Source organism: Siphateles boraxobius, unplaced genomic scaffold (assembly GCF_051911475.1).
Source record: "Siphateles boraxobius isolate OS27281-9 unplaced genomic scaffold, OSU_SipBor_1 13, whole genome shotgun sequence".
Lineage (NCBI taxonomy): Eukaryota > Metazoa > Chordata > Actinopteri > Cypriniformes > Leuciscidae > Siphateles > Siphateles boraxobius.
Window position 1 is genome coordinate 2,524 of NW_027508733.1, and position 67,477 is coordinate 70,000.

Genomic DNA, 67,477 nt, shown 5'->3' on the forward strand with positions numbered 1-67,477 from the left:
TGCTACCCTCACACAAACACACTTTACATGCTACCCTCACACACACACACACACACACACACTGTACATTCCACCCTCACACACACACACAGTGCATGCCACCCTCACACACACACACAGTACATGCTACCCTCACACAAACACACTGTACATGCTTCCCTCACACACACACACACACACACACTCTGAACATGCTACCCTCACACACACACTCTGTACATGCTACCCTCACACACACACACTCTGTACATGCTACCCTCACACACACACACACACACTGTACATGCTACCCTCACACACACTCTCACACACACTGTACATGCTACCCTCACACACACTCACACACACTGTACATGCTACCCTCACACACACTGTACATGCTTCCCTCACACACACTCTGAACATGCTACCCTCACACACACACACACACACACACACACACACACACACAGTACATGCTACCCTCACACACACACACACACTGTACATGCCACCCTCACACACACACACACACACACACACACACACAGTACATGCTACCCTCACACACACACACACACTGTACATGCCACCCTCACACACACACACACACCCTGTACATGCTACCCTCACACACACACACTCTGTACATGCTACCGTTAGGAGATATCATTAGGAAGCATGGCATTATCTTTCACTGTTATGCTGAGGATACTCAGCTCTATATTTCTTCACGCCCTGACGAAACTTACCAATCCACAAAATTATCGGAATGCATAGTTGATATAAAAAACTGGATGACTAGTAATTTCCTACTACTAAATTCTGAAAAAACAGAGATTCTAATTATTGGACAAAAAACTTCCTCACGTAATAACCTAGAATACTGTCTAACACTTGATGCTGCTCTGTCAAGTCGTCGGTTCGGAACCTGTGTGTGTGTGTGTGTGTGTGTGTGTGTGTGTGTGTGTGTGTGTGTGTGTGTGTGCTCTTTGATACCAATCTTTCATTTGAAAGTCACGTGTCTAGTGTCTGTAAAACCGCATTTTTCCATCTTAAAAATATATCTAAATTACGACATATGCTCTCATTGACAAATGCGGAACAGCTAGTTCATGCGTTCATGACATCAAGGCTAGATTATTGTAATGCTCTACTGGGTGGTTGCCCTGCACGCTTAATAAACAAACTACAGCTAGTTCAAAACGCAGCCGCTAGAGTTCTTACCAGAACCAGGAAGTACGACCATATTAGCCCGGTTCTGTCAACACTGCATTGGCTCCCTATTAAACATCGTATACATTTTAAAATATTGCGGATTACTTACAAAGCACTAAATGGTTTAGCTCCCCAGTACTTGAGCGAGCTCCTAACGCATTATAGTCCTTCACGTCTATTGCGATCTCAAAGTTCTGGCCAGTTGATAATACCTAGAATATCTAAATCGACTGCTGGCGGTAGATCCTTTTCCTATTTAGCACCAAAACTTTGGAACAATCTTCCTAACATTGTCCGGGAAGCAGACACAGTCTGTCAGTTCAAAGCTAGACTAAAAACACATCTCTTTGACCTAGCATTCACATAACACTCTATAGACTTCTATAATTCAATATTAGGCTGCCTAGATTAGGTCAGCCGGAACCGGGAACACTTCCCATAAATCCTGATGTACTCGTTACATCATAAGAAGAATGGCATCTACGCTAATATTAGTCTCTCTGTTTATCCCGAGGTTTACCGCAGTCCGCCGGATCCAGGCCGTATCCAGATCTGATGAAGGACCGTCGCATGGACACGACGACAACGCATCCCTGAAGTGCCAGCCTCATCAACACTGTGAAGGCCTCATGGACACCTCAACAAACTCGTCTCCATACCGGCGTGATGACTCCGACCCCAACCAGATGAACTGGATAAATATTGTGAAAGTTCTGATCCAATCTGACCTCTGACCTATAATGCCGCCTAAATCATAATCATACACTGTTGGTTTGTTGGCCAGAGGAGGACTGCCCCCCGACTGAGTCTGGGTTCTCCCAAGGTTTTTTTCTCCATTCTGTCACAGATGGAGTTTTGGTTCCTTCACGGTCGCCTTTTCGCCTTTCTTCACCTTTGTTGCCATTGGCTTTGGCTTGCTTAGTTAGGGACATTTCATTTTGTATTTAACAATACTATTACAACATTATTTTCCTGTTATCTCTGTAAAGCTACTTTGAAACAATCTCTATTGTAAAAAGTGCTATTTAAATAAAGGTGACTTGACGGTGGCGGATCACCACGGCTACCGGAGCGGATCACAGCGGCTACCGGAGTGGATCACAGCGGCTACCGGAGCGGATCACCGCGACTATCGGAGCGGATCACCACGGCTACCGGAGCGGATCACCGCTGCTACCGAAGCGGATCACTGCGGCTACCGGAGCGGATCACTGCGGCTACCGGAGCGGATCACCGCGACTACCGGAGCGGATCACCGCGGCTACCGGAGCGGATCACCACGGCTACCGGAGCGGATCACCGCGACTACCGGAGCGGATCACCGCGGCTACCGGAGCGGATCACCGCGACTACCGGAGCGGATCACCGCGACTATCGGAGCGGATCACCGCGACTATCGGAGCGGATCACCTCGGCTACCGGAGCGGATCACCGCGGCTACCGGAGCGGATCACCAGGCTAGCGGAGCGGATCACCACGGCTACCGGAGCGGATCACCGCGGCTACCGGAGCGGATCCACGCGGCTACCGGAGCGGATCACCACGGCTACCGGAGCAGATCACCACGGCTACCGGAGAGGATCACCGCGGCTACCGGAGCGGATCACCGCGGCTACCGGAGCAGATCACCACGGCTACCGGAGAGGATCACCGCGGCTACCGGAGCGGATCACCACGGCTACCGGAGCGGATCACTACGGCTACCGGAGCGGATCGCGGCCACTCTAGTCAATGCTTGTGTTTACACCAGCCGCGGCACGTTTCAAAAGCGCCTCTCCGCGCCACTTCGCTAAAGATAGACGCCGAGTCTATTTTTGACGAATGCCGCATCCATGCACATCTATATATGTGCATTTTCTTATATTCATAGTGATAACATTAAGGTAGTGAAATGCACGAGGATTGCATGTTGAGTCCCATGATTCTCTGCTACATTGATGAACAAAGAACTATTGACCCTTATCTGTGTATGTGTGTGTGTGACCTTGTATACGTGACTTGACAAAAAGTAATGTGTGCCTCTGTATGACTGAGACAAAGGGCTTTTTACACATTAGTAGTCGGATGCAACAATGTGTTAGTTATGGGACATGTTGTTCATGACGAAAGAGGGAGTCACTATAAAGAAGGAAGGATGCGCTCCTTCTCTGTCAGACACACACTAACACACTCTGTGTGATTGTATGAACGCTGGCCTTTTCTGGCAAGAAAATAAATACCCTTTAGACGATTGGTACATGTTTGTCTCTTATTCAGTGATTTAAAATTGTTTGCCACCACAATGCCGCACCGTAAATACAAAATAAAAGTAAGAAAATCCTGTCAATGTCAAAAACACCCTGTGCGAACTCCCAATTGTATTGCACACCAATATATCTTTGGTAGATAAAATCCAGAAAAGCCACGTCGGACAGGCAAATCACGTGGTCTCGCGCATCCAGTCGCTTCGCTTCTGAAACGCTCCTGGTGTGAGTCGGCACCGCGTGGAGAACGGAACAAAACCTTGTCGGAGCCGCAGACGTGTGCAGTGTCAATAAGGGCTAACAGTCTATCGTTTCTACCAAGGATATATTGGTGTGCAATACAATTGGGAGTTTGCACAGGGTGTTTATTTTGACATAGACAGGATTTTCTTACTTTTATTTTGTATTTACAGTGCGGCTTGGACCCGGCATACATCAAAAATAGACTAGGCGCCTATCTTTAGGCCGGCGACACACTGGCTGCGTGGCGTTTCTGTTGCGTGTCACTGCGTGGCGTTTTCTGTGTCTTTGCACACCTGAAACGTGTTCGGCGCTGTTGCTGCTTTTGACGTACAGGGAGGGCTATCTCGGGACATAGGCGCCGTTTATATATATATATATATATATATATATATATATATATATATAGCCTACTGATACAGCAAAGACAACGTCGGCAGTATAGACGGCAAAATAGGCTACAGAATATTTTGTTCTGCATTGACAGGTACAATATTTGAAAATTCGTCTCACGCAGGCAGTGTGCAAGCTCTAACCTGTTAACATGGGAGCCGAAATAAAAACGGACACACCACACAGCTGAGACGCTCACGCCACGCAGCCAGTGTGTCCCCGGCCTTAGCAAAGCGGCGCGGAGAGACGCTTCTGAAACGCGGCGCATCTCGGGTGGTGTAAACACAAGCATTGACTAGAGTGGCCGCGATCCGCTCCGGTAGCCGTGCTAGTGTTACGTGTCCGCGAGTGCGCGTGATGTAAAAATCGTCATCGGAGGGTGTGCGCGGATGTCCGCGTGCCTCCCAATATTTTAGGAGTCAAAATCTTGTAATCTCACACAGTGACTATGTAACAGACAAAAAGAATTGTGTAATCTGACCCAGGTCATAGAGTTATGTTTATGCACTCTTCCATTTTTAGCAAATAAATAAAAAGTTTGTCTAATAACAATTTTTGTGATGGTTTGTATTTTTTGTGCACTTCATGGAGCATCAACGACTCTTTAAGTGATGAACTCCATTACTTGTGTTTGTTTTCAGGGATGATTTGTATTTGTGCTACAAAACTTTAACCTCTGTAGCACCAGTGCTATGTGCAAAACAAGTTAACGTACAGCCCTGACATTAGCTAATGCACTGAACTAACATGAACAGCTGGATTTTTATTAACTAACATTAACCAAGATTAATAAATAATGTAACAAATGTATTGCTCATTGTTAGTTCATGTTAGTTAATACATTAACCAATGTTAACTAATGAACCTTATTGTAATGCGTTACATTCATTTCTTACAGTGTAGCATTGTAGGTAAATCGCTAGTTTAGCTTACCTTGCTAACGCCTCTGTAAACCTGCACGACTCGAGGGTCCAGTTGAGGATCGGCTCGTCCTGAAACCTCAGACATCACAGTTCCCACTTCAGTCTGCTTCTCCGTGATCTTCTCCATGATGATGTCGGCTAGCGTGCGTCTGTCACACACACACACACACACATTTACATGTATGCATTTGGCAGGCGCTTTTATCCAAAGCGAATTACACTTCATTTCAAGGTACACATTTATATTCTTATCAGTTCATGCTTTCCCTGGGAATCGAACCCCTGACCTTGGTGTTGCCAGCGCCAACTCTCGTAATTGAGCTACAGGAAAGCTAATGTTAGCACACACACTGCGATAAACATGCGATTATTTGTTATGCGCAGCTCATCAGTGACGTACGGCTCAGTAAACGCGGCTCACTCTGAAAGCACTGTGAGTTTGAGTCGCTTATAACGTGCATTTGAAAAAGCAACACGCGTCAAACATCTTTCCAGACTTGAGAAGCAGGATTGGCGATAAGTGGCGATTAGAGGTGTAACGATTCCCTCACGTCACGATTCGAGACATATCACGATACTGATCTCACGATACTGATCTCACGATACTGAACTCACGATACTGAACTCACGATACTGAACTCACGATACTGATCTCACGATACTGATCTCACGATACTGAACTCACGATACTGAACTCACGATACTGATCTCACGATACTGATCTCACGATACTGAACTCACGATACTGAACTCACGATACTGATCTCACGATACTGAACTCACGATACTGAACTCACGATACTGAACTCACGATACTGAACTCACGATACTGATCTCACGATACTGAACTCACGATACTGAACTCACGATACTGAACTCACGATACTGATCTCACGATACTGATCTCACGATACTGAACTCACGATACTGATCTCACGATACTGAACTCACGATACTGAACTCACGATACTGAACTCACGATACTGAACTCACGATACTGAACTCACGATACTGAACTCACGATACTGAACTCACGATACTGATCTCACGATACTGAACTCACGATACTGAACTCACGATACTGATCTCACGATACTGAACTCACGATACTGAACTCACGATACTGAACTCACGATACTGAACTCACGATACTGAACTCACGATACTGAACTCACGATACTGATCTCACGATACTGATCTCACGATACCATATTATTGCGATACACCAAAACATGATAAAAAGGTAACAAAAAAAATGTACTGTTGATTAAAACACTAAATTTTATATTATATATTGGGTATAAATGAATATTCTTGGACTTGGTGCTGGAAACCCAATCCACTTTTGTGTCTTTAAACGCTTTTTTTTTGGGGTAAGCAGCTTATAAACACGCATTCCTGGGTTGTTTAGCTTGTTTTCTGTACACCTTGTCACATAGCAGCTTTTAGACACCGTTTTGTTTTTTATTATAATGACGAGGAGGCAGTTTCACACAATACAGAGTCAATGTAGACGGATATAGATGGATGGAGATGGCGGGATGGCGGGATTGCAAGCCCCCCCCCGCCACGGTGGGCGTGGCTTCAGATTCTGATGCGTGTCGCTCTGTCTCTATATACTACCAATCAGCCTCTGCACTGAAAAACTATGCATAAAATAATCACAGCATTTGCCAAATCAAGTGCGGTTTCATTTTGGTTAATCGTGCAGCCCTGACACACAAACACACACACACACACACCTCACCTGAGCGGCGGGTTCTTGTTCATGAACATCTCGATGGCTTTCTCGTCCTCAGGATCCACGTCAACCTCTCCAGCCGTCTCCACATGATGACCCAGAGCCGGCCACTCCTCGTCTGAGTCTCCATCGTCTGCACTCGCACCTGAAACACATGCGGTGTCACTGATCCTGCAGTTCATTGTGCGCATATATAGTTTATGGTTTAACACACACAACTCTTACTCATATAGACTGTATAACATATGTTTGTAGTGTGCGTGACGTCACTCGTAGTGTTTCTGAAGAGCGTTTTTAAAGGCCAAAGTGGGCGGAACCGGCCGTCGCCATCTTGGCCGCGCGTCACTCGCGGATAAACGAAAATGTGCAGCGAGACGGATTAGCTGAAGTGACGCTAACGCTAGCAGACAAACGGCTAGTAGTGATATCAGGGCAATGCACCTGTCACTCAAATGGCCACGCCCTTAATTATGCACAACTTTAAGGCTTAATATAATTAATACGGATGAGTTATAAAAAAATTCACCCCCTCATAGTCGTCATGAAGAGCAAAATTAGCTCTATAGACCAAAACCACTTTTTGCAACAGACTGTAAACACATGTTTTCTGCTTTAAAGTTGGGCATTTTAACATGGGGGTTTATGGGATTGAGTCTCTTCTGCAGCCGGCCTCTAGTGGCCAGTGGAGGAACTGCAGTTTAAGTCTCTTCAGTGTTGATTCAAGAGAGAGACAGGAAGTTGCGCTTGGTTAAAACCTCACTCCCCTGGACTCAAGAGCCATGCTAGACTTTAGTGTCCTTGTTAGCGCGCGCGCCTCCCACGCCGGCGACCCGGGATCGAATCCCACTCGGAGCGGGTTGAGAAGGACCAGTTACATTTGGTGCCGTGACCCGGATGGGAGTGAGGTTTAGGAGGTGAGTGTAACGGACCTAGGCCACACACCACACACACACGTGTGTAAACATCACTCCCCTGGAATCAAAAGGCGAGCTGCAGTCTTCGGCTGCTTCGAATCCCGCTCTGAGTGAGTCAAGGACTCGGTACGCTTTAAAGGGGACATAGCTATCATGAAAATCTGACTTTTTCCGTGTTGGCTGTAATTGAGCCCCAGGTGCTTCACAGAAAACATGAAAAGTGAAACCTAGTAACTTTTTTTTGATGAGCCTTTCTCTGCAAACATGTTATAAAATAAGCCGATCAGATTTTGTTCCCCTTCTGATGTATGAAAAGGATCTTATTATAATATTACCGGCCCTTAATCTGCACGTTTACACACACCAGCCGACATTCGGTTTCTCGAGCGACAACAGTGAGCAGTTCTAACGCAGCAGCAGAATGATCCAGCAAAGCCTGAAACTGTTCTGTCGTTGAGCACAGACGAGCACTGAACACTATTGACCAGAACATGTCACCGCTGTCTTATAAACACCCCAGGAACTGTGGACACTTGTGTAGAAGTTCAACATGATGATGAGATGATCAGTGTAACTCCACAACAACTACATAAACGTCTCCACTAACATTCAGAAACTCTTGCTGAGTCTCTCCGTAAGGCTGCACTCGCTACTGGTTATTCTGGGATTCTGGATGAGTGAGATTGGCCTGTTTTGTTATTGCTGGAGTTTCTGAAGCTCATTTGCATTTAAAGGGACACCCACAAAACGGCTGCGAATTTGAAAAGCTATAATAAATGATCTTGGGGAATTATGAGCTGAAATTTCACAGAGACACATTCTGGGAACACCATAGATTTATATTACATCTCGTGAAAAGGGGCATATGTCACCTTTAAAAGTAAATGTATGTTATAGAATGTTGTTGTTGTTGTTCGACTGATAAAGCACCAGTATGCCATGCCTGTATACAGTAAGTATGTGATGGTTGGGTTCACTCACCCAGCCGAGTAGCGGGTTGTCTCTTGGGTTCTGCTGCGAGTCCGAGCTCAGTCTGCAGCTCGTCCTGTTGTATTCGGGCCTGTTGCAGGATCTTTCTGGACAGCTTCTCGTCCACATACTCCTGCTCCTCCTCGAGGCTCCTGGTTCGGCTCTTCACTCGCCCGCTGGCCCGAACCGAGTCTCCCTGCAGGATCTGATCGGCCAGAGACACGCCGGAACCACCGATATTACTCCTCTTCACCTTCGGCATGATCAAATGTTAATATTATTATTATTATTATACCAGCCTCAACTCATGACACGCAGCTGCGCGCCGAACACACGTGTGTCTGACCTGAAGAAAATGGCGCTGTGTGTGTGTGTGTGTGTGTGGCTGATCTGAGATCAGATGAATGGAGCGAGCGCTCCTCTTTATTTTTATTTTTTTATTTTTTTAAATTTAAATTCAAGGGAAGGCAGTAAAGTAAAGTACAGTGAGATATAGTCTACTAAAAAAATATACATAAAACATTAAAGCAATAGAAACTAAACATACAATAAATGAATACAAATAAATATAAATAAATAACATGGGTGGAAAAATAATTAAAAATCGCCATCTTTAGGAAATCAGGAGGTAACATAATAAAAACCTTTTTTTAGCAGCAGTTTGTTAGCGGTTTTCTTGTTAGCTGATAAACAAAGATAATCATATAAGTTTAAATCAACACAAAAAAAGCATAAAATTGGGCTTAGAATCAGTGACTTACATTTATGGTGATGAAACTAGCCACATAGAGTTAGCGGTTTTAGCGAGCGCTAATCTAGTGCACTCTTGTTTTTTTTATTTTGTTTTTTTATTGATTTAAAAAAATTACAACTAGTCTGCAGAAACTATAGAAAAACCACTTGTTCTAAGGGAATCTTTCCAATCGACGGATCATTGCATCACAAAAGTAATTTTGTCATTTTACCCGTCATGCACCTCATCGTCCGCTTTACAGCATTAAATGCATTTTTTAGTAAATTGAGTAAACAGAAAAAAAGACAAATATATTAAGAAACAGTGACAAACTTAAAAGTTTTTAAAGAATGTGTAAATGTTTACAGAGAGAAAAACACGCAGCTTTCTTACCGTATTTTTCAAACCTAATATTGTGTTTAGGTTGAATTTCTCATCTTAAAATTAAAAACAAAGGCTTATTTCCTCCAAATTTACAGCTATGAATACAAAATTTAGCTAAAATTAGTAGCAGAATAATTAAATCATATTCCTATGATAAGATTTTTCATAAGAGAACACATTTTTAAAGCACGGTTGAAAGCTGGGCATGACATGAGCCTTAATTATATCCATACTTGGTGTTTCAAAAAAACATAATAGAATTCTTTCTGTCAAAATATTTACTATTTTAGTATATTTTTCTTTGATGTCTATCGGCTACCTGATCTTCATCCTTGCTCCTCTTTTTATTTTTATTTTTGATTATTATCTTTTTATTCATCCTTCTTAAATAAAAACTCTGTGTTAGTCTCAATGGAAGTGTCTTATTTTGTTGATTGTTCCTTGTCGTGTTATCTACATCCTGCAATACAACATTTTTTTTTAAAAGAAAAGAGCCTTAATATAAGGCTTGTTCGACTTGAACCGGCGCTGCGCAGACCGATCGGTTGATGACATCAAAGTACCGCGAGAGCGATTAGAGAGCAGACGGCTCCTTATGCTTTTGAATCGCTCTCGCGGTACTTTGATGTCATCAACCGATCGGTCTGTGCAGCGCCGGTTCAAGTCGAACAAGCCTATTAATCTCGTTCACTCATAACAGCTGACCTCAGACCAGCGCTGATTTACACTATTTACTTCCGGTCACGTGATCTGTGCTGCTCTCAATCGACGTTTCGGGGTGTTTGCTATCATTTTAATTGAAATGTATAGATAATCACGAATATTTATGTATTGTATGTATATGTATGTATATTCTACTGATTTTGTGTTATTCGCGAAAGCCGGATTGACCCGGAAGTAAATACGGGCTCGCGGAATTTTACGGCAAAGAAATGGGTGTAACGTGGTGAGAAACACTTTTGTTTTCATATAATTGTTTAATACTTTTTGTTTTAATGTGTCGTTTTGAGTCCTCTGGTGCTTATAAAACGGTCATAATATGATGTGTTGTGCTGAATCCACCGAGAGGCTTTAGAAAGAAACAAAGCTCTTCAATATGTTTTGTTTATTGAATTGAACTATTTTTGAATGCCTTTATTGTCACTGCACTCCTGTACAACGAAATTCTTACTTCATATTATTTTAATATTAATACTAATATTTCATGTATTTTACATAAATATTATATATATAAGAAAGAATGCTAGGCGAATCAGTGGAGTTTACCGGTCCTAATTTAATATGGATTTGTAGTCCTCTCTTTTATAAATATATATATATACCTTCCGTTTGTTTTGTATGAAAACAACTTGAAATTAGTTTATTACACAAACTTATAGACCCAGAAAGCAATAGTGTCGCCCAGATCCAACCCACATCGAATCCACACGTACCACACGTGGCCCGGATCTGGGCCGACACTATGTTGCTGTCTGGGTTTTAACTAATTCAAATTAAAAAATTTTTTTATATATAATAATATTATTATATTGGCACATTACAAAAATAACTTAAAGCACAGTCCTGCAACTTGACCGTTTCATTACAAGTTTGAATTATTTGTATTTTGTAATTTGGTAAGTAATATGAATGTATATTGCGTATGTTGATATGAATGATGTGTGTGTCAGTGTGTGTCAGGTGCCCGTGTCCGAGGGCAAGAGCGTTCAGCAGACGGTCGATACTCTGCATAAGAAGCTGGAGCAACTGGGAGCCGTTAAACAGGGAAACTTCTGGGTCGACTGCGAAACGTACCACGCTACGGGAAACGCCACCGGTAACCGGCTCACACCGTTACCATGGAAACCACACTGCATATCACCATGGCGAATGTATATCACTGTCTCTCTCTCTCTCTCAGGTCAGTCGAGTAAGCTGTTGTACGTGATGCATAACTCGGAGACGCCGCTGAGCTGCATGGCTCTGTTCGAGGGTGGACCGGGTCTCAGCGCAGACGCTAACTTTGACGTCCTGATGGTGAAACTCAAGAGTCACTTCCAGAACGCCAAAGGCCATAAAGTGGAGAGTCGCGGATGCCGTTATCGCTACTGCGACTTCCTGGTGAAGATCGGCACCGTCGCCATGAGCTCCAGCGCTAGAGGCATTTCAGTCGAGGTTTGTTTACGCGTTCAGTGGCTCTCATTCACTAAGTGTGTGACGCACGAATTTGACACACGAACTCCCGCACTAACGTTTATTTAAAATTTACGGAAAAAATTTAGAAACAACTAAAAAAACACATAAAAAAATCACTTTCAATCACTAAGTGTGTGACGCACTAATTTGAAACACGAACTCCCGCACTAACGTTTATTTAAAATTTACGGAAAAAACGTAGAAACAACTGAAAAAACACAAAAATTACTTTCATTCACTAAGTGTGTGACGCACGAATTTGATACACAATCTCTCGTACTACCATTTTATTTTAAATTTACAGAAAAAACGTAGGAACAATTGTACACCAAAATCACATTCATTCACTAAGTGTGCGAACTCACGAGTTTGACACAAACTCTTATACTAACATTTATTTCAAATTCACACGAATTTGATACATGATCTCTCGTACTAACATTTTATTTTAAATTTACAGAAAAAACTTAGAAACAAATAAAAACAAACGCAAAATTCACTTTCATTCACTAAGTGTGTGATGCACGAATTTGTACGCAAAATGTGTACGCTTTTTTTACGATCAAATCATGATTCAGTAAATCTCGCACTAACGTATATTTCAAATTTACGAAAACTTATTACAAACAACTGAAAACAAACGCTAAAATCACTTTCATTCACTAAGTGTGCAGACACATGAATTTGACACGAATTCTCGTATTGACATTTATTTCAAATTTACGGAAAAAAACGTACAAACAATGAAAACAAACGCAAAAATCACTTTCATTCACTAAGTTTGCGGACGCACAAGTTTCACACAGGAACTATCGTACTAACGTTTATTTCAAATTTACGGAAAAAACACGTAGGAACAACTAAAGACAAATACGCCCCAAAAAAAGACATTGCTCGAAACAGCACATTTTTGGGGGGAAAATTGTACCATCTTTAAAAAATATTTTTTTAAACTAAATAAATTTAGCATAACGCAAAGTGATTCATAACAGTCACGCAATTACTCTGAGAACTACACCCACTGGAGGGGAACGTAATCAGCGACAGGATAGCTTAGCCTTCGTGTTAAAATTAAATTGAATACATGGATATTTAATCAAATACAGCGAGTAAGAGTAAGAAATGCCACCTTAAAGCACGAGCTGTGAAACTTTGGAGGAAACTTTGCGTGATGTGTACGAATTTACACCGAAATTCATGTGCGTACGTATATATGTGTTCTGAATTACCAGAATTAAAACCCGTCTTTTCTGATTAATCCGAAGCAGAAACGCATGCTAATGTCCAGTAATGTGTGTTGTGTGTGTGTGTGTGTGAAGGTGGAGTATTGTGCGTGTGTGATCCCTGGAGACTGCTGGAACCTCATGAAGGAGTTCATGCAGAGTTTCCTGGGCTCCAACACTCCCGAGCTGCCGACGGTGTTCACCAGTAAACCCGAGGGTCTGAGCGTGCCGGTGGACTGCATGGACACCATGAGCCAGTACCTGGAGCTCTTCAGCAGAGTCCGCAAACAGCAGGTGCTGCCCGGCAGCGGCGTACGATGAAAACCTGCGACAAAACCTGCCATAATCTTCAACTTGACGCCAAAACCTGCCATAATCTTCAACCTGACGCCGAAACCTGGGGTAATCTTCAACCCGACGCCGAAACCTACGATAATCTTCAACCTGACGCCAAAACCTGCGGTAATCTTCAACCCGACGCCGAAACCTGGGTAATCTTCAACCTGACGCCGAAACCTGGGGTAATCTTCAACCCGACGCCGAAACCTACGATAATCTTCAACCTGACGCCTAAACCTGCGGTAATCTTCAACCCGACGCCGAAACCTGGGTAATCTTCAACCTGACGCCGAAACCTGGGGTAATCTTCAACCCGACGCCGAAACCTACGATAATCTTCAACCTGACGCCAAAACCTGCGGTAATCTTCAACCCGACGCCGAAACCTGGGTAATCTTCAACCCAACGCCGAAACCTACGATAATCTTCAACCCGACGCCGAAACCTACGATATTCTTCAACCTGACGCCGAAACCTGCGGTAATCTTCAACCTGACGCCGAAACCTAAAATAATCTTCAACCCAACGCCGAAACCTAAGATAATCTTCAACCCGACGCCGAAACCTGCGGTAATCTTCAACCCGACGCCGAAACCTACGATAATCTTCAAACCGATGCCGAAACCTGCGGTAATCTTCAACCCGACGCCGAAACCTACGATAATCTTCAACCCGACGCCGAAACCTACGATAATCTTCAACCCCACGCCGAAACCTACGATAATCTTCAACCTGACGCCGAAACCTACGATAATCTTCAAACCGACGCCAAAACCTGCTGTAATCTTCAACCCGACGCCGAAACCTACGATAATCTTCAACCCGATGCCGAAACCTACGATAATCTTCAACCCGACGCCGAAACCTGCGGTAATCTTCGACCCGATGCCGAAACCTACGATAATCTTCAACCCAACGCTGAAACCTACGATAATCTTCAACCCAACGCTGAAACCTACGATAATCTTCAACCCGACGCCGAAACCTACGATAATCTTCAACCCAACGCTGAAACCTACGATAATCTTCAACCCGATGCCGAAACCTACGATAATCTTCAACCCAACGCTGAAACCTACGATAATCTTCAACCCGACGCTGAAACCTACGATAATCTTCAACCCGATGCCGAAACCTACGATAATCTTCAACCCAACGCTGAAACCTACGATAATCTTCAACCCGACGCCGAAACCTACGATAATCTTCAACCCGACGCCGAAACCTACGATAATCTTCAACCCAACGCTGAAACCTACGATAATCTTCAACCCGACGCCGAAACCTACGATAATCTTCAACCCGACGCTGAAACCTACGATAATCTTCAACCCAACGCTGAAACCTACGATAATCTTCAACCCGACGCCGAAACCTACGATAATCTTCAACCCAACGCTGAAACCTACGATAATCTTCAACCCAACGCTGAAACCTACGATAATCTTCAACCCGATGCCGAAACCTACGATAATCTTCAACCCGACGCCGAAACCTGCGGTAATCTTCGACCCGATGCCGAAACCTACGATAATCTTCAACCCAGCGCTGAAACCTACGATAATCTTCAACCCAACGCTGAAACCTACGATAATCTTCAACCCGACGCTGAAACCTACAATAATCTTCAACCCGACGCCGAAACCTACGATAATCTTCAACCCAATGCTGAAACCTACGATAATCTTCAACCCAACGCTGAAACCTACGATAATCTTCAACCCGACACTGAAACCTACGATTATCTTCAACCTGACACTGAAACCTACGATTATCTTCAACCCGACACTGAAACCTGCGATAATCTTCAACCCGACGCCGAAACCTGCGATTATCTTCAACCCAATGCTGAAACCTACGATTATCTTCAACCTGACACTGAAACCTACGATTATCTTCAACCCGACACTGAAACCTACGATTATCTTCAACCCGACGCCGAAACCTGCGATTATCTTCAACCCGACACTGAAACCTACGATTATCTTCAACCCGACGCCGAAACCTGCGATTATCTTCAACCCGACGCCGAAACCTACGATTATCTTCAACCCAACGCTGAAACCTACGATAATCTTCAACCCAACGCTGAAACCTACGATTATCTTCAACCTGACACTGAAACCTACGATTATCTTCAACCCAACGCTGAAACCTACGATAATCTTCAACCCGACGCCGAAACCTACGATTATCTTCAACCTGACACTGAAACCTACGATTATCTTCAACCCAACGCTGAAACCTACGATAATCTTCAACCCAACGCTGAAACCTACGATAATCTTCAACCCGACACTGAAACCTACGATTATCTTCAACCCGACGCCGAAACCTGCGATTATCTTCAACCCGACGCCGAAACCTGCGATTATCTTCAACCCGACACTGAAACCTACGATTATCTTCAACCTGACACTGAAACCTGCGATTATCTTCAACCCGACACTGAAACCTACGATTATCTTCAACCCAACGCTGAAACCTACGATTATCTTCAACCCAACGCTGAAACCTACGATAATCTTCAACCCAACGCTGAAACCTACGATAATCTTCAACCCGACACTGAAACCTACGATTATCTTCAACCCGACGCCGAAACCTGCGATTATCTTCAACCCGACACTGAAACCTACGATTATCTTCAACCTGACACTGAAACCTGCGATAATCTTCAACCCGACGCAAGACAACGAGTGTCTGAATCTCTGGCTTTGAGAGATACAGACAGTCCTGAAAGAACTTGATGATAAAATTTCTCATTTTGTTTGTATATTATTTCCTATATGTACATTGGAATTTGTGAAATAAACTGTTTACTTTTGAATTGCAATCATTTTTTTTTTAAATCAGTGTTGAGGTAGAATCGCAAACTTTTGTTTTGAATCAGTACTATATCCAAAATAAGTTTGTGTTTGTAATATAATATATGTGTGTGCACTGTGTATAATTATTTTGTATATATGAATACACACACTTGCATGTATATAAATATATTTTGCATATATATTTATAAATAATTTATATTAAATATAAATATTTTAGATTAAATAAAATTTCTATTCAATATACATGCATATGTGTGTATTTATACATACAAAATAATTATACACAGTACAGACACATTATGTAATTAATCGTTGCCCAGCACTAATTAAAATCAGGGTTCTGGTAGAATCGCTACATTTTGTTTTGATTCAGTACTTCGGAGGGTGTATCAGAAGTCATGTGATTAGTTAATGACAAGTAATAAGTTGAAGATTTCCCTTTAAATTATTCCACTTTAATGAAAACGTTTGCCATTTGTCTCGTAAAAGCCATCATTAGGCATTTTGTAAAACAATTTGTTCAATTGATCAAGAGATTCAATTGCTGAAAGGTGTTTAACACCTTGTACAAACTCGCCAAAACGAATAAAAATATATAGATTTGGTCAGATTTAGTTTAAAATAATGATTTTGCTTGAAGAATGTCAGCTTTGATGTTTGAACAGGAATACCACATTTGCATAGCAAATGCAGAACAGATGAAGGCACAGATAATTGGCTAGTAAATTCAAATTTATTTGAATATGCATGAGCAAAGCACACTGTGGATAAATTCCAATTCACATGCAATCAGCCTTAAATGAAATACGAGCTTAAAAATAGCATGATTCAACACTTGACAGGACATGTATGAAGTTTAAGTAGGCTACATAGTATTTCATTTATAACAGTAACACTTTATTTGAGTGTCCTTGTAACATATGTGTTACATGCACTTACCTTCTTAATAACAGTAAATTATGCATAATTACATGCAACAAATCCTAATCCTACCATAACCCTATAGAAAATACATGTACTTGCTTAATATTACTCAGTACTTAAATATATAATTACACTGTAACAATGACACCTTAACATAAAGTGTAACTGAGAATTCTTGTAAAAATAGTATTTATTACTAATCTCTACATAATATCGACAAGCCGACACTAATTCTGGGACTATACAGCTCAACAATGGTAATATACATTCACAACATGGGATATTACCATGAAATGTAAACTATGAATGACTGAATACCCCAAAACCAATTTCAATGAATTTTACAATCTCAGTTCAAACTCTAGGCTCGATCTGATTTAACTATAGTCGCAAAGCATGCTGGGTAGCCAGTAAAGCCTCATTGCAGAAACGTGTGTATGTTACTTTAAATGTAAAGTCCATGTTGCTTTTGTTTGCAATGTGTCATAATCATTTGCATATAATCAGTGTATTAATTTTATATGCACTTATTGCTTATAATCTTAATGCAAAATAAATCACATCATGATCTGGACGAGGTTAATCTGTTCATTTGACTCCGCCTCTGGAGCTTTAAAACCTGACGGACGTCTCAACAACCGCATGAAAAGCCGGCTTAAAACTGGCTTAAAAGCACCAACTTTCGCGATCTCGACCAATCAGAACTAGTCATTACGTGATTGATCGCTCCTCAGCCAATCAGAGCGCAGTGACGCCAGCGCTGGGCACGTTCGGTTGAGGCGTAAATGGTGACAGCTCGCGCGTGCGGATGATGGCGGTAAATAACAGCCGAAAGCGAGTGTAAAAAACCCCCGCTAATATTAACCGTAATTTTACTTATTAAAAACATTTACCGGCTGTTTCGTGGAGGACTCGCGCAGAAGAGCCGATTAAAAGCTGATCGGGGGTTTTCGGTGTGAGTTTATTCTGTAGCTGCGGCTCTTGAACTGTTTTTTGTTCAACGGATTTAAAGTAACAGATCTCTCGCGCCGGTATAAACACACACACCGATCGAGCCCCGGTACCGGAACCTCCCGGATCCGCCGATAACGAATATTCCGCGTGTCTGCCGGAGGAGCGTCTTTTGTTCTGTAAGTAGCGCTAGCGGGTTAGCACACACACACACACACACACACACACACACACACATACATACAAACATTCAAACAACAGAGACAGACACACACACTCATAACAAAATAACACACGTATATCACATGCATTCATATACCCATTACGCACACAACATTGTGTGACAAACACATAACGTGCACGACTCAGTCTTGTATACAAACATAACTGCACACTTTCAAACACACACACACACACACACACTTTATCAAATGTAATGTACGACAAACACCAAGCTAACAAAAATATTAAGTTATGAAAATATCTCTGAACATTCAAAACATTCTTTTTTATATGTCTTAATTTTCTTTTCTGTTATGCGAACATTCCATTGTATTCTTCAAACATTATGGAACGTTACTTTTGAATGTTCTGTGAACGTTCTGAAACAAGTAGTAACAATTAAAAAAAACCGTTAAACGAACGATTTAGGAAAAAACACGGTTAATTAACGTTTTTGTGCTAATATTTTGAGAACATTATTAAAGACCAGAGACTTTGAACAAACGTTCTGTTAATGTTACGGGAAGAATGTTTGTTCGTAACATTGAGAGAACCATACCAGAACATTCTTTCTTAAATTCGTTCTTAATAAACGCTCCATTAACGATGTATAAATAATACTTTTGTGCTAACGTTTTGAGAACATTATTAAAGAGCAGATAACTTTGAACGGATGTTCTATTAATGTTACTGGAAGAACGTTGTTCATAACATTGAGAGAACGTTAGCTAAAGTTCGCTATACACTTTAAAAACCAGTTCATTCCCCTCACAGGAACAGATTCTGGTACTATTCTTGTGAAGCGCTTTGATATGCTACTTTTAAAGGCGCTATAGAAAATAAAGTTTATTATTATTATTTTTTTTTTACTATGATGTTGCTAAGATCCGGACTGACTCTTTTGATGACACTGATTTCACTTTTGAATGTTCAAGTTTTGGGTGTAGATAAAGTGCGTTTCTTTTGTATGTTCAAGTTCAGTGTGTAAATAAAGTGTGTTTGTTGTCCACAGTGTTAGTTGGGCATTATGAAGTCCTGTAAACTGTGCGGCAGCAGGACTCGTGCGCTCTGATGCTGAAGCTCACCGTTTCTCACAGTGAGTCCGTTAAAACTATTTTATGGACAATTTTGCTTTCCCTCATCCTTTCCTCGGGTCTCCCGAAACTCTTTTTTATACACAAAAAATTCGGATTCGAGGAGTTTGTTGTTTTAATCTAAAAAAGTAACAAATCCGGGTCAATTTGAGCCGCTTAGGAATGAATGGAATGTGAGGAATGCATCAGTACACATAGAAAAACCTAAAAATGCTAAAACTTTACCAAAAAATTATTTTATAATGTCTATCTGAATGCATACTGAAGAAATTACTTTAGGACCCAGCGGAACAGCTCAGTTGCCCCAAACGAGCTATAAGGCCATCTAGAGTCATGAAATATCATGTTATATTATTATTTTTCCACAAGACGTCGGCAAATACACCCAATGTAAGATATTTGGAGCTGAATTAAAAGGGTTATGCATTAATTATTTTGAATGTGAGGAATGTGCTTAAATTACTACAGTAGTCAACATTTGAAGTGGATTAAAAAGTTCATCAAGTTGTCCCAAGATAAGAACGGGTATTGTTCAAAATTCATGTATAACTTTGATGAAAGGTTTTGATCCACTTCAAATGTTGACTACTGTATTTATTTATTTATTTATTGACCAAATCTAGTAATTTAAAGGTAAATAAAATAAAAATCATCAGCATTAAAAAAATAGATAATTTAAGGGCTTTGGGTCATTTTGACCCGTGAGGGAAAGATGCGTTACAAAGTGCGAGGGAAGGATGACGCATTGCATTGAAATTAATTACTTATTTGAAATAATCTGTGTTTGTGAGCAACGTCTCTCTCCCTGTTGTCTTCAGGATGAGCGCGGCCATCATGGCGTGTGGTTCCTGACTGCTAATGCTCATGCGCGTTGGGAGACATGGATCGCTGTAAGCATGTGGCGCGGTTCCGTTTGGGCCACGGCCACTCGATCCTCAACCCGCAGATGTGGCGCTGCGTGGACTGCGGCACCACGGAGTCGGTGTGGGCGTGTCTGAAGTGCACTCATGTGGCGTGCGGTCGCTACATGGAAGAACACTCCCTGAGCCACTTCCAGCAGACGCAGCACCCGCTAGCCATGGACGTACGCGAGCTAGCTGTCTTCTGTTTCGCGTGCGGCGACTACGTGTTGAACGATAACGTCGAGGGCGACTTGAAGCTCCTCCGCGGGGCGCTATCAACCGTCCGAATCCCTGGACAGCGTTCCCTGCGTTCGTCAACATCCGACGGCGGGTTTAGAGCGTGCGATGTTAGCGTGTCGCGTCCGTCCACGCGGACGGCGTTGTGGCACAGACGGAAAACCCTCCTACAAAGTGCTTTACGCCGCTGGAGAAACCGGCAGCAAGACGAAGAGAGGAAGCGTGAGGAAAAGCAAGAGCAAGAGCGCGAGGAGAAGCGACGACAACGCAGGGAAGTCAAGAAACGGTTAATGGGAGAGCTAGCGAACGTCCCACCGAGGAAAAGCGCGCGGTTGCTAACACAGGCTCCCCGTACGACGCTCACCCTCATCCCTCGAAAGTTCCGCGATCCTCCGGAACGACTGCCTTTGGCTCCCAAACAATCGCTTTTGTCGCTATCCGGCAAGACTCTTTCACGCAAGACGGGTCGTTTACGCCGATATCACGCGTCGCAGTCGGCGCGGCGCAGGAAACTAGCGCCGGGAGTCACTGGACTTCGCAATCTTGGGAACACGTGCTACATGAACTCCATCCTTCAGGTTTTGAGCCACTTGCAGAAGTTTCGGGAGTGTTTCCTCACGCTGGACTTGTGCCAGACTGAGGAGCTCCTCGCTAAGACTAACCAATCACAGGGTGTGGAGGGCGGAGCCAGGACCCTCGCTACGCTAGTCCCGCCCAGTTTGAGTTCGGCGGAACTGGTGCAACCGAAAGAGCCGCGGTCCTCGTCTCGGCAGAAGATGTCGTTGTGTCACGAGTTGCACACGCTCTTCCGGGTCATGTGGTCGGGTCGGTGGTCGCTAGTGTCTCCGTTCGCTATGCTACATTCCGTTTGGAACCTGATTCCAGCGTTTCGCGGATACGACCAGCAGGACGCGCAGGAGTTCTTGTGCGAGCTTCTGGATAAAGTCCAGCAGGAACTGGAGTCGGACGGACCCAAGAAACACTTCTTGATCCCGATCACGCAGCGGAAACTGTCCAAACAAGTCCTCAAAGTGCTCAACACTATCTTCCACGGACAGCTGCTCAGCCAGGTGACGTTAGCGTTTGAATTTTAACGATTCTGATTCCAATTTCCATTCCTAATTTTGATTCCAATGAGGTTACAAAAAAAAGAACCTTAGATATCATTCACATTGAGTGTTATTGCACAACATGTGACTGTGTCTGAATATCATGAACAGAAATCAACAGATAAAGAACACTTACACGAGGAACGTTTGCCTGTGGTTTAAAAACACCATAGAAGAACAACTAGCCCAACTAATATAAACTTCACGCGTTATTAAAGACAAGTAAACACTCAGTAATTAAACAAGAACAAATAAAAAAATAGCGATCACAACAAATAGAGACAACTGAACAAATATACGACTGTTTTAAGATTTTCAGGAACTGTAATCAAATGTAAAGTAACACTGCACTTTATAAATAAAGATACAATACAAATATATTTATACTGTAAATATGGAAGGAATGGAATTCAGTATAACAGTCATTCAGTGAAGAACGAGTGAATCTTCTCTGTCTTCTGTTGTGTGATTAGTGTTATTATAGAGCAGGAATATTAGTGCTGTCACTTTAAGAACGGCACGGATCTAGTATACTGATACACACACACACACACACAGTCTCTCACTCGAATGATTACAGTCACATGGAAAACGCTCACAGAGGAATCAATAAGAGGAAGCGAATTTTAATTTTATAACAAGTATTTTATTTACCTCAAGTATTCGATTCCAGAATTCGATTTTCGATTCCAAACCCTAGGTGACGTGAAACTACAATTAATCGAATAAATGCATTTAGGACTAAATTGCAGGGTGAATTATTGGATTTCCATGCAATAATCCATGTTTCTAAACTGCAGGTAACGTGTCTGTCCTGCAAGCGCAAGTCGAACACGGTGGAGCCGTTCTGGGATCTGTCTCTGGAGTTCCCGGAGCGATACCACCGCATGGAGAAGCCTAGCGCCGCGTGTCAGCGGAGCTGCTCCCTGTCCGAGATGCTCGCCAAGTTCACGGAGACCGAAGCTTTGGAGGGTTGCATTTACGCCTGCAACTTCTGCAACAGTAAGTTGCATCTTTCTTTCATTTTTTTATTAAAGGGACAGTTCAACCACAAATGAAAATTCTGTCATTAATTACTCTCCCTCGTGTCGTTCCAAACCCGTACCTTCATCTTCGGAACACAAATGAAGATGTTTCTGATGAAATCTGAGAGCTTTCTGTCCCTCTATTGACAGCAACGTCATTGCAACTTTCAAGGCCCAGAAACGTGGTAAAGACATCGTTAAAATAGTCCATGTGACTACAGTGGTTCAACCTTAATATTATGAAGCGACGAGAATACTTTTTGTGCACAAAAAAAACTTAAATAACGACTTTATGCGTAGTGTAAACAGCGCAGCGCTTCTGGGTTGTACGTCAGAACGTCAGCTCAAATAAGGCCGACGCTGGTCATGTGTGCGATGCTGGCCAATAATGAGCCGACGTTCTGACGTACAACCCAGAAGCGCTGCACTGTTTACACTACGCATAAAGTCGTTATTTTTAGTCAAAAAGTATTCTCGTCGCTTCATAATATTAAGGTTGAACCACTGTAGTCACATGGACTATTTTAATGATGTCTTTACCACGTTTCTGGGCCTTGAAAGTTGCAATGACGTTGCTGTCAATAGAGGGACAGAAAGCTCTCAGGTTCCATCAAAAACATCTTCATTTGTGTTCCGAGGATGAAGGTACGGGTTTGGAACGACACGAGGGAGAGTAATTAATGACAGACCATTAACAGCAATACAATATATGACCCTGAATCACAAAACCAGTCACAAGTCGCACGGACCAACAATAATTTTCGATTTTTCTTTTATGCCAAAAACCATTAGAATATTAAGTAAAGATCATGTTCCATGAAGATATTTTGTACTGATTACGTGAATAAAGACATGTAAACGTATGAATGCATAAATGTGTGGAAAGAGAAAAATAAATAAATTTAACTTGATAAGAATGCATACACCACTCATATTCACACTCTTACCATATGCTTACATACTTGCAACAACCCACTTACATCTTCTATTCATACACATGTATACATGTAAAAAGAAAAGTCACTCTAAATAAGTAAAAGATCATATGAATGGAAAGAAAAACTGTAAATGACACTTCACTTATATCGCAAAGAATAATAATGTTGCATCTTTCTCACAGATGTCAAGAATTGTTCTTCCCTCTTGAGGGAAAGAAATTGATGTATTTCTCAAACTTTCCCATTTCAGGAAAGCGCCGCAAATCGTCCCATAAGCCCCTGTCTCTTTCAGAGGCCTGTAAGCAGTTACTCATCTGCCGTTTACCTCAGGTTCTGCGGCTACACCTCAAACGCTTCCGGTCAGTCAGAACCCTTCCCATGTTTCAGCTTGTTAAAGGGATAGTTCACCCAAAAATGAAAATTAGCCCATGATTTACTCATCCTCAAGTCATCCTAGGTGTTTATGACATTCTTCTTTCACACGAACACAATCAGAGTTATATTAAAACAATGTCCTGGTTCTTCCAAGCTTTAAAATTGCCATTTCTGTTTTGAAGTCCATAAAAGTGCATCTGTCCATCATAAAAGTGCATCTGTCCATCATAAAAGTGCATCTGTCCATCATAAAAGTGCATCTATCCATCATAAAAGTGGATCTGTCCATCATAAAAGTGGATCTGTCCATCATAAAAGTGCATCTGTCCATCATAAAAGTGCATCTGTCCATCATAAAAGTGCATCTATCCATCATAAAAGTGCATCTGTCCATCATAAAAGTGCATCTGTCCATCATAAAAGTGCATCTATCCATCATAAAAGTGCATCTGTCCATCATAAAAGTGCATCTATCCATCATAAAAGTGCATCTGTCCATCATAAAAGTGCATCTGTCCATCATAAACGTGCATCTATCCATCATAAAAGTGCATCTGTCCATCATAAAAGTGCATCTGTCCATCATAAAAGTGCATCTGTCCATCATAAAAGTGCATCTGTCCATCATAAAAGTGCATCTGTCCATCATAAAAGTGCATCTGTCCATCATAAAAGTGCATCTATCCATCATAAAAGTGCATCTGTCCATCATAAAAGTGCATCTGTCCATCATAAAAGTGCATCTGTCCATCATAAAAGTGCATCTGTCCATCATAAAAGTGCATCTGTCCATCATAAAAGTGCATCTGTCCATCATAAAAGTGCATCTATCCATCATAAAAGTGCATCTGTCCATCATAAAAGTGCATCTATCCATCATAAAAGTGCATCTATCCATCATAAAAGTGCATCTGTCCATCATAAAAGTGCATCTGTCCATCATAAAAGTGCATCTGTCCATCATAAAAGTGCATCTGTCCATCATAAAAGTGCATCTGTCCATCATAAAAGTGCATCTGTCCATCATAAAAGTGCATCTGTCCATCATAAGTGCATCTGTCCATCATAAAAGTGCATCTGTCCATCATAAAAGTGCATCTGTCCATCATAAAAGTGCATCTGTCCATCATAAAAGTGCATCTGTCCATCATAAAAGTGCATCTATCCATCATAAAAGTGCATCTGTCCATCATAAAAGTGCATCTATCCATCATAAAAGTGCATCTGTCCATCATAAAAGTGCATCTGTCCATCATAAAGTGCTCCACAGGCTCTGGCGGGTTAGTAAAGGTCTTCTGAAGTGAAGCCATGTGTTTGTGTAAGAAAAATATCCATATTTAACACGTTACAAAGTAAAATAACTAGCTTCCGGCCAAATGAACATACGGATTCCACTTAAGTGTAAACCGCAACTTATGCGAGTAATGCGACGTACTACTGATATTTATGTTACGCAATGACGCAATACGCTATTTCTGACGTCACGAGTTGTGTAAGTTGTGCTTTATACGCAAGTAGACGGAGTATGTTCGTTTGGCCGAAAGCTAGAATTTGACTTTGTAACATGTTAAATATGGATCGTTTTCTTACAGAAACGCATTCACTTCACTTCAGAAAGCCTTTATTAACCCCAGGAGCCGTGTGGAGAACTTTTATGATGGATAGATGCACTTTTATGATGGATAGAAGCACTTTTATGATGGACAGATGCACTTTTATGATGGACAGATGCACTTTTATGATGGACAGATGCACTTTTATGATGGATAGAAGCACTTTTATGATGGACAGATGCACTTTTATGATGGATAGAAGCACTTTTATGATGGATAGAAGCACTTTTATGATGGACAGATGCACTTTTATGATGGATAGAAGCACTTTTATGATGGATAGATGCACTTTTATGATGGACAGATGCACTTTTATGATGGATAGAAGCACTTTTATGATGGATAGATGCACTTTTATGATGGATAGAAGCACTTTTATGATGGATAGAAGCACTTTTATGATGGATAGATGCACTTTTATGATGGATAGAAGCACTTTTATGATGGACAGATGCACTTTTATGATGGATAGAAGCACTTTTATGATGGACAGATGCACTTTTATGATGGATAGAAGCACTTTTATGATGGATAGAAGCACTTTTATGATGGACAGATGCACTTTTATGATGGATAGAAGCACTTTTATGATGGATAGAAGCACTTTTATGATGGACAGATGCACTTTTATGATGATAGAAGCACTTTTATGATGGACAGATGCACTTTTATGATGGATAGAAGCACTTTTATGATGGAGAGATGCACTTTTATGATGGACAGATGCACTTTTATGATGGAGAGATGCACTTTTATGGACTTAAGAACAGAAACGGCTATTCACTGCCGTTATAAAGCTTGGGAAAGCCAGGATATTTTGAAATATTACTGATTGTATTTGTCTGAAAGAAGAACGTCACACCTAGGATGACTTGAGGATCCGTAAATCATGGGCTACTTTTCATTTTTGGGTGAATTATCCCTTTAAGTTTGAACCCACTTCGTCCTAACGGTTCTCATGTTTCCAGGTGGTCCGGTCGGAACCACAGGGAGAAGATTGGTGTCCACGTGGCTTTTGATCAGGTCCTGAATATTCAACCATACTGTTGCTCGGACGCCGCTCCGATGCCGCAGAGAGAAGCCTTTACCTATGACCTTTCTGCTGTAGTGATGCATCATGGGAAAGGCTTTGGCTCAGGGCACTACACTGCCTACTGTTATAACACTGAAGGAGGTGAGACACGGTTCTTTGCTAGCGAGTCTGGGGTTCATGTGGACGGTTCACAATTGGTATGAATGCAACCGTTGGTTTCAGCAGCAGCTCGTACTCTTCATATCTCCTACCGAATAAAGGCCCGTTCACACACAGGACGATAACTTTAAAGATAACGATAAAGATATAGTTCTAAAAATCGTTCTCCAAATGAAAGAATAGCAGAGTTCACGCCACAACTATATCGATAGCAATACGAGGAACAATATCATTGGGATCACTTTCAGAATTTTTTTTTTTCTGCTGTCGAACGACAAAACGCTGACCGCCGATCAGAATTCCAGCCGTCGAACCATAAAACACTGACAGCCGATCAGAATTCCAGCCGTCGAACCATAAAACACTGACAGCCGATCAGAATTCCAGCCGTCGAACCATAAAACACTGACAGCCGATCAGAATTCCAGCCGTCGAACGATAAAACACTGACAGCCGATCAGAATTCCAGCCGTCGAACGATAAAACACTGACAGCCGATCAGAATTCCAGCCGTCGAACCATAAAACACTGACAGCCGATCAGAATTCCAGCCGTCGAACCATAAAACACTGACAGCCGATCAGAATTCCAGCCATCGAACGATAAAACACTGACAGCCGATCAGAATTCCAGCCGTCGAACCATAAAACACTGACAGCCGATCAGAATTCCCCCCGTCGAACGATAAAACACTGACAGCCGATCAGAATTCCAGCCGTCGAACCATAAAACACTGACAGCCGATCAGAATTCCAGCCGTCGAACCATAAAACACTGACAGCCGATCAGAATTCCAGCCGTCGAACCATAAAACACTGACCGCCGATCAGAATTCCAGCCGTCGAACCATAAAACACTGACAGCCGATCAGAATTCCAGCCGTCGAAAGATAAAACACTGACAGCCGATCAGAATTCCAGCCGTCGAACGATAAAACACTGACAGCCGATCAGAATTCCAGCCGTCGAACGATAAAACACTGACAGCCGATCAGAATTCCAGCCGTCGAACGATAAAACACTGACAGCCGATCAGAATTCCAGCCGTCGAACCATAAAACACTGACAGCCGATCAGAATTCCAGCCGTCGAAAGATAAAACACTGACAGCCGATCAGAATTCCAGCCGTCGAACGATAAAACACTGACCGCCGATCAGAATTCCAGCCGTCGAACCATAAAACACTGACAGCCGATCAGAATTCCAGCCGTCGAACGATAAAACACTGACAGCCGATCAGAATTCCAGCCGTCGAAAGATAAAACACTGACAGCCGATCAGAATTCCAGCCGTCGAACGATAAAACACTGACAGCCGATCAGAATTCCCCCCGTCGAACGATAAAACACTGACAGCCGATCAGAATTCCAGCCGTCGAACCATAAAACACTGACAGCCGATCAGAATTCCAGCCGTCGAACGATAAAACACTGACAGCCGATCAGAATTCCAGCCGTCGAAAGATAAAACACTGACAGCCGATCAGAATTCCAGCCGTCGAACGATAAAACACTGACAGCCGATCAGAATTCCCCCCGTCGAACGATAAAACACTGACAGCCGATCAGAATTCCAGCCGTCGAACCATAAAACACTGACAGCCGATCAGAATTCCAGCCGTCGAACCATAAAACACTGACAGCCGATCAGAATTCCAGCCGTCGAACCATAAAACACTGACAGCCGATCAGAATTCCAGCCGTCGAACGATAAAACACTGACAGCCGATCAGAATTCCAGCCGTCGAAAGATAAAACACTGACAGCCGATCAGAATTCCAGCCGTCGAACGATAAAACACTGACAGCCGATCAGAATTCCCCCCGTCGAACGATAAAACACTGACAGCCGATCAGAATTCCAGCCGTCGAACCATAAAACACTGACAGCCGATCAGAATTCCAGCCGTCGAACCATAAAACACTGACAGCCGATCAGAATTCCAGCCGTCGAACCATAAAACACTGACAGCCGATCAGAATTCCAGCCGTCGAACGATAAAACACTGACAGCCGATCAGAATTCCAGCCGTCGAACGATAAAACACTGACAGCCGATCAGAATTCCAGCCGTCGAACGATAAAACACTGACAGCCGATCAGAATTCCAGCCGTCGAACGATAAAACACTGACAGCCGATCAGAATTCCAGCCGTCGAACCATAAAACACTGACAGCCGATCAGAATTCCAGCCGTCGAACGATAAAACACTGACAGCCGATCAGAATTCCAGCCGTCGAACCATAAAACACTGACAGCCGATCAGAATTCCCCCCATCGAACGATAAAACACTGACAGCCGATCAGAATTCCAGCCGTCGAACCATAAAACACTGACAGCCGATCAGAATTCCAGCCGTCGAACCATAAAACACTGACAGCCGATCAGAATTCCAGCCGTCGAACGATAAAACACTGACAGCCGATCAGAATTCCAGCCGTCGAACGATAAAACACTGACAGCCGATCAGAATTCCAGCCGTCGAACGATAAAACACTGACAGCCGATCAGAATTCCAGCCGTCGAACGATAAAACACTGACAGCCGATCAGAATTCCAGCCGTCGAACCATAAAACACTGACAGCCGATCAGAATTCCACCCGTCGAACGATAAAACACTGACAGCCGATCAGAATTCCAGCCGTCGAATGATAAAACACTGACAGCCGATCAGAATTCCAGCCGTCGAACGATAAAACACTGACAGCCGATCAGAATTCCAGCCGTCGAACCATAAAACACTGACAGCCGATCAGAATTCCAGCCGTCGAACCATAAAACACTGACAGCCGATCAGAATTCCAGCCGTCGAACGATAAAACACTGACAGCCGATCAGAATTCCAGCCGTCGAACCATAAAACACTGACAGCCGATCAGAATTCCCCCCGTCGAACGATAAAACACTGACAGCCGATCAGAATTCCAGCCGTCGAACCATAAAACACTGACAGCCGATCAGAATTCCCCCCGTCGAACGATAAAACACTGACAGCCGATCAGAATTCCAGCCGTCGAACCATAAAACACTGACAGCCGATCAGAATTCCAGCCGTCGAACCATAAAACACTGACAGCCGATCAGAATTCCAGCCGTCGAACCATAAAACACTGACAGCCGATCAGAATTCCAGCCGTCGAAAGATAAAACACTGACAGCCGATCAGAATTCCAGCCGTCGAACGATAAAACACTGACAGCCGATCAGAATTCCAGCCGTCGAACGATAAAACACTGACAGCCGATCAGAATTCCAGCCGTCGAACGATAAAACACTGACAGCCGATCAGAATTCCAGCCGTCGAACCATAAAACACTGACAGCCGATCAGAATTCCAGCCGTCGAACGATAAAACACTGACAGCCGATCAGAATTCCAGCCGTCGAACGATAAAACACTGACAGCCGATCAGAATTCCAGCCGTCGAACCATAAAACACTGACAGCCGATCAGAATTCCAGCCGTCGAACGATAAAACACTGACAGCCGATCAGAATTCCAGCCGTCGAACCATAAAACACTGACAGCCGATCAGAATTCCCCCCGTCGAACGATAAAACACTGACAGCCGATCAGAATTCCAGCCGTCGAACCATAAAACACTGACAGCCGATCAGAATTCCAGCCGTCGAACCATAAAACACTGACAGCCGATCAGAATTCCAGCCGTCGAACCATAAAACACTGACAGCCGATCAGAATTCCAGCCGTCGAACGATAAAACACTGACAGCCGATCAGAATTCCAGCCGTCGAACGATAAAACACTGACAGCCGATCAGAATTCCAGCCGTCGAACGATAAAACACTGACAGCCGATCAGAATTCCAGCCGTCGAACCATAAAACACTGACAGCCGATCAGAATTCCAGCCGTCGAACGATAAAACACTGACAGCCGATCAGAATTCCAGCCGTCGAACCATAAAACACTGACAGCCGATCAGAATTCCAGCCGTCGAACCATAAAACACTGACAGCCGATCAGAATTCCAGCCGTCGAACGATAAAACACTGACAGCCGATCAGAATTCCAGCCGTCGAAAGATAAAACACTGACAGCCGATCAGAATTCCAGCCGTCGAACCATAAAACACTGACAGCCGATCAGAATTCCAGCCGTCGAACCATAAAACACTGACAGCCGATCAGAATTCCAGCCGTCGAACGATAAAACACTGACAGCCGATCAGAATTCCCCCCGTCGAACGATAAAACACTGACAGCCGATCAGAATTCCAGCCGTCGAACCATAAAACACTGACAGCCGATCAGAATTCCAGCCGTCGAACCATAAAACACTGACAGCCGATCAGAATTCCAGCCGTCGAACCATAAAACACTGACAGCCGATCAGAATTCCAGCCGTCGAAAGATAAAACACTGACAGCCGATCAGAATTCCAGCCGTCGAACGATAAAACACTGACAGCCGATCAGAATTCCCGCAGTCGAACCATAAAACACTGACCGCCAATCAGAATTCCAGCCGTCGAACCATAAAACACTGACAGCCGATCAGAATTCCAGCCGTCGAACGATAAAACACTGACAGCCGATCAGAATTCCAGCCGTCGAACGATAAAACACTGACAGCCGATCAGAATTCCAGCCGTCGAACCATAAAACACTGACAGCCGATCAGAATTCCAGCCGTCGAACGATAAAACACTGACAGCCGATCAGAATTCCAGCCGTCGAACGATAAAACACTGACAGCCGATCAGAATTCCAGCCCTCCAACGATAAAACACTGACAGCCGATCAGAATTCCAGCCGTCGAACGATAAAACACTGACAGCCGATCAGAATTCCAGCCGTCGAACGATAAAACACTGACAGCCGATCAGAATTCCAGCCGTCGAACCATAAAACACTGACAGCCGATCAGAATTCCCCCCGTCGAACGATAAAACACTGACAGCCGATCAGAATTCCAGCCGTCGAACCATAAAACACTGACAGCCGATCAGAATTCCAGCCGTCGAACCATAAAACACTGACAGCCGATCAGAATTCCAGCCGTCGAACGATAAAACACTGACAGCCAATCAGAATTCCAGCCGTCGAACGATAAAACACTGACAGCCAATCAGAATCCACTAGAATTTATAGGGCTCCCGCATTTAGAATGGCAGAACACATAGTGGAGAAGGTAATTGCTGAGGTACAGAAAAATCCACCCCCTTTTCAAGGATACCTAAAAAAAAATGATACGTGGAAAGCAGTCAGTCGTACCCTTGAAATAAATGGTGAGAAGTATTAACAATGAGATCATTATGGAATATATTAAATAGTGTGACAAATTTACCTCAGGTATCCAGCGCTAATTTCGGCAACATTGTATTGCTTCCTTTGAAGTTGCAGTGAAAAAGGAGTTGTATATTTATATAAAGCTGTTGTCTAGGCGTCGTTTTTATTCCACTATTGATTTTGTCAGCCAAATTCACTGTTAGATTAGATCGAATACACTAGACTAGCTAGATTCCCAGATGCACTCGAAACGTAGCATGCTGAGGACATCTGCTGGTAGAAGACGTGTAAATGCAACAAGAACAGCAAAACATGTTCAATTTCGTGTTGTACACAACAACTGTAAATCCCTTTTGGCTACTTTGACACCACAGCGTGCACTTTGAATAAAAAGATTGTTATCGTTCGTTGGTGTGGACGCTAATATAGTTATAGTTATCGTTCTTAGTGTGAACGGGCCTTAATGCAAGTTGACCTTTGTGCATATTTTACTCCATTATTTCCCCCTGAGTTATCAAGCTACAGTGTTAAACAGCTGCTACTAGTACTCAAACAAGAGGAATCAAACTGCAGATCAAATCTGTGCTTTTTATTTATTGGTGTATGTCCATGTACTGTACCCCTCTGGTGCACTTCACGTGGCGGTCAAAAATTACAGAATTTTCATTTCATTGAAAGGAATGTACTATATTTTAGTTTGATAATGTTTTTTTATGGGGTGTTATGGTACTACATTATATTTACGCTGTATTCATAATTCATTTCTTCACGTTTTGAGCATAGACCTGAAAATTTAATTTCCAACTTAAACTGGTAAATCTTGAATGCTTTAAAGCAACAGACTTAACTTTGATCATTTTAAAGACGACACTTGGTAAATTTAAAATGACAAAGTTTTAAAAAGTGAACTTAAAGTTACAGAATTTTACATTTATTGTTATGAAAAATGCACCAAAATACTATTTTAAATTTTTATATGAAATCTGTATCTTCAAAAACACTTTTTTGTGAAGAAAATCAAAGCTATAAATCTAAACAAGTTTTCCAAATTTGAGCTTGATATCTCAAAAAATGATCTTTCAGTGAGATGTTGTTCGGCTGCAGTACCAAACACTTCCACTAGAGGAAATTCGTCTCCTATTCGTTTCCAATGCGCTCATTTCTCCATTAGCACCTCAATGCAGTACATGAGATCCACGGGGAGGAGTCGGATCAAGATCCAAGGGGTGGAGATGGGTAGGATTAGGGTTGGGTTTAGGGATGAGGGGTGTGTTTAGGGATCAGGGGGAGGAGTTGGCTAGGTTTAGGTGTATGTAAGGTGGGAGGAGTTGGATCTGGATCCGACTCCTCCCCACGGATTTCATGTTCCGCAGTGAGAACCATCTCCATTTCTGAGAATATTTCAGACTATTTTTTACAGCACCATTTAACCTGTTCGAATCATGTCCATGATTTTCTTGTGTGTTCACACAGCAACAAAACCTTTACCAAGTTTCTTACCATTCCGATAAAGTAAAAAAAAAAAATTTTTGTGTGTTTGTCTTGCAGGTTTCTGGGTTCACTGTAACGACTCTGAGATGAACGTGTGCAGTGTGGAGGAGGTGTGCAGCACTCAGGCCTACATCTTGTTCTACACACAACGCTCCTCTTAAACCTGTCTGTCTCTCTATCTGTCTCTCTTTTTTCTCTCTATACCTGTCTCTCATTGGAGGTCTGTTCCTGACATCAGCAGTGAGACTCAGAGATTGATTGGTCTCTGCTGGCACAGTCACACTTTACCCAGGGCATTCAGGACCAAACTACTCACCTGCAGGGTCCAGAACAGCAGGGACACACACACACACACACACTGAAGTCCCTCTGCTGTCGAAGAGAGAGACAGATGGATCATCCTGGAGAGAAAAATGCGACAGCAATATGATCATCCGACACTCTGAATCAGGAATTCTTCACCTTTGATACTGCGACTGTTTTCTACTCTCTTTCTATTTGGGACGAAAATCAGGAAAACAGAGAAAGCCTCTTCATTTACATCAGTGGTAAATGACTGAACAATCTTATGACGCTGAATGTCTTTAGTTGTGTATGTATGTGTGTGAGTGTGTATTGAGTGGAAGGGTGTGACTGCTGACCTCTGACCCTTAACCTTAGTCCTGTATTGTGAGAGCACCTGTTATCAACTTTATTGATCTTGTGGGATCTTCTTGATGATAGTGAATAAAGAAAAAAATCATGAAACCTTGATATGCTGTCTGCTTATATTTGATGTGCATTTCATTGCATGGATGGATATAAAGACGAAAAGGTTATTGAAATCTAAAACAATTTTAAACTATTTCCTGATCTTGTGTAATAATATTTAGACTATTTTTCTTTAAACATGTTGTCACTCTAAGATACAATTTTTAACTTAAATCCAGTTACAGCATGTGAAAATGTTCTCTTCTTTGAAGGTTCTGATTTTAAAGCTAATAATAAAACATAACATTAAAATCACTCACTAAAAATATTAAATCTTTATTCATTTACCTGCGATAAAGGAGAACCTTGAACATGCTAATTTAAGAAATTATTGAAATAACTTCTCTGGGTACTTTTAGGTTAAAGGGGTTCTGACAAAAAAAAAAAAAAATGCGAATTCCTGCCTGACACACGAATGTTAATTTTATCCTAAAATCTTTGTTAAATAAAGTCATGATTAAACACACTGTGAAATGTTGTACAAACAACACCAAAGCAATTGTGTATAATGTTAATATTCTCTGTTTTGCTCTATCACTATTAAATGTCTTGGTCAAAAATATGAATTAATGACACTCACAAGTTGTCAAATCCTGTGACAAGTTTATCTTCAGAAGTGCTCATTGTAGTTGTCTAGGATTATTGGTTCAAACATCACTTTGTTTCTTGTGTTTATTGCTTTAAACCATCTGATAAATTACCGTTATAAAAGCGCGCGCAATTTTAGCGCGTAAATTACCTCACGGTCAGTCGACGGGACTAATGGTAAGTTTATCCCAACTAAAGGTGAAAATTAATAGATGAATAGATATATTAAGCGTTTATCTAAGTGAACAACATCTGATATTACCCATTCTGTCCTCGTTTTTTTCCTGGCACAGTGTCAGATCAATCTTATTTGCATACTGTTAATTAAAGGGAGTTCTCATTAAAAAGATAACGAGGCACCTACCGACCGTTGTGTAACGCAAGATGGCGCCGTTGAACGGGTTTTAACCGGTTTTAACATGTCGATCATGTAAACCGAGCGATTAATTCATCACATCATATCTGCTGATTTACAGAGTTGGTTTGTGACGAACTCAGAATCATTGAAAAGTAAAACGTATGCTGTGTTGTGGATCATAATTGTGTATCAGGTTGTTGATTATCGGCTATTCATCATTTTGAGCCCGAAGCAGGTTCAGTGTAATCCATCCTGGGATTAATGAATTTGATCTGGATTAAAGTCTGCATCTTGATTGCAGCAGATTGTCGTCCAATGCGAAAATATGTTCACCCACAATAATAATAATAAAAAAAAGTAATAATACAAATACAACGAGCAATAATAGGATCATCACTGCAGGCCCTAATGAAAACAAAAGCCTATATTTGCAAATGTATTTATTAAGAATACAGTGGTGTTGAGATTTAGCAAACGGGTAGAAACATGATAAGTGATCAAGCCAATGGAGCGTGTTACACTATTACTGTGTTTACAAAAATGTCCTGATGACGGATGTGGTTGATTCTTATTGATTCTTGACTACTGACGTTACGTTTCTGCCTTTTCACCCTAGTCAAATATCACTTAACAACACACAAAGTAAAATGACAATGTTTCTCTCTCCTCTGTAATGAGATATTTCATACAACAGACACAGAGACAAAACGAACTAAACGCAACACATTTTCCGAGACAGTTTTGGTGTCAAAAGCTCCAAAGAAGTTTGGATCTGAAATGTGAACGTGTGTTGGTTTTAAAGCCATGCATCAGCAGAAGACCATTCGCTGGACTCTCCGCTCTAAGAACCAGTTTTAACATTCATTAGTTAAAGGGATAGTTCACCCAAAAATTAAAATTGGTCCATGATTTACTCTCCCTCAAGTCATCCTAGGTGTATATAACATTCTTCTTTCAGACAAATACAATCAGAGTTATATTAAAAAAATTGGCTCTTCCAAGCTTTATAATGGCAGTGAATGGCTCTTTCTGTTTTGAAGTCAATAAAAGTGCATCTCTATCCATCATAAAGTGCTCCACAGGCTCTGGCGGGTTGGTAAAGGCCTTCTGAAGTGAAGCCATGCGTTTGTGTAAGAAAAATATCCATATTTAAAACTTTATAAGGTAAAATAACTTGCTTCCGGCCAAACGAACATCCGGATTCGACTAAACTCTAAGCGCAACTTATGCGAGTAATGCGACGTACTACTGATATTTACGTTACGCCATGATGCACTACGCTACTTCTGACGTCACGAGTTGTGTAAGTTGTGCTTTATACGCAAGTAGACGGAGTATGTTCGTTTGGCCAGAAGCTAGAATTTCACTTTGTAACATGTTAAATATGGATAGTTTTCTTACACAAACGCATCACTTCGCTTCAGAAGGCCTTTATTAACCACAGGAGCCGTGTGGAGAACTTTTATGATGGATAGATGCACTTTTATGATGGATAGATGCACTTTCATGATGGATAGATGCACTTTCATGATGGACAGATGCACTTTTATGATGGATAGATGCACTTTCATGATGGACAGATGCACTTTTATGATGGATAGATGCACTTTTATGATAGATAGATAGAAGCACTTTTGTGATGGATGGATGCACTTTTATGATGGACAGATGCACTTTTATGGACTTATGAACAGAAACAGCCATTCACTGCCTTTAAGAGCCAGGATTTTTTCTAAAATATAACTCCGATTGTGTTCGTCTGAAAGAAGAATGTCATATACACCTAGGATGAGGACGAGTAAATCATGGGCTAATTTTCACTTCTGGGTGAACTATCCCTTTAAAGCAAAAATGAGCTCAGTGGTCTAAAACAGGAAAGAAACCCATTCAGAAGGAAAAGACCGGGAATGTAGAGCCATGTAGACTGTGGTGTATCTCCTTACTGAATCTTTCTTATACATCCTTTAAGCTCTGGTACGATGGGAGGGATGCGTCACAGTTAGAATCTAAGTTCTGTGTATTTTGTTCGTCTCTTTCAGCTGGGCAGCAGACAGAGCTCAAGCCAATCCCAGTGTTTCCACAGTGTGACCAGAAAGAGTGCCAGGGCGAGGGTGGCGCCGACCCGAGCACGCGTCTTCATGAGGGGCGTGATGAAATTGGCCATGGTGGAGACGAACACCAGCAGCACCGCCATCAGGGCCAGGATGACGTTGATGAGTTTTCCCAGCAGGGCCCGAGCGTTTGCGTTCTCCACACCCTCCAGCTGAACCACCTGCTGCTGTTGCTGCTGCAGCTCCAGTTTGGTAATCCGGGTGAGACACGACTCTACGGCCTCCTGCACACAAACACATGCACAGAACTTTGTCTAGTGTACCAGTTCCAAAGTCCCTCTGTAACTATAGCTCTCAGATATGGCAATGTTAATGTATTTGGTCTTGGCGGACTAGATCTGCTACGCTGCTGCTGATTATTGCATGTTACTGGTGAAATAACTTCCATAGCAGATCTATACAGGTGGAGTTGGGGAAGGGGGAGGGCTAGTGTACAAGTTACAAAGTCCCTCTGTGATTACAACTGTTGGATATGGCAATGTTAATTAGGGCTGTCAAAATGGCTGAAAAGCTAAATTCGAATTTGTTTCTTAAATATTAGCAAAATTCTAATTATATTCAAATTCTAAAGACAATACTTGATGTTAGAGGAAAAAAGTTCTGTATTATCTCCTATGTCCACAAGAGGGAGCAAGCGAGCGCAATAAGCAAATATAAACCTAATCAAGCATCGCATCTTTTATTGAAATGAAATGACATTCACCTTTTAAAGTGCATTAACTTTTTAAACAGTTGTTCTTAAATACAATTGAATTTCCTTAATGTGCATTCTCCTAAGGAAAATTAGGTTACAATAGTGCATAAATCTGTGTTCGTGCATCAGTAACCTTAGAAAACACGCTTCAACACACAGCGTAATGAACTACATAAACACAGAATAGCAAACTTCCATTCAGAAACACTTCACTTCTACTCACTACATCTACATATTGTTCGTCAAAAACACCAGACGCTCAACTTGATCTGCAGCGAGTGCTGAGCGCTTTCTGTTGACAGTTTTTCCAGCTGATGAAACACACACAGCTCTGACCGATGTGCAGGTTTGGTCAAGTATGTCGTTGCACCAACTGAGAGGGTTTTCGTCAGCAGGAAGCCTTTTCCCGCCATTTTTCAAATTAACAAAGCGGGCCTCTCGACACACCAAAAATATTTTGTGCAGGTATTTTTAAAATTCTATGAATATTCGAAATTCAATTTTTTATTTGACAGCCCTAATGTTAATGCATTTGTCTTGGTGGAATAGATCTGATACGCTGCTGCTGATTATTGCATGTTACTGCTGAAATAACCCCAGTAGCAGATCTATACAGGTGGAGCTGGGGAAGTGGGAGGGTTTCTGAAAGCGCACTGTAACAGCAAATACTACAAGTATTTGAATATTGAGCCACATCTCATTCGCCGCTGATGTAACCGCAACCAATCAGCTGCCCTATGTGGATAACAATGTGATCATTACCAAATTGAGTTAAGGACCTGCGAGATCTAGAGTTTCATGTCAGAACTTGTTTTTTTTCTCTATATCAGTGTCACTGTTTCTGAACTCACTGAAACGCCTCCATTGTAGTCTTGAGTTTTCTTCTGGGAGCGAACAAGTCACAGGATTCCTCATTTAAATAATTCATATGCAGAATAAAGGGGCGGGGCCTGGTTGAGTTAATTAGTAGTGTGTTAAACTGGCAGTTATGGTAAGGCGCGGGGCATTTCCCCAACACTCTCGAAGCACTCCACTAATCACAACACACTGCTCCAACCGACCAATCAGAGCACAGTGTGCTTTTCAGAAGGAGGGGCTTCACAGAGACAGGAGGTAAACACAGCGTTACTGACAGACTGGGAAGAGAGGAGCTGCAACAATGGAGAATATGGGGAGAATAATCAACATTCAAGGAGGAAAGCTGTTCTAGTAGAGCCTAAAACAAAATGAAGCCTTGAACATTCTTTGTTATCGTTACTCACCTGGATGTCTCGCGCTCTCTCGTACGACTGGTACGCCACCTTCTCCTCCATGCTGGCCAGCTCCTGCTTCAGATTGCTCATTTCGTTCTGGTGAAGTTCCGTCAGGTCATTCAGTTGCTCTTCCAGACGCTCATATCTGGAGGATAAAGAGAGGAGACACACACCTGAACATTCAGCTCTGGAAAAATAGTGAGGTTCGATTCTTAAACAAAGCATTTTTAACCAGTCGTGGCGGTTCACTGAGTCAGACTGAATCAAACTTTAGTTCCGGATTGATGATGCGCAGCACCAAATGAGCCAATAACCAAATGAGCCAATAACCAAATGAGCCTATAACCAAATGAGCCAATAACCAAATGAGCCTATAACCAAATGAGCCGATAACCAAATGAGCCTATAACCAAATGAGCCAATAACCAAATGAGCCTATAACCAAATGAGCCAATAACCAAATAAGCCAATAACCAAATGAGCCAATAACCAAATGAGCCTATAACCAAATGAGCCAATAACCAAATGAGCCAATAACCAAATGAGCCTATAACCAAATGAAATGAGCCTATAACCAAATAAGCCAATAACCAAATGAGCCCATAACCAAATGAGCCAATAACCAAATGAGCCTATAACCAAATGAGCCAATAACCAAATGAGCCTATAACCAAATGAGCCGATAACCAAATGAGCCTATAACCAAATGAGCCAATAACCAAATGAGCCGATAACCAAATGAGCCAATAACCAAATGAGCCTATAACCAAATGAGCCAATAACCAAATAAGCCAATAACCAAATGAGCCTATAACCAAATGAGCCAATAACCAAATGAGCCTATAACCAAATGAAATGAGCCTATAACCAAATAAGCCAATAACCAAATGAGCCCATAACCAAATGAGCCAATAACCAAATGAGCCAATAATCAAATGAGCAAATAACCAAATGAGCCTATAACCAATGAGCCCATAACCAAATGAGCCAATAACCAAATGAGCCAATAAACAAATGAACCAATAACCAAATAAGCCAATAACCAAATGAGCCTATAACCAAATAAGCCAATAACCAAATGAGTCTAAAACCAAATGAGCCTATAACCAATGAGCCCATAACCAAATGAGCCAATAACCAAATAAGCCAATAACCAAATGAGCCAATAACCAAATGAGCCAATAGCCAAATAAGCCAATAACCAAATGAGCCAATAACCAACTGAGCCAATAACCAAATGGGTTATTGAACCAAAGAACCGGTTCGAAATGAATGAATCACAAAGAACCAACTCAAAAATGAGCCAGTTCTAATTATCAAAGTTATTTTTTGAATTGGACATGAAAGAACCGGTTCTTTGGCTCAATTATCCATCTCTAGATTGGTTCATTCGGTGAATCCTCCTTTTGATTCTAAACTGAACTCAAGTGGCACTGAGACTGAGTAAGAGACAAACATAAATTACTCTGAAATTGGGAAAGTGAGAGATGAAGCCATGTTGATGACCTGAGTCTGTGGTGGAGTAGTGAGTCTGATGTGAAACTCGAGGTCGGGGACCAAATCTGTTCAGTGGGGTGCGGACTGGATTGATTCCTTTCCTAGAGCTCTTCCTGTCCGATTTTAGGGGACATCGGATCTATTGGAGACGTTTATTTAGGCGCGCCGAAAGAACACCACAGACACAGTACAATCAACATGGGAATATCTCAGTTAAACAAGCAGTTGTGAAAAATATCATACACCGGTGTTTTGCCAGATGAGAAGTTCATCTATGTATCATCTTTTTATTCTTTTAAATATCATCTTTATATCTCTTTTAATGCCTTTTATAATGGTTTTAATTTCACTTGCTTTTATTTTGTGATTATTTTAATTCCTTTATGTGTAAAGCACTTTGAATCTCCATAGTGTATGAAATGACCTATATAAATAAACTGGCCTTGCCTTGCTTTGCAAGCACCAAATGAGCCAATAACCAAATGGGTTATTGAACCAAGGACCCAGTTCAAAATGAATGAACAGGGTTCGTACAAAGTCCTTAAAGTGCTTGAAGTAATTGAATTTGACTTTTTGAAATTTAAGTCCTTGAAAACCCTTAAAAACAGCCATATTTTTGAAGAAGTACTTGAAAAGTGCTTGAATTATTAAAGGGATGCACCGATACCGAGCTCATGTACTCGTAAAAATGCTCCGATACCAACAACCGATAGGCCTACCAGGCAGCGTGTGTACAGCTGTGGTGCGAAAGCTGATCAGAGGAAACCGTGCAGTGGATTGAGCGCGCAGCGGCACAGACGCGCGAGCTGGTCGAGCACATCCCTTTAAACAGACATCAGTGGAACGTTTGTAGTTCAGTCGGATGTCAATGGCCAAGAAAATAAAACGAGGCGTGTAGCTTATTATTAACGTTAACGTTAACTGACGAGAGAGCGCAGTTCTGTTGAATGCTCTTGATTGTAATCGTTCACTCAGCACGTGTTATTTGGATGAAAACTAAATCGCATATATAAGTAAAGTAAAACATGAACTGTTACCTGATGTATGTGTAACGAGTGATTCCCTCTATTATTACTGGACGTTTGCAGTCAAGAAGTTCCATGAACGCAAACATCAGCGCACGGCCCGCAAACCGGCGTCTCCGCGCGAGAATACCGAGTTAAATTGTCTTTCACGTCTTGCGTTTGTACGGACGAATTCACACAAAATTATGTAAAAACGCCCATCTTGGCAAGTATCCTAGTAAACAAAGTCAGTTTTATCTCAAGTGAACGTAGTTCAAATGGGGTCCGTGCGTTCGGTCAGCAGTTTAACAAACCCACTGCTGTTTTAATGTTAATAAAACAATGGATAAATACATTACTCACTGCTCTTGACTAAATAGGCTACCCTTTTCAACTTTATAAAAATATCCATCTATATTTAATTTATCCAGTAATGAATATGCAATTTTTTCGCAATTATTTCGCATTAAATTCAAGGCACTCGCATTAAATTCAAGGCACTGACGTTTGCCTACAGAACAACCACTGGCACTGCTTCCTCTTACCTAAACTCATTACTTCAGACTTACGTGCCATCCAGAAACTTGCGCTCTGCTAGCGAATGTCGTCTTGTGGTACCATCTCAAAGAGGCACAAAATCTCTTTCTCGGACCTTTACCATGACTGTTCCCTGTTGGTGGAATGATCTGCCTAACCCAACCAGAGCTTCTGAGTCAGTAGCCACTTTCAAGAAACTGCTGAAGACGTATCTTTTTCGACAGCACTTGATTCAGTAGTACTAACACTTTCTCTTCACTTTCTCTTCTCTTCTATATAAAAAATAAAATAAAAAATTGCGAGGTTATAGCACTTGCGTATTGTTGTCCTTCTGTTAGTTTAACTGCTTCTATTGTTTCTCATTTGTAAGTCGCTTTGGATAAAAGCGTCTGCTAAATGAATAAATGTAAATGTAAATGTTTTTCACATTTGATTACTTTATTCAAATTTCTGTACCTATTAGATCTACCCGAAAAACTCTAAAAACACTGTTTATTTCATTTGTAGCCTTTTTTTGTTCTATTGGATTTATTTGTAAGTTGATTATTCGTTCTTATTTTGTTGCTGGCTGCTTACCTTTAATAATGTTTTAAATTCACATTAATTAGGCTGGCATTTTTTGTTGTAGTATCAAAATTGGATTAAATAATTGATATTTCACTGGTGTCTGAACATTTGTACCACTGACCCAATCCTCAGCACTGACCCAATCCTCCGCACTGACCCAATCCTCAGCACTGACCCTTCTGGAGCTGCTCTAGTCTAAATATGTGCTGTGCTATTCAATGAAAGATACAATATGATAGAGCAATAGAATGTACAGTAACAGAAGCTCATACAATGCATTTTAGCAGGCTTAATTAAGCATGAAAATAATTGAAATAAATATATATTTGATAAACAAGCCAATTAGAATTAAGCCACCTAATATGATTTATATTATTTTGGTTTATCTACTAATACATTTAAAAATTACAAATGCAGTGAAATTTCAGGGATCGGTTACGGTATCGGTATCTCGTTCTGCAAAAAGTGGTATCGGTGCATCCCTAATTCAAAATATTGTGAAGTTTTTTTGTTGTTGTTGAAAAGATACAATTGTTTCACACTAAATCAACGCTGCGGCCCATTTGTGTTCATGGAGAGCATTTCTGCATTGATAAAGCAGATCAACTTGTCTGCTTTTATAACAGACAAAGGACTGCAGTTAATCAATTGCACTCACTGTAATTTAAAATGAGTGATTTACTTTTGGAACTTAAAGCAGTTCAAGATGAATGTAATGAACTCACTAATGTCATAAAAATCATTTGTAGCTGAAGAAATTTGTGTGAGATTGTCCAAAACTATTTAAAAGTTAAAAATGACATCCCTACACATCAGTACTTGTCATACAAACCTCAACAATGGTGACAATCAAAAAATAATTCAAATGCATAATTTATTCATGCCACAATGCTTGCTGGGAGCCATGAATGTGTTTTGTATGCTGTCATGAAGAACGTTACCATTCTTGTGTTTCATATACCGAATGTTGATGTCTGTGAGTGTATAAATGACTCAAAGCATGTTTTATATTTAATTTCACAGAACTCAACATTCAGCAACAGAAGCAATAATGTTACGAATCATATTTTTCAATAGTGTTTCGATTCGTTATGTCATAAATTACAGGATACGCAGTCTTTTGTCTGTCATTATAACTGACATGTTGATCCGCTTTATCAATGCAGAAATGCTCTCCATGAACACCTGCAATTGCTGATAAAGCAATAATGAATGTCAATGAATGTCAAGGGTCAAGAGCCCAACTAAAGCAAACACTGATCTCCATGATGGTGACCTCAAACGCAACTTTTTCAATAAGACATCAACATCTAAATCTGTTAATTTTCAATAAGAACTTCTCTAGACGTGTTCGAGAAATAAAGTCAGTCTGGTTAGTAATACTAACAGGCTGGTGATGCTGTTTGTGGAGTTGTTTAATGAGATCTTGATAGTTAATGTCTTTTATCTTCAGTTTATCTAAGGCTGTGTCTGGATAAAGCTGTAGTTTGTGTTCTTATTACTCTTTCGAAAGATGATTGAAAGAATGTTTCAGGAACATCACACTAACCTCAAAATAACATTCTAGTAACATTAAAGAAACTGGATATTTTTATGTTCTTGGAATGTTAGAAATCAACGTTCAATTAATGTTGAATTTTAAATCAAAATGAAGTTGAACGAACGTTTGAGGAACATTACACGTTTTAAAACACGTTCCTCTAACATCAAGAAAACTGGACATTTTTCACGTTCCCAGAACCAACACTGAATATTTGGAGAACGTTCTTATAACAGAAGTCTGTTAGCTGGGACATCAGATACCATATATATTTAATTTGAGTAAAAAAATAAAATGAAATAAATAAAAAATAATAGTAAGGATATTGTTTGATAAGTGCCGATTGAAGTCCTTGAAATCCCCAAAAGTAGTGCTTGAAAAGTCCTTGAAAGTCCTGGAATTTCCTTTGACAGAGTCTGTACGAATGAATCACAAATAACCAACTCACAAATGAGCCCGTCCTAATTGTCAAAGTTATTTTTGAGTTGGAAATGACCATCTCTAGATTGGTTAATTCGGTGGTTTGCAAGGAGAATGCTTCTTGCGTTTTTAACCCCCGAACTAAGTTTTGATTCAGTAAACCGTAGGGGTGTAACAACATATCGCAACATAAAAATGCAACAATATGTATCGTGGATAGTGATATTTTGGATCGTAGATAGTTTACCCAAAATGAAAATTACTATGTGAGAAAAAATTCTAAAAAAGTTTTTTTTTAGAGTTTTAGTATCAGTACTACATTGAACTACTATATACTGTGCAGAGTCTCTCTACTCTTCCTGCTACAGCCGGCTAGTAGGTGTGGCTAGGAGACTCATCAAGGGAACGATGTCCACCTGTTCATCCCTCTATAAATGTTTAGGCTGGCTAGTGTTGAGGGAGAAGTCTTTCTCCGGGTTACTTTGATTTTGAGTTGGCTCTGGTTTGTTCTTAGGTTAAATTTGCTTTGTTATTTGGTTTAGTATTTTGTTTACTGTGGTTGATACACTTACATCCATGCACCTGACAGACATTACAGATGACCACGTTTTCTTGTTCAATATATTTTCCTATTTATGTTAATAAATGTTTATTTCTGCAAACCAATCACTATGTCCTCCATTTCATTTGCCACGGCTTTGATCCGGCCGTGACAAATGTGGGGGCTCGTCCGGGATTTGAACCCGGGACCTCTCGCACCCCAAGCGAGAATCAAACCCCTGGACCAGTTCCATGCACCTGACAGACATCACAGGAAACATAGTCAACAGAAAACAAAATACTAAACCAAATAACAAAGCAAATTTAATCTGAGAACAAACCAGAGCCAACTCAAAATCAAAATAACCCGGAGAAAGACTTCTCCCTCAACACTAGCCAGCCTAAACATTTATAGAGGGATGAACAGGTGGACATCGTTCCCTTGATGAGTCTCCTAGCCACACCTACTAGCCGGCTGTAGCAGGAAGAGTAGAGAGACTCGTCACAATATAATGTTGAATATAATGTATAACAATGCGATCGGGAATATTTGTGGGTCCTGATAATGCCAAATGGTCTGATGTTGCCAGTAAAAAGTGGCCTAAATTATTTAAAATATATGTAGTCAGTGACAGAGATCAAGCATATTCGTCTAAAATATTTCACAATTTTCAGCTTCAGAATCATGATTATGTTTATTCTGGTGTCTCTATTGTCCTGTGTGTTGGGTTTCCAGCACTGAGTCCAAGCCTATTCATTTACACACACAATGAAATACCAAATTTAGCGTTTAAATCAACAAAACATTTTTTGTTAACCTTTTCCCATATGTCTTGGAGTATCGCCATAATATGGTATCGTGAGTTCAGCATCGTGATATGTATCGAATCGTGACATGAAGGTATGGTTACACCCCTAGTAAACCGGCTAAAACGAAACGATTCCTTGTTAGAATCGAACACTGCTGTAGATGGTGCAGTTTTACCTGTATCGCTCCTCTTGCAAACACTGCGTCATGTAGCCGTAGTCGCTTTGCAGCTGCGCTTTCATGTCCTCGATGGCGTCCTCCATGTGCACCTGGCCGACTTTTATCTCCTGCAGGCCTTCCAGAAGCGCATCCCACGAGGAAGACGACGAGTGGTGGTGGTGATGGTGGTGGTGATGCCCGTCAAGCCGAGGGCTCCCCATGGTGGCTCCCATCCCAGACATCGGCCCACCGGCCCCACCAGAGTTACTCCCGGCCGGTGACCCGGATGTCGCACTCGAGCACTCGTCGTCGCTACCGTATTTGGGGCTGGAGACTAGCGTAGCGCTTCCGCTCAGAGCTCGCGGCGTCTCTTCCGGGTGTCCGTCCTCCAGGGTGTCCTTCATGTGGGCGATGTTATCGGCGCTCCCGAACTTGTTGCGGATGAGGCTGGCGAACTCTCGTGGTTTCGAGACGACCGCGGTGTGCGTGAGCGCCGAGACTCCGCCCTTCACTCCTTCGACCACACCCCCTCCGAACCCGCTGATCCCCGCGCGCATGTTCGCGCCCACGTCCTTCAGCCCCTGATGCATGTCCCGGAAGACGTCTTTGGGCTGCCGCGCCGGACCATTCTGCGAAAAAGCAAGACGTGATTACTCTGGAAAATTGCATGCAAGAGAACAAAGGCTGCAGGATCAATCGAAATGAAACCGCACTTGATTTGGCAAAGACTGCGATTATTTTATGCACAGCTTGTCAGTGAAGTACGGCTCTGTAATTGGTAGTAAATGCTGCTCCATCTGAACACCAGAGGACGTCTCACAAAGATACGCCAAATGTGCCCCGCATAAGTACGATAACACACTTCATTCCAGGAAATCCCCATGTTCATCATACTATCGCTGAATAAGCTCCCCTGTGAAGGCCTCCTTACCTTTACCTCTGTACAGAGAAACGTTATCAAATGATTCCAGTTCGCATGGATATTATATATATTCAAATTCGCATACCTATAGACTAAACACATAATGTGCACCGTCACCGTTTTCACAGTTTACACAGATGAAAACATTTTAACAATTTTTTTAAAACTTGCACCTAGGCACCTGTTTCAAAGTTTGCGTTCTCGAGCCCCCAAACACTGTTTTCGTGTAAATGAACGTCCAGAACGCATTCGAAGTTTTCTGTTTTCAGTTAAAACGGTGAAACTAAGTTAATAACTAATGATCTTTGTAACGGAACTTAAATCTAACTTTAGCTGGACAATAACTTTATTCTAGATCTGCTGTAAAGCCAAAACAATCTCTGTTACTGTAATCTCCTATTATCACTGTAAAGCTGCTTTGAAACATCTCTATAGTTAAAGTGCTGTATAAATGAAGGTGACTTGTAATAAACAGAAGATTGAAATACTTTGTTGTATTAAATGTTGTCTTTTGTTGGACAAGAGGTTCATAAAAGCTTCAAGTTTGGAAAGATGTTAGAGGCGTGTTGCTTTTTCAAATGCACGTTATAAGCGACTCAAACTCGCAGTGCTTTCAGAGTGAGCCGCGTTTACTGAGCCGTACGTCACTGACAAGCTGCGCATAACAAATAATCGCAGCATTTGCGATTTCATAATCGCGATAAACCAACCGACGATTTCATGTTAATTGCGATTAATCGTGTAGCCCTCTACAGAAACGCTAATTTTACCTGTTCGATCTCTTTGAGTTTCTTATGGTAGTGCTCGAGTTTCTTGTGCAGGTGTGCGATGGTCTGTGCAGACTTCTGGTTCTTCTTCTCGAACACTTGTTTGATGCGCGACGCCTGCTGTTTGTCCGCGTTGTGGGCGAGTTTGAGATACTCGGCTACGTTAGCGTCGCGCGCCTCCTGTTCCACGCGGATCTGCTCGGTGATCTTCAGGATCTTCTGCTGCAGGTGTTCCAGCGCCACTCGTGTTCTCTGGACCTCGCCGTCCGGTCCCGTCTCAACGCTAATGTTTCCATCAGACCCGCCATGGCTCGTGGACGGCGGCAGCCCGAGAGTCGACACTTCGCTCTTATCCAGCTGCATGCACACAATCAGGGTTTGAAATCTGAAAATTATCACTAGCCAATTTGGCTTCTTAAAAATTGGGCTTTACTTATTATGTTCAGGGTATAGTCAGGGTTTGAAACACCATTTTAAATGCGGATATTTTTTATTTTATTTTTTTATTGAAACGTTGTCAAGTCACTAGCCAATTTGGCGTCTTGCACTGCAAAAAAAAAATGCTTTTCTTAGTATTTTTGTCTTGTTTCCATTCCAAATATCTAAAAAATGTTAAATCAAGATGCAGGCTTGTTTTCCGGGGAAATAAATCTAGATTGAGTGAGTTGTTGCTTAAAACAAGCAAAATTATTTGCAAATGGGGTAAGAAAAATAATGTTAATTCAAACAGAAACTAAATTATTTTTCTTATACCATTGGCAGATAACAATCACAACACGCTACATCAGCTGTGGCGGGAAACACTGTCAAATCACTAGACAATTTGGCATGTTACTTATTATCTTTACTCACTTTGCTGGGGAAGTTCGTGTAAACCAAATCTGTCCAGATTTAGCGCAAATACTGAACATCATGATATATTAAATACAGTGTGTTGCGCAGAATCTGCTCATAACTGGATTACTTGAACACACACGTCACTACACAACAAATCACAGCGCTTGTTCATTTGCATTGAAGCAATAGCGAAGATTAAAAAGCATTTGATTAACAGAAAAGACATTGTTATTTTCAAACATCCTACATTGTTTGATGTTCTTTGTACTGTATTATTGATCTGTCCATCTAAAACACATTTTTCTGAAGTTCTGATTGGCCGGTAACTTAAAAATTTAGTAGCCAAATTGGCCGGTGAGTGAAAAAGTTCATTTCAAACCCTGCACACAATGAAAACACAACAGAGCTGAATTGCAGTGTCATGCAAACTTACACATCAAACATCTGCTATGAAACCACACACACTCATTTTAAGACAGTCACATGAGTGAGTGTTTACAAGAGAGAGACACCGTGACCCAATTTCCGTTCGGAAAATCTCTCCACACACAGTAAACTAAGAGAAGAAACTGCAGAAACATGCATAGACTTACACCGACTGCAAGACCTGAAACATGATGTGAACGACACACCACAGAAAAATCAATAGTGATCTGAAATGAATCATTCATAAATGCAGCGTCGCAATACGCGTTAGAAAGTCGCAGCAAATCGTCGTAAACAAATAAACGTGCGTGAAAAGATGCGAGGAACGCAGTGTAACACAACAAGCCTCGTCTCAGGGAAACACACATGCTGTTTTGTGCATGTGTGTAAAGATGCATTAATCTTTACATGTGTGTGTGTGTGTGTGTGTGTGTGTGTTACTCCATGCATGTTACCTGCACAGAACAGCATGCTAGAATGCATTTATCTGAGAAACACACACACACACACACAGTTAAAAGTCAGCGCAGTCCATGCATCTTTTAATGCATGTAAATCTGAGCCATGTTACCTGTCAAGAGCATGCGTGTGTGTGTGTGTGTGTGTGTGCGTGTGTGTGTGAGTGATATACAGGCCGCATTTACAGTGGAGGTTTGAAGTGAGTGGTGCGGGACAGCAAACACACACACACACACACACGCATGCATGACACCTGCTGTACATTTAGGGACATGTGCCAGGCGGGTTAAACGCAGAAAAGCGCGTGAGAGAGACAAACGGGTGATGATGGATGGATGATGGATGATGGATGGACGGTACAACACAGGAACACAAGATTAATTTGCAATAAATTACCATGATCTTCAGTGCAGGAGGTGCAGCTTCACTGCAGAGATGTGTAAGAGGGCCATGTCTCTCTCTCTCTCTCTCTCTCTCTCTCTCTCTGTCTGTGTGTGTTCACCCCTCCCCCTCTCCTCTCCTCTATCTGTCTATCTCTCAGTCGAGTCTGCCATGGTCACATTAGAGTCGATATCGGCTTCTCTCATCTTTGTCTGGACCGTTTCTGGCGTTTCTTTCTGGTCTCTCCGGCCGTGTGTGTTTGTCTGTGTGTTTCGAGGCGCAGATGAGCTGAGGGGGAGGGGAGATCAGTGGAGCATGCGTCACACACACACACACACACACACACACACACACACACTGCAGCTAAATCTATGCATGTGCGTTTCATTGTGCGCGTTCATGAAGGCATGACTGGGAGAGTGAGATAAACATTTTTAAGGGATGTATATATATATTGTGTGTGTGTGTGTGTGTGTGTGGGACACTTCCCAAACTGACAGGAGGGGCTGATGGGAAATGCTGACGTTCGTCTCATAGCAACACCCTTCACAACATCTGGGTCACTATGTTGAAGAGCAGCACCTGCAACACACACACACACTCACACACACAAACATGAGCTACACGCATGCAACGTGCTTTTCTTATTCTAATAATAAGAAAACAGTGTTGATTTGACAGAAATACACTTGCGATGCAAAGCTTTAAAATACACAACGTTCACATGAAAGCTCGTGTCCGCCAGGGGATAAAAAAAAGAATTCTCACAATTTCGTCTTTTTTATCGCAATTCTGAATTTATAACTCACAATTCCAGAGGCACGTCAACGTGAAATTTCAACATTTCTTAAATGAAATGCATTTTCTTAATTAATGTTCTACATTACTGTATTCTAACAAAAGGCATACATTTCAGCGCACTCTCAACTTGCTTCGCCTCCTTTACGCATTTGGTTAATTTGAACTAATAGTCAAATATCTATGTTGGCATTTTTAGGTTGCTTTTTAAAATCTAGTCAACGCAATAATTGAATGGCAGTATAATAAACTGCTCTAAAGCAAATGTACGGTGTCCCTAAAGGTACACGGTGAAGGAAAAATTACGAGATGGGAGTGAAAAATTGCGTTCGCACGCAAAACTTGTGTTCCAGAGAAACGTTGCGTTCGCTCGTAAATGTTTTGCGTTCCCCCGAAAAACTTTGCGTTCCTTTGTAAAATGTTTGCGTTCCCTTGAGAAACTTTGCGTTAATTTGTAACACATTTGCGTTCCCTTGAGAAACTTTGCGTACGCTTGTAGCTATTTTGCATTCCTTTGAGAAACTTTGCGTTAATTTGTAACACATTTGCGTTCCCTTTGAGAAACTTTGCGTTAATTTGTAACACATTTGCGTTCCCTTGAGAAACTTTGCGTACGCTTGTAGCTATTTTGCATTCCTTTGAGAAACTCTGCATTTGTTTGTAACACTTTTGCGCTCCCTCATAAATCTTTTGCGTTCCCCTGATAAACATTGCGTGCGTTTGCAGGGTTGGGAGGGTTACTTTTCAAGTGTATTCCGTTACCATCACAATAATAGGGACTTTAAGCAACAGCCTCTGGTGGAACGGCAACGGCATTCCGGCGTTCTTTTGCGCGCGCACGCGCGACTTTAACTGCTACTTCACGACGTTCTACCGTAACGTCTACTACAGGAGAACGGCTGATTTGCCGTTGTCGCTACTACGTGAAAGATTAAGAAAGTTAATGTTATGTTTTATGGTATGTGGCATTGTAATTGTTTAAGTATATCATTAAATGCCCAAAGCAACCCTCTCCTGCTTTTTAAAATCACTTTCTTTATTTGTATTTTGTCAAATGATTAAATTATCCCCTACGCGTTCTTTAACTACGGCAGTTTACCGTTTACTTCCGGCTGCCGTTGCCGTTCCATCAGCAGCTGTTGCTTAAAGGATTAGTTCACCTCAAAATGAAAATTTCCTCATAATTTACTCCCCCCAATGCCATCCAAGATATCCATGTCTTTCTTTCCTCAGTGGAAGAGAAATGAAGTTTTTTGAGGAAAACATTTCTGGATTTTTTTTCGAATAATGGACTTCAATGGCAACCAGCGTTTTGAAGTCCAAATCTATGCAGTTTCAAAGGTCTTTGAAAACATGGAAAGACATGGATATCTTGGATGGCATTGGGGTGAGTAAATTATTAGGAAATTTTCATTTTGAGGTGAACTAATCCTTTAAAGTCTCTATTAGAAGCGACGCGTCGCCGCACGCTCGTTTTCCCAGGCGCGCCTCTGTTCATGGTTGCATAGCAACGACAGACGCCACGGGAGAGCAAGAGCTTGTGGAAAGAAGGAGAAAGCGGTGCGAACTGCGCTCTCCATGATGACGAGGAAGTATCTGCAAAAAATTCATGGATTTCTAGCCCTTGCATTAGCTTTACTACTAGATAGATTTATGGAGAAATAAAAAGCCGCCCTGTACACAGCTATGATCTGCTGTTCGGCCGAGCTTTCCATGTTGTTACGGAAAGACCGAAGCTGATCGGTTGGTTTTTGTCACATGACCTGTTGAGATGTTTTCATCTCGCCACGGTATAGCCTACATTTGAAATAACGAATTTGCACGCGCAAAAAAGCCGATATGTGAACGGCCCCTAAAGTGGCATCGGGAGCGCGTCACGCGTGTATCGGGGTAGTTTCACGAGTACAGTATCGGACCGACACCAGAGTTCTGGGATCAGTATCGGCGCATCACTATTTATGTCATCAGTCCATCAGAAAAGCAGTTCTAGGCTTATTCTTGCCTGGATAACTCTTAGCAGGTTTAAAAAGTACAGTCAAGTCAAATAAACACGTTTTATCTCCTGTATAGTTTGGTTACACTACATTAAGATACCATTCAATAACATTACTTATCAACACATGAGTGAACAATATATTTTTACAACATTAATTGTTTGTGAATATTATTTAATACAAACACTTGATTGTTCACTTCATTCATTGTGCATTAAATAATGTTAACAGATAAAACTTTGGATTTTAAAACTGTATTAGTACATTTTTAAATGAACCCCAAGGAGAATAATTGCTACAGTATATAACTATTGTTTATTGTTAGGTCATTGCAAAGTGTTTTTAATACCATTTTCCACTGTGATATACCCTTTAATATATGTTAATTTAATCTAAATTAAGCTTTGGTACCGAGAATCGTGGATTTTTACTGCTATTGTACCGAATACTGAAATGTTGGTACCGGGACAACAGATTTAGGGGCTCGTACAAATTACAGGATATTTAAAAAGAAAAAGCATTAGGATTGAGATACTCAACCTGAATAAGCTGTATTTGAAAATACATCACATGATGGAAGTTCAATGCAATTTCATGTCGACTTCAAGCGTAATATGTTAATATAAGACTGATATGATAATTTCACTTACCAATGCAGAGAAAGGGCCGTTTACACGAGCAACACCTGAAGTTCATCCACCTAGAAAAATAGTTCCTCAAAACACTTCACAGCACTAAACAGTTTTTAGAGTCAACAGCATTAGTGTTTTAAGCAGTGATTTATTAGTACAAAATCAAATCGTACACCAGAGTTTCTCTTCATAAAGTTTATTAAAAGAACAATTACATGTAAATCTACAACATTCATCCGTAAAATAAATATGGCATATATTCAGAGCTCTTTAACAATAACGCTACACAACACTACACAAAATAACAAGTGCAATTCTGAATCAACAGCGAATAATCCAGATATTAACAGAATATTTACAGACAGGTCGCAGAAATCCACAAGTTGGATCCGAGAAGACCTAGAACAGATTTAATGAACGTTTGCTGGAATTCAAAACTTAATCTAATTAAGCTTTTTTATCTTAATTGGTCAATGTATAAAGTCTGGCGCTCACGTCTCTCGTTAAGATTATTTAGTTATCGCTCCACATTACTTGTATTTCCATGACAACAGGAAAACTGAGAGTGTTTGTAAATATGCTGTAGTTTCAGAAGCCGTATCGCAAAACACGAGCAGAACCAATCGCTGTTGTTTTAGTCATTTTTAATAAAATAAAAATTAGTATTTCGTTATGTGCTTATGTCATTATATATATATATATATATATATTTTTTATACTACTATTTAGGTTTAATTTATTTTTATTTCAGTTTTATTTATTTCCAGTTAATATTTTAGCACTTAAAACTTAAACTTATTTCAGTTTATTGCGAAAAGCAACATTTCTAATGTTAATGTTCTAAATTTAGTTTAGTCAAATTTAGTTTGTTTTCCAACTAAAATTAATTTTTTATTTTAGCTTTATTTCAATTAACAGAAATGTTTTTAACAGTTTTAGTTAAGAATAATAACCCTGGAACAAATGTCTGTGTTGAAAATTTGTACGTAAATTTTTTTGCACTGAATTTAACGCAACATGATGTACGAAAAAACTGCAGCGATTCTACTCGCGTTTCACGAACGACGCCAAGTGTTTGTAAATAAAATTACGTTGCAATAACATAATCGCAGCTCAGTTACGAGAATGTGTGTGAGAACATACTGGCAGCTTAGTTGAGGTTTACGTTTATAATAACAATAACTTTTGTGTAAAAAAAAAAAAAAGTTGGCACCAAACATTTAAAAATAGCAGTTTTTAAAGTTAGCAACATGTTTTGTGCAATAAAGCAATACATTTGAATATGTGCACACTGAAAAAAATCACTGTTTTATAATATGTCTTTGTTCGTAATGAAACCCCTTTTCGCAATTTCGTGATTCTGAAAGATTCATTTATGGATGTTTCGAATCTTTCCTCCACACATCGAATTTAAAGGGATTTTTCAGGTAAATGTTAACCTTTGAAATGCAAACATATAAACAGGAAGTGCTCAAAGAGGAATGACAGATTCCTATTCCTGAATAACACATGATGGAAGACAGAAAATGAAGAGTTCTGGAACGGCTTCCAGAATGAAGGTAGATGACGGTGTAGAAAACAAGATCCACTGAGTTCACGTCAGTTTTTGAATGTCTTTACACGTATGAGGATATGAGTCCACACACACACACACACACACACAAGCTCCTGGGTGTGTTATTGTCCTGATTTGCGGGGCGTGGCCACTTGCCTCTTCTTCGCCTGGTAGAAGTCTATTATGATAAAAGAAACATCTATTATTAGTCAAACTGTCATTCACACCATCATTATTACTCAGCACTTTACTCCTACATAAACTATAAGGATTGCTCACATGATAATTCAACAGTATATACACATATATATATATATGTCCATGGCGTCCCCCGTAGGTTTCTGAAGAGCTATTTTGAAGCCTTAAGTGGGCGGAGTCGCTCGTCGTCATCTTGGAAGCGCGTCACAGCGCGTCACTCCCGGATAAACGAAGATGGGCAAAAAGGCGGGACGTGGGTGGAGTTGAGGTGCCTGGATGCTGAAACTACGCCCGCCTTGCTCGAGTTTGCTCAGGCTAAGCTAATGTGCAACTGGCCTCGCGCTAAAGTGACAGCTGACTTGAAGTAGGCCTAAAGCCAATAGTTAAAGTTCATGTTTTTACCCTTTGAAATACTATAATAGTTAAAAGACATAACTAACCGTGAGACTATGTGTATTGTGATGCATTATTATTCTCATGCAGTAACTTAAAATATTTGCTCTGAGTGTGTGTGTGTGTGTGTGTGTGACAGTGATTCATGCGCATACATGTCAGTCAGCGCGGTATCGCGCGTCAAGTTCGTAGAGAGCTTTATTCAGTCCATTTTAAATTCTGATAGATATTACCTAAGAAGTTCAAGTAATGCACTAGAAATCCGCGCTCATTTAAGGGACGGAGAGAAAGCACTGACACCTGCAGGATTTCATCTGACGGTACTTTTTATTGAACACTAAAAAGTGAAATACGCATATTATAGTCTATCTGCTCCGTAAGATCAACGGTACCGCAGAACGAGTGTGGACTCTAGATCTTAAACGTTTTTAAATCTGAACTCCAAAAAGCAACGATATTGTCAGACATCCATGAGTGCATGTTCAGAGGAAAACAACTGAAGAACAGCGCTGGTTGTTCTCTCGATACTCGACAACGATGGAATCCAGCGGCGTGGGCGAAGGTATAAGGGCGGCGTGTAATAAACTGTATGAAATAATCCCGAAAAAAGTACAAACACGGCAGAGATGACGAGTTCAGCAGCTGGAATCAGCTGAGGTGACATGATGGCTAACAGAGAGCAGACAAACGGCTAGTAACAGCAGCGGCAATCCACCTGTCACTCAAGTGGCCACGCCCTTGATTATGCAGCATTTTAAGACTTAATATAATTTAAACGGATGAGTTCTAAAAAAAATTCACCCCCCTCACAGTCATCACGAAGGGCAATATTAGCTGTATAGACCAAAACAACTTAAGACACCAGGCTGTAAACTTATTTGTTTCTGCGGTAAAGTTGGGCATTTTAACATGGGGGAGATACAGATTTGACTCACTTTTGCAGTCAGCCTCAAGCGGCCAGGCGATGAATTGCAGTTTAATTCACTTCCGTGTTGGTTTCAAGAGAGAGACAGGGAGGTTGCCGCTTGATATATATACACATTTTTTTTATGTTTTTAAAATTAGTCTCTTCTTCAAGGCTGCATTTATTTGATTCAATATACACAAAAAACGTAATATTGTTAAATATGACAATTTAAAATAACCTTTCTATTTTAATACATTTTAAAATGCAATTTATTCCTGTTATTTTCAGCATCATTACTCCAGTCTTCAGTGTCACATGATCCTTCAGAAATCACTATAATATGATGATTTGATGCTCAAGAAACATTTATGATTATTATCAGTGTTGAAATCCGTTGTGTACATTTTATTTCAGGATTCTGAACAGAAAGTTAAAAAGAACAGCATTTATCTAAAATATAATATTTTGTAAACACTAGGCTACTGTTCAAAAGTTTGGGGTCAGTAAGAATTTCTCTTTTAATTTTTGGGGGAAAGAAATAAAAGAAATCAAAACTTTTATTCATCAAGGATTGACAAATTGATCAAAAGTTACGGTAAAGACATGTATAATGTTACAAAAGCTTTTAATTTCAAAATAAATGCTGTTCTTTTGAACTTTCTATTCATCAAAGCATCCTGGGGAAAAAAACTGTACACAACTGTTTTCAACATTGATAATAATAATTCAACCAGATCCACATATTTTACTGATTTCTGAAGGATCATGTGACACTGAAGACTGGAGTAATGATGCTGAAAATAACAGGAATAAATTAGCCTACACTTTACTATATATTCACATAGAAAACCGCCGTTTTAAATTCTAATAATATTTCACAAAATTACTTTTTTTTTATCTAATAAATGCAGCCTTGGTGTTTTTCTTTTTAAAACATTCAAAATCTTACCGATCCAAAACATGAGATAAATAGTGTCTCTCACCTGTGATGTTCGTCTGTTTCCTCTTCTCTGCTCTCTTTTCCGGGGTTTTCTCCACGCCGTGCGGAACCGACCCGAATCTGTTCTCTTTTCCCGGTGATCCTCCGGGATTCCGTGCGTCCTCACAGCTCCGGTACAGCACGGGCACGCGCACGCCGAACACGCCCACCCAGCGGAAGTCTCCGCCCTCCAACGGCTTCTCCGCGACGAAGTCGAAGCTCCAGCGACGCGACGCGTCCTCCAGGTCTTTCCTCAGCGCGTCGCGATACTCGCGCTGGAGCTGCTCGCGATCCACCGGCCCGAACAGGCTTCTTCTCGTCGGCCCGGTTCCTAGGGCTGGAAGGATCCGCTTGTGCGCTGACATTTTCTGAGGCAAAAGACACGAGAGTGACGGTTACTAGTGAGGAAACCAACCGTCTCTGAACATCACGTGGTGCTTTCAAGTCATCTTGTAAAGATCGTGTTTACGAGTTGAACTCCACCACAATGTCGTAAATATGAGTGGGAAAGTCGGGATTTTGGAGTTGTGGGCGTGTCAGTGAGAAGCATAGCGGGATAACACAATACTTAAAGGTATTTAGCAGTGATATTGTCAGGTTTTTCTATTTACAGTGAAGCTAAACGCCTGCACAGATTATGATGGCATTATAATATAACAATGTAATATGTTACGATAAAGTTTGCAGAGGCTTCATACATTAATTAAAAACATAAAAAAGCAAAGCACATAATATTGCACATTTCTTATTCATTTTCTAGAAGTAGAGTTTAAGACCCTTGCTGTATTTTTGTGTTATTAATTAAGAGAAAGTACACCGCGATCTGACTCCGCCGAAAGCGACTTAAACGCGCAAAAACACGAACTTCCCTGGAGGACTTGAACGCATTTAACCCAACCCGTGTTTTTGATTTCTCCTGTAGTGTCTGACTCTCCTCGTGTGTGTGTGTGTGTGTGTGTTTCTGCTGTTCTGTGATCAGCTTTTAAAGGCTGCTTTGAGTCATGAGTTGCAGAGACATGCGTGGACATGTTCCTCTGACTGCAGTGAGCGCGTCTGACCAGCAGAGGGCCGCCATCTTACCAAACTACTCTCAGCTTTCAACACACATCATGTACATATACAAGTAAATCAAATACCTTCTATTTCCATCAAACATGAGGGACGTTTCACTTATTATAAAATTTTATGAATATTCATACACAACCACTAAAATAATACTTTTGTACTATTAAATACTACTACTAATATAATAAATATAAAATAATAATTTTGAGATTCTTACGACTGACAAACCAATGTTTCACATTAAAGAGTCAGAATCTGTTATATTCAATAAATCAATTAATAATCAATCATTTTATACTTTTTCAAAGTTTTTAGCCCATCTTTTTTTCTGATAAATTTGTTTTATTATTAAACTCATTAATTAACTATGATTCAACTAAAATGATAATTGTGGTAATATAATAAATATAAAATAGTCGAAATTATGACTTAAAAATCGAACTTTTTAAGTCATAATTTTGACTGTCATAATTTAGACTTTTATCAGAATTTCAACTTTTTGTCAATTTTTGACAAGTAATATAGTCAAAAATTGACAAAAAGTTGAAATTCTGATAAAAGTCGAAATTATGACTAAAAAGTAAATTATGACAGACAATTATTTTGTCATAAGAATTTTCAGCCCATTTTTTTTCCCATGAGAATGTTTTAACTTTTTTTATTTAAATTGCTTATTATTTAACTAAAATAGGCTTAATACTTGTGATAATAATAAATATAAAATAATATTTTGTTTGACATTCTTAATATGACAGTGCTGACAAACTAGCTCAAAGTTCACATCAAAGTGTCAGAATCTGACAATATTACATTTTAAATTTAATAAATATATAATTGTGATGTATAATAAAGATTTCAGCCCATACATTTAAGTATTTTTTAATTCATATTTTATTTAAAAAATATATTATCTATCATTCATGATGTCATGACAATACGTGTCATTCAGTTCTTACTGGTTTATGTGATGAAACGAAGTTCATTACGAAAATGAATTCAAGGCGGCGGCGGGAAAGCGAGCGTTTGTTTGATTGGTCAGAAGTGAGGCAGACACGCCCACTCTGCGTCACTCACTCCGCTCTGGGTCAACGTGAACACGAATCTCGTGTAAACCGGTGGAAAGAAAACAGGTCGCGATTGTGACATGTGTTCACTTTACAATAACATTCCAACAGCGATAAAAATCAATCAATCACGAGCCTGCTAATCTATACATTCAAGTTTAAGGGAAAAGTTTTCAGTTAAAGTTCGTCTGAGATGTTTATATTACTCGGCTGTTATAAAAAACAGCCAAGAGTTGAGTTTAAGCTAGTTGTGTTAACAGTTTGCTTAACGTTCTTGTGGTAAATGATAACAACTTTAAACAAACGCCATGAACATGAAAAACCATGGAAAAACAAGCAACTTACATGTTTTGGCTTCTGACGAGTGTTAGAAATCTGTAAAATCGTTGTTTGCTGAGTGAATTGAGAGGTTTCAGGTATCCTGGACAGCAGTATAGAGCTTAAAACTGAACTTTAGAAGTGTCTTCAGGTGAAACTGTGGAGATACTCAGTCTTGGGCGAGAGTTGCAGTGGATACAAGATGTTCTTCAGAGCTGGAGGGACTTTCTGAACTTTTACGAACTCAGATGGGCGTGTGTAGACTGTGGGCGGGGCCTAGTGAACACATCACATGGACTGTGCCCGATAAACACGTGAGCAGCGTGAACGCGCCTTCACGTGAACATTCCTGTGGCTCTGCGTCACAGAACAGAAGGTCCCGAACTGAGTGGTTCCACCCAATATATATTACACACACTATTTGTTTTAGGCGTTTATTTATCTTTATTGCACGCACAGTTAAATTAAAAAAAGGATATGCATAGCATGCAAAAAATAAAAGAGCTTTTATAAATAATTTTAAACTTTCTTACTGTTAAAAATAATGTTTTTAATCTATTTTTTTTGTTTTTATCCCTGCTGCTGTTGAGCCAAACTTGCTTTTTTAACCCACCAAAAGTGCTTTTAAAAAATATTTTTTAGCCTGTTAACTTGATTTCTGTTTCATGTATAATTAAAATAAGCAGTTGCTAGGGTTGTTGTAAAATATTTAGAATTGCGAACATGTAGAATTGTACACTACGTTTAATTCTGCTTTAAAGACTGACAGAAAACCATGAGATTAATTGTCAATATTTGATTCTATTGACAGCTACAATGATGGAATGCCATACAGAAAACCAAAATTTGACATTAAAGTAGAAATGAATTAAAAGGTCTAAATGTTACATAAAATGTCATAATTCTTCCTTAAAAGCTAATTATGTCTTACAAATCGAATTAATAAAAGTTGGAATTCTGACTTAAATCATAATAAAAATAAAAAGACATTAATTTCAAAACTGACTTTAAATGATTTTAATATTTTACTAATTTTAATATCTCTGTGTTCTCCCCGCCCACATTAAGACTCCTTTTGTCAAAAAGCACATTTCATAAATAATGTTTATTTCATCAGTTAATTGTATCACACAAATTAATCATTCAAAAAAGTGATTCCCTCCCTTTTAAAGTGAAAATAACACGTGAAATATGCACATTACTTCAAATGTACTCCGTGAGTAATCTGCATATTTCAGTTTCAAAAGTGTTATTTTAACTCCAAAATGGAGGGAGTCGTGTATACATTTCAGGAGTGTTAAATTTGACTAAATTAGAGTTAAATACACTGTCTTTTTTGCTGTGTATGAGACTAGTCCCTCATGAGCCCAGCCATATATAAAGATTCAAACTAACAAGCAACACAATGAAGCTCGCAGTTCAGTATGTCCAGAAAACCATTATATCTTGAGATTACATGCAAAACAACTGGTAGACAGAACAACTAATCTTTTTTTTTTAAATTGTAAAGGAGGCCATTCTTTCCCAAATGCTTTTATTCCATTTAAAACATAGCAATATTTAATCCAAAATAAAGTAATGAATTCAATGACTGCCCTAATTTAGTGCCAATAAACACAACAGCAGGAAAAAAATTCAGTTAGTCAGTCACAGTTTGTTCACTAATGAGACCGACCGAGTAATGAAGTCCATCCTTCCCACGACAATCATCAGGAAAGCCATTCTTTAGTTTAATTAATGGCCGCTCTTCATTAGTGTTTGCGGTTTGGCGGGAGCCAGACAAGACATGACGGTTATAACATTCTGCAGCGCGAGACAGCCGCGGGAAAAATCAGTGAGTCACCCGCCGCGTGACTCATCAGAACGTGACGTCACGGAGCCGTGAGTTTCTTTTCATTCCTTCGTTTTAAAATAACGTCTCCGCGCTCTGTGATAAATTTAATATAACTGAATTCAAGCTTCATACATGCAGCCTTATGAGCTCGTATTAATTGAAAAAACGTGGAATATTCGTACTTTTAGAAATTAATCTGTCAAACAATTAGAATACTGATTGAACTGCTAAAAGTGATTTAAAATGGTGTAAAAAGAAAACTGTTAATGGTCTGTAAACTAGCGAATGTCTGTGTAGAATGAATGATAATCCATCATAACTCATTCTCTGTCAGCAGCTACAAAACACTTTAACACTTTAAGGACTTTGACAGTCAGTCACCAGCCTGAAGTAAGAGGTCATCTAAGTTGTGATCAGTGATCTTATGAAAACTAAGATTATGACTATTTGTTTGGTCTGAATCGTGACGTCATGTAGCAGAAGCGTGAATGAAGGATTTAATCCGGCCAGATTTATTTTTATTTACTACTACACCTCATCAAACCACAACCCATCTGCAATTTTTACATTCGTTTTAATATTTTTATGTATAAAGACAATTAATACTGTGAAAAAGTAACATTTTAAATGTGTATATTTAGTTTCTATTACATTACACCATAGCAGTTTTCTACTCATCGTTGTACTGTAAGGTGTATTTTAGTAATTTATAAATTTAAATCAAATTTAATGTTTTTTAATCAATTTGATTACCATTTAATCTTATGTTTTATATATTTTCAATTAAATCATTAGTTTTACTAAATGTATTTAACACAAATTGTATTTATTTTTATAATTATGTATGTTTCATTTAATCATTTGATTAATTTTAAACAAATATTTTAAATTTGTATATTATTTGCTAAAATTTCTCTTGTGTCCCCCAGAAGGTCCCAGTTCAAATAACCCAGAATGATGCTGTTGAACAGTTTTGAAACTTACCCAGCTGTAATGAATATAAATATATAAAATATATATCCATCATAGAGGCTCTAGTTGACAATAAACAGACTTTGGATTTCAAAAAAGCAATCTAAAAACTCCAGGCAAACCATATAAAAGAGTTAATGTAGAGTTAAAGTTGTCACCCTCTGCTGGTTCTACAACACACTGCACATATACCGGTACACCATCTTGCTTCACATGATCTGTACATATTTTAATTACATTTAAGTATTTGAGAACATTTCTCCCTTTATTATTTTTCTACTTTTAATATTGACTGTCCCGTGTCAAGTTCCTCATGCGAGAGATTTTACTGAAAACCGGCATATTAGATCTTGAAATAAAGCTCCAGATAACTTACAATAAAACATCAAACAAGGTTCAGATGTCAATATAGTTAAATATTTAACCAGGATTTTCAGCAGTCAATCATCACTACTGTAAACAAACATTAAATGTTCACAATGCTAACACTATAAACGGCTACAAAAACTCGCAGCACGCCCTTATATGTACGAGGTGCAAAGAGTTTTGTGGCAACACTTAATTTCAATAAGGTTATTCATTAGCAAAATATTCTATTACTATAGCATTAATTACTATAGCATTAACGAACAAACAAGGAAAGAAAATTTGCAAAGAAAAATGCTGTAAATGAAAGCTAATGCAAAATCTTGATTAAACCTACATGAAATGTTCCTCATTTGTAATTCTTGTAATTCTAAATCTAAGTAAATTAACTTCAAAAATAAACATTTGATTTAAAGTTTAATTTTTAATATTTATATGTGGTGTTTTTAATATGCTTTAAGACAAACCATGTGTAAATTGTATTTTCTGCTTAAAACTGCAGTGAACCAAAGACAGTCTCAAAAACACGCTTTGAAATCGCTGGTGTTTCTGACGTCACAAACTACCTTGTAACCAATCAGATCAACGTGTGATCGTCAACGAGTGGATCTCTGAGTGAGTGAGTGGAGGCGGGGCTCATTTGCATATTCATAGAACCGCACATACTAAATGAGGCAAGAGTGTCGAGTTACATTCAAGATATTTTAAGGCATGAAGAATTAATCTTTTTAGTAATCAAAGATGAGATAAGGGACAAAATTGATTAAAGGGGGGCTTTAAATTCAGACAACTATAAAATGGCCAATTATTTAAATAAATACACTTACAACATTGTAAAAATTCAAAAGACAGGATATTTTTTGTAATGAGTTTTAATTCAAATCAACATTATAAACAGTACAAACACTACAAGGAAAAAAACAAACGAGAATGAAAGCTGTTCTTCATTCCACCCCCTGCTGGCGACACAGTGTCGTTACATCTTCCCCCTCTGATCGCACACAAACAAAGCAAAACGCTAGCGGTCGAGCTCAGGCGACAGGAAATGAGCTCATCGCAGCAGGACCAATCACATTCACCGGCAAAAACACAAATAAGTCTTAAAAATGTGAGATGGAATGCCGTCGCATTAAAACTGCAGCTACAGAAGGAAACAGAACCGCTAAAATAATGTTCATAAAAAAACAAATGGGGGGGACTCTGAGCAATAAAGTCTTTTCAAAGTTTTTGATCGACGATTTCCCGTCACGACGTTTTCTCTGTGTCGTGGTTCATTTCCGGTCATTAGATCTGGAACGACTGTAAACGGAGAAAAAAATCCGAGATGTGAGCTCGGTGTTGGACGTCAATCCTGGCCGGACGATGTAAAGTAGTGAAACTCTTACCTCCTCGATCGTGAGAAAGATCGCGAGGGCTTGTGGTTCCTGTCGCGGGACAGCGATCTCTCCCTCCTGCGCTCTCTGGAAAGAGATCTAGACGAAGTCCAGAACCAGGGTTAATATACTCAACTAAAACTGTAAAGATGTTTGTAACTTGGGAAAAAAATTGTGTTAAAGAAATTAAAGCTTATTTTAGTTGCCAAAGCAACAGCTTATTTTAATTACCTCTGGTGCTCCGTATATTTTTGAACAAAAATTACACTATTTTATACTTCATCGGAATGGTTCGAAACTTGGTAAAGGTTTTGGCACTTGCTATGTGAACACGAAAAAAAAAAATCATGGACATGATTTGAAAAGGAGAAAATAGTCATGTAAAAAATAGTCACTTGTGCTCCTCACTGTCAAAATTGAGCACGTTGGCAATGAACGGGAAACGAATTTCCTCTAGTGGAAGCATTTGGTACAGCGGCCAATCAATCTCACTGAAGATATCAAGCTCAAATTTAGAGCATTGTCAGATTTATGGCTTTGACTGTCTTGCAGTTTAGAGTAAAAGGTGTTTTTGAAAAGAAAAATTGAAAATAACGTTTGTTAATTTTTCATAATACATGAAAAATTCTGTAAAAAAAAATTTAAGTTCACTTTTTAAAACTTTCCACTTCAGCAATAATTTGCCAAGAGTCATCTTTAAAAAAAGATGAAAATGTCTTAAAGCATCAAGATTTACGACATTTAAGTTGAAAATTTTCAGGTCAAGCTCAAAACGAGAAGAAATGGATTATAAATACAGCATACATATAATGTAGAACCATACAATACAAAATACTATTAAACTTTTATTGAAAAAAAAATTTATTCTGTCATTTTTGACCGCCACGTGAAGAGCAGCAGAGAGTTAACAATGTACTAAAACAACTAAAATAGACGCATTTAAAAATGAAAAAAAAAAATGTTACCATTAATTGAAAATAGATTTAAAATATTATTAAACTATAACAGGATCTCAATGAAACGCGTTGATAAAGTGCTCGCGCAGTTTTCCTGCACGTAAAGTTGCGCAAACTCTTACCTGCTACGACTGCGACTGAAGCTCCTCCTCCTGGGCGATCTGAAGAAGAGAAGAGAAGAGCGAGTAAACGCGGTGGCGATCGACACACAAAGGCACCTCAAAAGCCCTGAAACTCCAGCCTGCTAACAGTCACACACTCGTCACCGCCCTGATACAGGGGTGGAGTGGAGATCTCGCCTCATGAGCGCTCGCTAAGAGCGTTACGCTCGAGTACAGAGAGCTACACAGTAGAAAAACTCAACGCACTGCAAACAACCCCAACAGAATGAAGACACTGAAAGAAAGCAAGAGCAGCTCTCAAAGCCCACGCTTCTTAAGTAACCTGAACCTCCGTTTGGGCTCCCCATCAGTTTTTGCCTAATCTTAACGGAGTCAAGATACCAACCCTGTGTGTTTCAACTCTCAACAGGAGATTTCTCCTCATCTTATATCTGTATTCAGCATTAAACTGTATGAAGCAGGAAAAACTTACTAGTCTTTCGGTTTTCAACAAGCTAGAAAAGGCGAAGGGGTGGCGGCCGGGGAGCAGAATTGGCGGGAAAGTGCAGGCCAGATGCTGCTAGCTGATTAGCTGGCTTGCGGATGGGGGCTGGATGTAGTGGATTTTTCCTGCTTTTATTGGTTAGCCGAAGGCTGTTGCTGGTGGTTGGTAGTGTAGACATTGGGGAACGTAAAACGCTGATTGGTCAGGAATGTGAAGTGGGCCGCTGCCGATTGGGTGTTAAGGTTGGAGGAGGAGGAGCTGACAACGGCATGCTCAGGAACCAATGGGCTGGTGCGACCTGATGACTGGCCACGCCTGGGTCATGTGACACCAACCCAGCCAGCTGATTGGGGCACGCTGGTCACATGATGCTGAAAGAGGACTAGTAGACTGACTCAGAGGGTGGTGAGGAGAGGCATGGTGGCGACTCTGCAACGGGGTTCATTTTTATTAATATAGAGATGATAAGAAAATAAAAACAACCTTTTCATGTAAAGTTAAGTCAACAAAAGATTGCATTCCAACCATTACTAGAGCCGAGCAGATTACTGAAAACAAGCGACTGGGCTTTGGGCGGCCAATTCGCAAAGTCTGCATAGGCAACATTAAATAACGCTGCACAAGAGTGCGTGAAATCGCATCCGGGTCAAATTTCAATCCGAAATAAAGCTTATTTTTAGGAATTAAGGACAATTAAGCACATCCATCACTGCCAAAATTCTCATCATGGAAAAAAAAAACTTTACATTTTAATACCCAGCATGCAATAGCCGTCATTTCACCGTCTAGGTTAACTATAGAGCCGATATAGTCCGGCTAGGAGTAACTCACTTCTAGCCAAAATAACCTTGAATTTGGTTACATGTTTTTGCCAAAATAACTTGCGAGATGTATAATATTCCACCATGTAAGCAAAGTCAACAGTGATTCCAAGGTCTTTGTATTAATTTCTTCACTCATTGCATTTCTCTGTTATCTAATTGATGACTAGTCTATTCTTGGGCGATGGTTTAGACGTCTATTAAATTTTCACTGACAGCCCAAATTTTGTCTTGCTTTAGCCTAGATGGACGGCTATTAGACGCCTTTTATACAAAAGTGCTTGCTGGGTATTAACAGTAATGAGAATTTGGGTGGAAAAGGTGCTAAATTGTCATGAAAACAACATCACGATGCTAAAAGCAGTAACGCTTTACAATAAGCTCCCATTGTTAATGCAA

General features: G+C 40.5%; 6 protein-coding genes across 10 annotated transcripts in view; 2 read left to right on the forward strand and 4 right to left on the reverse strand.

The window, feature by feature from the left end:
- Positions 1-4,189: 4,189 nt before the first annotated feature.
- Positions 4,190-9,003, reverse strand: bysl (bystin-like). Its single transcript, XM_077227083.1, has 4 exons — positions 8,633-9,003; positions 6,744-6,882; positions 5,007-5,145; positions 4,190-4,216 (listed from the first exon to the last, which is right to left on the reverse strand). The coding sequence occupies exons 1-4, from the start codon at positions 8,880-8,882 to the stop codon at positions 4,190-4,192; spliced, it is 555 nt and encodes a 184-aa protein (XP_077083198.1). The 5' UTR covers positions 8,883-9,003.
- A 1,348-nt stretch (positions 9,004-10,351) lies between these two features.
- On the forward strand, positions 10,352-16,304 carry med20 (mediator complex subunit 20). Its single transcript, XM_077225788.1, has 4 exons — positions 10,352-10,683; positions 11,408-11,553; positions 11,638-11,891; positions 13,232-16,304. The coding sequence occupies exons 1-4, from the start codon at positions 10,670-10,672 to the stop codon at positions 13,454-13,456; spliced, it is 639 nt and encodes a 212-aa protein (XP_077081903.1). The 5' UTR covers positions 10,352-10,669; the 3' UTR covers positions 13,457-16,304.
- A 1,691-nt stretch (positions 16,305-17,995) lies between these two features.
- Positions 17,996-34,382, forward strand: usp49 (ubiquitin specific peptidase 49). 2 transcript variants are annotated; one of them, XM_077225790.1, is made up of 8 exons: positions 17,996-18,359; positions 19,415-19,498; positions 20,315-21,705; positions 22,545-22,746; positions 23,958-24,066; positions 26,664-26,869; positions 33,687-33,739; positions 33,850-34,382. In XM_077225790.1, the coding sequence occupies exons 3-8, from the start codon at positions 20,377-20,379 to the stop codon at positions 33,859-33,861; spliced, it is 1,911 nt and encodes a 636-aa protein (XP_077081905.1). In that variant the 5' UTR covers positions 17,996-18,359; positions 19,415-19,498; positions 20,315-20,376; the 3' UTR covers positions 33,862-34,382. The 2 variants fall into 2 exon arrangements, with proteins under 2 accessions (XP_077081905.1, XP_077081904.1); XM_077225789.1 differs by having other exon boundaries at positions 18,006-18,359; positions 33,687-33,927.
- Positions 34,383-35,750: 1,368 nt separating this feature from the next.
- Positions 35,751-50,554, reverse strand: tmcc2 (transmembrane and coiled-coil domain family 2). 2 transcript variants are annotated; one of them, XM_077225792.1, is made up of 5 exons: positions 50,263-50,554; positions 48,148-48,501; positions 46,474-47,084; positions 39,393-39,528; positions 35,751-37,660 (listed from the first exon to the last, which is right to left on the reverse strand). In XM_077225792.1, the coding sequence occupies exons 1-5, from the start codon at positions 50,263-50,265 to the stop codon at positions 37,361-37,363; spliced, it is 1,404 nt and encodes a 467-aa protein (XP_077081907.1). In that variant the 5' UTR covers positions 50,266-50,554; the 3' UTR covers positions 35,751-37,360. The 2 variants fall into 2 exon arrangements, with proteins under 2 accessions (XP_077081907.1, XP_077081906.1); XM_077225791.1 differs by lacking the exon at positions 50,263-50,554 and having other exon boundaries at positions 48,148-48,586.
- Positions 50,555-54,406: 3,852 nt separating this feature from the next.
- Positions 54,407-60,361, reverse strand: cdkn1a (cyclin dependent kinase inhibitor 1A). 2 transcript variants are annotated; one of them, XM_077225793.1, is made up of 3 exons: positions 60,178-60,361; positions 57,708-58,071; positions 54,407-55,404 (listed from the first exon to the last, which is right to left on the reverse strand). In XM_077225793.1, exons 2-3 carry the CDS (start codon positions 58,066-58,068, stop codon positions 55,349-55,351), a joined length of 417 nt encoding a protein of 138 aa, XP_077081908.1. In that variant the 5' UTR covers positions 58,069-58,071; positions 60,178-60,361; the 3' UTR covers positions 54,407-55,348. The 2 variants fall into 2 exon arrangements, with proteins under 2 accessions (XP_077081908.1, XP_077081909.1); XM_077225794.1 differs by lacking the exon at positions 60,178-60,361 and having other exon boundaries at positions 57,708-58,188.
- Positions 60,362-61,670: 1,309 nt separating this feature from the next.
- The window catches only part of srsf3b (serine and arginine rich splicing factor 3b), an 8,308-nt gene continuing 2,501 nt past the window's right edge, over positions 61,671-67,477 (reverse strand). Inside the window, exons 4-7 of one of the 2 annotated variants that reach the window (XR_013203280.1) lie at positions 66,246-67,477; positions 65,774-65,812; positions 64,708-64,794; positions 64,179-64,621 (exon numbers count right to left, since the gene is read on the reverse strand). The exon at positions 66,246-67,477 is cut by the window's right edge and continues 409 nt beyond it. Coding sequence is in view for 1 of the 2 variants with exons in the window: in XM_077225797.1 (XP_077081912.1) it covers positions 64,594-64,621; positions 64,708-64,794; positions 65,774-65,812 (154 nt within the window). In the remaining variant the exon portion in view is untranslated. Of the gene's footprint in view, positions 64,622-64,707; positions 64,795-65,773; positions 65,813-66,245 lie in introns of both variants that reach the window. The other variant, XM_077225797.1, reaches the window with a different exon arrangement.

Bases quoted from the DNA above. Each gene is read 5' to 3' on its own strand.
- bysl (XM_077227083.1), bottom strand. From the start codon at position 8,882: ATGCCGAAGGTGAAGAGGAGTAATATCGGTGGTTCCGGCGTGTCTCTG. The intron at 6,883-8,632 runs GTGAGTGAACCC...CATGTGTTTCAG, and splicing joins ACAACCCGCTACTCGGCTGG to GTGCGAGTGCAGACGATGGA. The intron at 4,217-5,006 runs GTAAGCTAAACT...CCATGTTAACAG, and splicing joins TTTACAGAGGCGTTAGCAAG to GTTAGAGCTTGCACACTGCC.
- cdkn1a (XM_077225793.1), bottom strand. From the start codon at position 58,068: ATGTCAGCGCACAAGCGGATCCTTCCAGCCCTAGGAACCGGGCCGACG. The intron at 55,405-57,707 runs GTGAGAGACACT...TTATCATAATAG, and splicing joins GAAACAGACGAACATCACAG to ACTTCTACCAGGCGAAGAAG.
- med20 (XM_077225788.1), top strand. The intron at 11,554-11,637 runs GTAACCGGCTCA...TCTCTCTCTCAG, and splicing joins CGCTACGGGAAACGCCACCG to GTCAGTCGAGTAAGCTGTTG. The intron at 11,892-13,231 runs GTTTGTTTACGC...GTGTGTGTGAAG, and splicing joins CTAGAGGCATTTCAGTCGAG to GTGGAGTATTGTGCGTGTGT.
- tmcc2 (XM_077225791.1), bottom strand. From the start codon at position 48,507: ATGCAGCTGGATAAGAGCGAAGTGTCGACTCTCGGGCTGCCGCCGTCC. The intron at 39,529-46,473 runs GTAAAACTGCAC...TTTATCCTCCAG, and splicing joins TTGCAAGAGGAGCGATACAG to ATATGAGCGTCTGGAAGAGC. The intron at 37,661-39,392 runs GTGAGTAACGAT...GTTTGTGTGCAG, and splicing joins AGAGAGCGCGAGACATCCAG to GAGGCCGTAGAGTCGTGTCT.
- usp49 (XM_077225789.1), top strand. From the start codon at position 20,377: ATGGATCGCTGTAAGCATGTGGCGCGGTTCCGTTTGGGCCACGGCCAC. The intron at 22,747-23,957 runs GTAAGTTGCATC...TTCCCATTTCAG, and splicing joins CGCCTGCAACTTCTGCAACA to GAAAGCGCCGCAAATCGTCC. The intron at 26,870-33,686 runs GTGAGACACGGT...TTTGTCTTGCAG, and splicing joins CTGTTATAACACTGAAGGAG to GTTTCTGGGTTCACTGTAAC.